The sequence below is a fragment of the Colobus angolensis genome, unplaced genomic scaffold, assembly GCF_000951035.1.
Source record: "Colobus angolensis palliatus isolate OR3802 unplaced genomic scaffold, Cang.pa_1.0 Scaffold41, whole genome shotgun sequence".
Lineage (NCBI taxonomy): Eukaryota > Metazoa > Chordata > Mammalia > Primates > Cercopithecidae > Colobus > Colobus angolensis.
The window spans coordinates 4,331,493-4,403,581 of NW_012117488.1; the positions used below are offsets into that span (position 1 = coordinate 4,331,493).

General features: G+C 41.2%; 1 protein-coding gene across 1 annotated transcript; it reads right to left on the reverse strand.

The window, feature by feature from the left end:
- Positions 1-36,686: 36,686 nt before the first annotated feature.
- On the reverse strand, positions 36,687-43,944 carry LOC105521768 (the record flags this gene model as incomplete). The annotated part of the gene is given in 2 exon segments (XM_011956076.1): positions 36,687-36,999; positions 43,922-43,944. Coding segments are annotated over 2 exon segments (336 nt in total), but the record flags the coding sequence as incomplete, so codon positions are not given.
- Between the last annotated feature and the right edge of the window lie 28,145 nt (positions 43,945-72,089).

The window sequence follows — 72,089 nt, forward strand, 5'->3', positions numbered from 1 at the left end:
TCCCAAGTAGCTGGGATTACAGGTGCCCACCACCATGCCCAGCTAATTTTTTGAGTATTTTTAGTAGAGACGGGGTTTCACCATGTTGGCCAGGCTGGTCTCAAACTCCTGACCTCAGGTGATCCAACCACCTCGGCCTCCCAAAGTGCCGGGATTACAGGCGTGAGCCACTGCGCCCGGCCTTTCTTTTTAAAAAAATCAATGTCATTCTTTGGAGTCATTCCTTACTCATATATACACACTTGGAAGAAAACACATGCCCTATGCACACTGTGTTAGGACTAGGTTCTTCTTGGAGTAGCAGGAAACTCAAGACGATGAGGCTTACACAAGGTAGAATTTTTTTTCTGTCTCACGTAAAATACAGTCACAACATCTAGGGTTTCAGTGAAGCTCCACAGGGTCAGGGACCAAGTCCTTATCTTAGTGCACCATCTGTGGCTTCCATTCCTAAGGTCATCTTCTTTTCCACCATGACTACTCCAGTTCTAGCTTCAATCCTACATTTCAGCAAACACGTAAGAAGAAAAGAAAGAAGTTGTACATATGACCCTTGCTCACATCCCATTGGCTAGAATTTAATCACATGGTCACCCTAGCTGCAAGGGACTTTGGGAAATGTATTCTTATTTATCACAGCCACATATTCTGCTAAAAACTAGAACGTGGTCATAAAAGAAAGGAGCATCAAAATAAACTGAAGTAGTATTGGATTATAACCCAAAGTGTAAAACAAACATCTATGAGTCCAGCTGATATAAATAAATGACTGCCTAAGTAAATAGAGAATAGACAAATCTCCTATGCAGAAAAATTCCAAACACCGTAATTTATTTACATACTCTACCCTTAAAGAGAGGGAGCATAATTCTCCACCTTTTTTTTTTTTTTTTTTTTTTTTGAGACGGAGTCTCTCTCTGTCGCCCAGGCTGGAGTGCAGTGGTGTGAGATCTCAGGTCATGAAAGCTACGCCTTCTGGGTTTACTTACGCCATTCTCCTGCCTCAGCCTCCTGAGCAGCTGGGACTACAGGACTACAGGCACCAGCCACCATACACTATGCCCAGCTAATTTTTTGTGTTTTTAGTAGAAATGAGGTTTCACTGTGTTAGCCAGGATGGTCTCAATCTCCTGACCTCATGATCCGCCCGCCTCGGCCTCCCAAAGTGCTGGGATTATAGGCGTGAGCCACTGCGCCAGGCCAATTCTCCACTTTTAAGTGTGGGCTATACGTAGTGACTTTCTTCCAAAACTACAGTTTGGAAAAGGAGGAAAAAAAAAAAATGAAACTTTACAGTGGAGAAACCTGACAAATACTACCTGAAGCCAGGTAATCAAGGTTAACATCAACAGTGATAAATCATGTTGATAGTATGTACCCTTGATATAATATGGTTATAATGGCATTTACCTCTGTGGTCCTCTTCTCCAAAACACATTACTTCAGTCTAATCATGAGAAAAACATCAGACAAATCCCAGTTGAGGGTCAGTTTACAAAATACCTGACCAGTCGGTATTCCTCACAACTGTCAAGGTCATCAAAAACACGGAAAGTCTGAGAAACCATCGCAGCCAAGAGTACTCTAAGGAGACCTGACTAATAAATGTTATGTGGCATCTTGAATGCGATCCTGGAACAACAACAACGGACATTAGGGAAAAATTGTAGAAAACAGAATAAAGCATGGACTTTAGTTAATAAGAATGTATCAATACTAGATACTGATTTATTAATATTATTATTATTATTTTGAGACAGAGTTTCACTCTTGCTGCCCAGACTGGAGTGCAATGGCACCATCTCGGCTCACTGCAACTTTTGCCTCCCGGGTTCAAGCGATTCTCCTGCCTCAGCCTCCCAAGTAGCTGTGGTTACAGGCATGTGCCACCAAGCCCAGCTGATTTTGTACTTTTTTTGCTGTTTTTTTTTTTTTTGGTATTTTTTAGTAGAGATGGGGTTTCACCAGATTAGCCAGAATGGTCTCTATCTCCCGACCTTGTGATCCGCCCGTCTCGGCCTCCCAAAGTGCTGGGATTACAGGCTTGAGCCACCATGCCCGGCCTAATTTTGTATTTTTAATAGAGACAGGGTTTTGCCATGTTGGTCAGGCTGGTCTCGAACTCCTGACCTCAGGTGATCCACCTGCCTCAGCCTCCCAAAGTGCTGGGATTACAGGCGTGAGCCACTGTACCTGGCCCTGGATACTGGTTTATTAACAGTGACAAATGTGCTGTACTAATATAAGGTATTCATATGGGAAGTTTGGCAACGGATATATGGGAAACTTTTGTACTATCCTTTCAATAATTCTGTAAATCTAAAACCATCCCAAGACTAAGTTTATTATTAAAAATAAAGGGAGACTTGAAAGTGGAGGATAACCAGCAATTAGTTGTCCCACCCCATCTAGAAGCCATTTCTTTCTCTTTGCACCTTCAAATCCAAGAGATGTTCATGCTAGAGAGGACTTTCAAGGCCATTTGACTTCTCTCTCAAGATGATTAAAAGAAAGCCTAAAGGCCCCATAGAAAGAATTTGCATCCTGCCACCCAGCCAGCTGATGAGTAGAACCAGAAGCTAGATGGCTTGACAACGGGCCAAGTGTTCTCTCCACCCCTCCACACTGCCTCCCAGTTCTCCAAATTCCATAGAAGAAAGAAGTGGGCTGGGGGGATGTCTGTTAACTGCCTGGTGAAGGAGAAACCTCTGCATAGTGGAAAGTGCCCTACCATTAACTGTCCTTTGAACAATAATGAGTCACCCCATCTCTCTGAGCAATAATTTCTTCACCTTGAAAATGGAGATAGTGCTAACTGCCCTGCTTATCTTCACAGGACTGCTGTGAGACATGAACCCTATGTAAACGTCTGCCATTCCTATGTTGTAACAGACCAGCAGGAGCCTTTTGACATACTGAAGTTTTGTGATACAGTCCATCAGAGTGGACCCAAACACCACGTGTAGGCAGTATTATCTGTCTTTCAAAAATGGAATACAGAATCTGGTCATGGCACTTTTACAGTTTCTAATTCGTTGCTGGAGGCTCGTTATTAGTAGGGTGCTCCAGCATTTCTCGGACACTGTCCTGCTCCCTGAACAATTGTTCAGGAGGTCCTTCAGCCTCGTGTATCAGATCAGGAAAAATACAGAAGCCTGTTCAGTCCACCATTGTCGCTTGGCTTCTTGTGCAATACAGTGTTTCAACTGAGTGGCAGTGCTGCGTCATCTGTCATGTGAAAGTGATTCCCTGGGGAAAACTGCCTCACACGTCCAGATCTCTGCACAGGCCTGGTAGCCTTCACCAAGAAAGGACGGTGCCATTTCCTCAGTGCTGGCTGCAGCCAAAAATATCCCACTTCTCTCCTCCCACCATGCAGCTCCCCATGCCCAGCTCTTCCCACTGGCATCCTCGGGTACTCACTAGGCACAGAGGTACTGAGTTGGTGTTGGTTCCTCCGTCTACTACCTCTGGGATCCAAAGCCACCTTCTCCCCTCCTTCCCAGGGCTCTACCTTTGCAGTTCGGTTGCTTTGGTTTTTTTTCCTCATAAAGCTTACACATCCAAAGTACTCTGCCCCCTTTTCTAGATGTTGAAGCTACTTGCTTTCCCTATGATAGGCTGAGTTCCATACCTCTAGGGCATCTTAAACCCACCCTTTGGAGAGAAACTACCTTCAGTGATTCAAAGACATTTTAGCCATCTAAGAGAGACTCCCCTACCCTTTGAGGGAGATGGTGCTACTCTCAGTGATTTCCAGTAATTGAGGGTGTGACCCCTCAATGAAGAAAAGCAAGGAGAAGCTGATTGTAATATCTGGCAAGACATTTTGCTATAAACAAAAAATAAAATTGAGTGCCTACAATGTCCCAAGTGGTGTGTTTGGCACAGGTAATCAATCAGAAATCGATGAAATTTCTAGAAATTGTTCACAGAGATTGATAAGACACTGTCCCTGTCCTCAGAGAAGTTCGGAAACAGCTTAGGAGAGAAAGCAGACAGATGAGCACCACGCTGTTCACAAATATTATAAGAGGCAACTAGAGGACATGATGCCAACACAAAGGAGAAGCTCCAACCTGTCTTGCAGAAAACAGTCACCCGCAACTAGTCTAGGTCTTCAAGAATATTCTTGTGGCATGCCTGGCCATGGATAACCATCTGAGTATCAGGTAGAGGCTCAGAAGGTGTGCACATCTCAATACTAACATCATGGAGAATAAACTGAATATGAAATCAGATAAGAAACATAAAGAAGGCAAGACTTTTACATTAGTCTGGATTCTCTTGGTTGTAAGTGACAGAAATTTGATTCAAACTAGTTTAGGCCACACGGGGATTTAGAAAGATACTGGACCATAATGAGGAATAAGAGCAGGGACCCAGAAGCAACTTGAAAGTGAAGCTTAAACACCACCATGACCCTCTGTCTTTCCTCTCAGAGGGAGGCTTCATTCTCTTCCACAGACTGCCTTCGTGTGGTGGGGAACACAGCTCAGAAAGCCTCTGAATCCAGCAGGCAGGGGCTGCTGCCATCAGAGGGAGAGAGAAAATCTTCTCTTGGTTCCAATTCAGAAAACCCCAGGGAAAGATTCTGATTGGTCTATTTTCGATGGGTGTCCATCCATAGACAAATAAACCACAGGCAGGGTTTGGGGAGGAGATAGGGTTGCACTGCTTGGAAAAAGCCATGGCAACCCTTGTTGGTGTCAGTCCCAGAGATGGGGAAACTCTGAACCAAGAGCCACCCCGACAGATATCTACTAATTCAGTGCCCAGAACACTTGGGACTGAAAGGTATCATTAATAGGAAATTGCACCCAGTTTTTTTTTAATCATTTCACAATTAAAACCTTAAACTGGCCCTAAAATACTGGCATAAATAGGCTAAATCTGTGTAACTACAAGCATATAGTAATACTTCCCTAATTATTTTCAATGCACCAGGAAGTTGAGTAGAGTAAATAGATATGAACTGCTTATATATGTCCAATATTTTGTTGAGCATTAAGGGGATGGGGTGGGAACAGGAGTTAGAAAAAGTAAGTTTCAATACCTGCCTCAAGGAGCTTACCCACTACTGAAGTTACTTGGGATCAGAAGTGGATCAGGGAGATCATCTAGTTCACAGATATTTCCCTGAAAGTTCCTGGGAGGCCAAAAAAGAGCTGGGGGAGGGGAGTTGGTATGGTGGGGAGAATAGATCATAATAGGTTGAGCTGATGAGTTCTGAGCTCCTGGTTCTTCTTCCAGAATGTCTCATGCTACATCTGTTCTATATAGTGGAATATCACACAAAAAATAGTGTTTGTAAGAAAGGTTTTTACTCCTTTAAATGTTTGAACACTACAGATATAGTCCAGCTTCCTTGTGTTGCTCCTGGAGATTTCAACACCCAGATCTGCCTCTTACATGCATTTAATCACCACATTTTGCTAAGGCCTGGCTGGCTAAGGCAGGCGTGGGTCTAGAGCCCTCTCCTCCTGACACCAGGTCACTACCGTTCTACCACCAACCCTCACTTCACTTACATGAACAGCCAGATAAAACCATCATCAAGAGGTCTCATACAGAGATTCAGAGAAGAAAGATCATTCTCTTGAGTCATTCACTATTCAACAGGGTAGTGAGTAGTCTTGTATTAGGGTTCTCTAGAGGGACAGAACTAATAGGATAGGTGTGTATATGAAGGGGAGTTTATTAAGGAGAAGTGACTCACAAAATCACAAGGTGAAGTCCCACAATAGGGCTTCTGCAAGCTGAGGAGCAAGAAAGTCAGTAGTGGCTCAGTCCCAATTCCAAAACCTTAAAAGCAGGGAAGCCGACAGTATAGCCTTCAGTCTGTGGCCGAAGGCCCAAGAGCCATTGTTGTAAGTCCAAAACTCCAAAAGCCACAGTCTTGGGAGCCTGTTGCTCAAGGGCGGGAAGCATCCAGCACGGGAGAAGGATGAAGGCCAGAAGACTCAGGAAATCGTCATCTCCCACCTTCTGCCTGCTTTATCCTAGACTCGCTGGCAGTTGATTTGATGGTTCCCACCTAGGCTGAGGGTGGGTCTGCCTCTCCCAGTCCACTGACTCAGATGTTCATCTCATTTGGCAACACCCTCACAGACACACCCAGGAACGATACTTTGCATCCTTCAACCCAATCACAAGTTGATGCTTAATATTACCTATCACAGTTATACTTTGTGGAAGGTGGGAGAAGGGGAGGAGAGGAGAATAGAAGGGAGAAGAAAGCTGGCAAACCTGAGGCCTGAACCATGCAAAGAGTCAGGTGTTTGGCCTGTGTAGAAGAGCACAAAGAGAGACAGAATCAAACGAAGAAGAATATAAAGGGGAAAGGAGTAGAGGAAAGAAGGATGGGAGAGGCAGGGGCCACACCAGCCAAGAAGTTCCAAGAATCACATTTAAAACAGCTATTTCTTCCTTTGTTTTTGTGTCACAGGTTTGAAATCCTGAAGTCGCTTACTCACATTTTCTCAGGAATTCATACTCAGACCCTTTAAAATTTGCTGTAACTGCAAATGCTTATACTCTAATAGCAAATGCCTATTGACAGTCACTGTGTGGCAGGCACTGCGCTCAGGGCCAGACAGAATATGGGCAGCTTGGGTTGACTCACCTTTTGGTGTCACTACAAACCAATATCCTATTGACCAACAGTCGTTTGCGGAGGGTAAGAGAAACTGATTTTCTGTTAATATAATTCATATTCATCGATCTTGATGTTCAAAATAAGAGACTTATTTCATGTACTGAAACATTTTAACTTAATTAAAATTGCCTTCCATTCCACTTATTTCACTCTCACAACTGAATAGTGTTCTTTTCAAAGCATAAAGATAACAGAACTACAACTCTAATATAGAGCTGTAAAATCTTGTTCGAATTTTGCTTAAAAATCTAATTTCTCTGACTTTCATGTTGACAGAATGTTTCCCGTGTTTTTGTTCTTGTTTTCTGTTATGATTCTTTAAAGCAGACAACCGTTTGGGAAGGCTGGTATCAGGATTCTAATTTAGATAATAGCATAATTCTCCAGAATACAGACATACGTTCAGCATCATTTGGTTTTAGATTTTCAGCTTGCTATGACTTCCAGCTTCAGGCTGGGTTGTGGCAGGACCTGCATGTGTCCCATGCAACTCAGCCACACTGGCCAATCAGGATGATTTTTTTCTCTATTCCAAGGCAACTGTCTATTCTGGCAGGACAGAGCCAATTCCATTTCGCCAGGATGACGTGTAGACACCTGAGTTACTTGCACCATGTTTATCATTTATTTCTGGGCTATTTGGTCTCCCTTCAGCATAGACCCATAGACCCTCAGACAGCTGCCATGATGGCCAGCTCTTAATCTGGCTTTAACTGTGCCAACTGTTCGCATGCATTTAATCCTCACAACAATGCTAAGAAAATAAGTATTATTATACCCATTTTACAGATTAATAAATTGAAGCTGAGAGTGATTAAGTAACTAACTGGAAAACAGTAGAGTCAAGGTTTGAATCAGAATATGTCATTTCAAAGCACATGCTCTTACAGTATATACCACTCTATACTGACTCCTCTCGGTAAGTTAAGTACATCTTTCACTTATATTCCTATTTTAGAGTTTCTGCCAAAATTGCTGTTTCTAACTTGAGACCTACAAAGTCAACAGCTTTGACTTTGGGTCACTAGCTCTGTCAGTTCTACCAAGAGAGCAGTGTATGGCATAGTAGTAGCAAGAGCCCAGGACTAGGATTTCCAGTCTATGGGGTCACAAGACCTGACATATAGTAGGTGCTTTGTGTAGCACTATGAAGCACAAGTCACTTGTGTACATTTAATTATGACTTTCTTCTGAATGTTTAAGAGACCACTTTAATTAAAGATTCTGCAGTTGATACCAGCATCACACGGGTTGTAAAACACTGCAGTGTAGCATCAAAAACTACCACCATTTACTGAAAACCCATTAAACTTCCTACATAGTACAGGAACTGAGGAGCAAGGAGAGTGTAGGAGACTTTTGCTCAAAGTAGCCTCTGCCTCTAACTGCTATTTTGTTCAACTTGTCTTCCTTTCTAACTTTGTCCCAGAAAAATCTCTAGGGAAATGAAATTAAGCTGTTTCCCAGATTTACTTTTCAAAATTAGTCCTGGGCTGGCCTTCAACACTGCAAACACATTCTGTGTAGTCACAAGGGAGGACTGCATTGAATTCTTGGACCAACTATGAAGCTTTGGGGGCCAGACAAGCTGAACAGGCTCAAGAAAAACACAGAGTGGGTGTTTTGTGCTAATTACTGCCCACCACGCTGGTCTGTCCAGGGGCGGAAGCCTCTTTCCTGTGCCCTTTTGTTTGTCCTTGCCCTTTCCTGCTATTAGAAATAATATGTTTGCTGCCTGTGCTTGGGTTTTGGGCTGGGTAACTGTTACCCACAGTAACTAAATCAGGCCATAGTTTTGCACAAGTACCCAGGGACCATCATCAGAATTAGGGCAGTTTCCCAATCTAAATGGTCCTCCTTCACGGAGGTGGGAGGTGGTGTGGTTTTTCTTGACACATGGGCTGCCTGCTGTGGTGAGTCACCCTGTCTGAGGGCCCATCTGTAAAAGCTAGACATCGTCAAGGACTTGGCTTCATCATTTTCTTGGGATGAAGAAATTCAATTTTAAATCTGCATATTCATCATTCTGGAGAAATAAACACAGTGTGAAACTAACTAAAATATTTAATAGTCAACATTTAATAATTCCCCAATCATATGTGGAATGAGATTTCATTCTCAGGAATTGTAACACTCATACATATGTAATTATACAGGCAGTATTCAAGAAAGCTATCTTTCTTTCCCATAATAGATTTTCTTTCATTCTATGTGAGTTTTCAACAGATTGGCCCCAAGAGGAAAATACCGCCTACTCTGTCCTTTCCTTACAGTGCTGAGGTCATGGTGTTTTAAGCATTACTGGAATTTCCTTTGTATCCAAGTCTTTCTTATCTTCTCATCCTTAAAGTCATCTTTCCACTGACATTCTCTCTCAAAGCAAACAAAGCAACAACAACAATTTTTTAGCATAAAATATCTACATAAATTTGGATTTTGTTCAGGTAAGAAATACTCCAGAGGCAAGTCCTCATCTGACACCAGTCCTCTGCTTTTTCTTAGCCATACAAAGATGCTCAGGTACTGGGCAAATGTAATTTCCTTGTACCCATGGTGAGGAAGTGTTGAGGGAGCACATTTTAGGAGTCTAATATCAGTGACAGTTTTTGCCAGTAAAACTGTGGATTTCAACACATCTTCTTTTATAAATGTTTAACACAGAGGAGATTTAGAGGGACTGTTTGTGGTCAACCTTTGTAGAGTCTATCCATGCATGCCATTTATTTTTCATCACACAAGAAATTAACAAAATCTAAACCAATCCCTCTTGCAAAGACATTATTCAGTGGTAACAAGTCCCAATATGAAGAATTCGGGTTTCCTTCTGTCTAATCATATGGCCATTTTCCCAACTGTTTCACACATGCTAATGGAGTGTGACAAGTAAAACACATTTGGCTCAGTGTAGGGTCCAACATGAGATGGCTTCACAACAACAAAGCTTCTAATCATTTTCCCCCTAATCTACCACTGCTTTGGGGAGTTGGTGTCTTCCCTGTCATGAGTGATTTCAGTGCACTGATCAGAGTAGACTTGACAGATTCTTTATGAATGTCAAATGCCTTTTGTGGTTAAGTCCAGTAACGCTAAAACAAAACGCCTCATAGATATTAGATATATGGTGGCATTACAGAATTCTCTTGCAGGCAATATTTTTTGGTCAACCTATGAAAAGAAAAATGGAGCGCAAGCTTAAAATCAAAGGAAGATGCAGTAGAAGTCTTCACAGTTACTTCCATGGAAAATAGACAATGTGAATGACGTGGGGCCAATCGCCCTTCCCCTTTTCTATTCATGTTAAAATAGAACAAAGAGAAATTTCCAACAAAGAAAGCAATGATCTAGGAGGAGGGGACCGAATCTCATCCACTCTCCCAATATTTAACTTTAGCGCAAACTGCCTTAGAAAAAGTAGAATCCAAGAATCTCTGAGCAAAATTGCCTGGGAGATATTGAACGGTGTTTTCTTTTGGCAAGAAGGGTTTGTAATGCAATCCCTGTTCCTTTCTAGCAGTACAGCCATGACAACTGTATTACGGAGAATATTCTCTTCTGCAGTTCATGACAATGGTTATTCCATGGGCAGATTCTTAAGGAATCCCTCATAGGTGCACACTGTGAGGCCTACATGTATACGTGAGAAAGATACCAACCACCCCTGCACTCCCCACCTAAAATAAATAAAATATCCCAATGCCTGCTGAATCTGAATTGTGCTAACCTAAAATTTCAGAATGCCACTCTCAGAATAACATGGACTCCAAGAAGCTTCATTTGCCTTTTTAGAAACCGAAAGCCAAGGACAACAAAATTCTCATCAAAGCCACAAACGAACAGTGGAAATAATTACTCCAAGTGCTAGGTGCTAACCTGAAATTGTTATGTGTTACACTATCAAACTGATAAATTAACATGAACGAACAAGCCATACTGCACACCCCGAGTGCTCAGCCTTCAGATGCTCTTCTGTTTTATACAGTTAAAGATTGAAGCTATTTCAATGTTTTATCTGATTTTTTCTTTTTTTTTTTGTACTAATTTAGAAAGTTGGTACTTTAATGTAATTGAACTCACTGAAGCTAAAATTGTCCAGACCTTCTTAATAAAGTACCTTTCGATATTAAACTTTGGGGTCTGTTTTCCTCCCAAGCAGGCACTTAATTCCCATTAGCACTAATGGCAAGTGTGCACAAACGTTGAGTAGGAAATATATATCTCATTGTCTCTTTGTACTGAGCTCCAAGAAGGGAAAAAAAGAAAGCAAGAAAAAAAAAAAACTTTGAGATTGGATAAAAGAAGTAGACTTGTAGATTCATTTACAAAGATGAAATTAATGCTTAGCACCCCCAAATTTCAGGGAGCACACACCTTTAATAAGCAAGATGAGGAGAAAATTTCTAAATCATTTCAAGTAATACCCAAGCCATGCTTTTCTGAGAAGCCTATTTCCCCTCCGTCCCCAGCATATACATTAAACCCATTTTGCCCTTGTTATGTACATAATGATTCTAGACAACATAAGAAGATTTCATGATTTTTTCTTATCATTTTTACTTATCTACCAGTGAGCCAAATTATGTGGCTTAAACCATTGCTAAACAAGATGCATCAAAAATTGTCTGTAATCATTACAAATAATAGCACAGAATGTTCACAAGAAGCTGTTTTCTTATCATATTTTCATTAAAACATCTTTTCACCTGCTTTGCTTTTCCCACGTCTGGAACCTGTGTTGTAATCAGTCTTATTAACTGGGAACATAAATATGATTTATTATGGTCTGATAATGGAAACTACGTGGACCCAGAGAAGGGCTATATTGTCCTTTGATAAAATGGCTCTTTTCTCTCAAATGGAGAACTCTATCATGAGAACATGCAGAATGTAGTGAGTGATTATTTCCTCAGGGTGAGTGATGGAAAAGCCTGACAGAAAATCTTCTTGTTGACCATGACAGCCTCAGAGGGTCCCCAAACCTCCCTGAGTTTGACAACCTGCAGACACTTTTGATGAACTGTATTCTTCTGTCAGAGACAGCCTGTCTGGGAGGAGAAAAGAGACCTTTATCGTCTGATCGGCTATTATTGTCTTGATCTTTTATAAGCAATCTCTAATGCACATGAATATAATATCCTTTCACACAAGTGCCAAGCATAATAGAAATGTAGTTAAAGGACCCTCTCCCTGGTTATGTAAATGTCCTTACACCATAATTAAGAGAGATGGTTTGTGACTGATAGAGGAAGAAAAGAGTAATCAAGCTGTTTTAGCATTCTCTCCCTATTTTAAAGACTTCAACCCAGGATAAACAGCATTTATGGTAGATATAAGGAACCAGGTTATTTTGAAGTCTTCACCTAAAAGGAAAAAATAGTTTTGAATATGATATTAGTGCTATATTTTTATTAAGCATGCAAATGGAAGCTGGTTTTTAGCCAAGAGAGATTACTATGCTGATATAACTTAGAAGAAAATGAGTATGTTTCTCAAAATCCCTGTCTGTGGCTTACAGCAAAAACAAAGACCTATTAATAAGGAATAGACTTGCACAAATAGGTCCTTGAGTCCAAATAAAGTTCTCCAATAAATTTCCCTCTTATCCATTTCCAGGAGCCTAAATATAGCAAAAATATATATATTTTTTCAATTAACAAATACATTTGCAGGCAAAATGCCTGCAATTATTGGGCAATTAAATTCAGTTCTTCCATGGCCCCTGGGAACCATCTCCAATTCTGAACTGTGAAGGATAGTTCTAGATGGTATTTGTATGGATTTGGTGGCAAAACTTTTCTGCCCTTCCAGATAAAGCCCAACAAGCTCATGGAGGACAATAGCTTGATGTTCAATCTCGGTTGCTGGCAGAAAGAAGAAAAAGACATCATCACCCCTCCTAAAATTTTTAATCCCCTCCAGCAAAATACAATACTTAATTTTTCATTAGCCTTCTGACATCTGGACTCAGAATATCCCCACAACAATCACTAATGGGTTTTGCATTACCAATTAGTGGAGAAAACCCTCCAGTGCTGGTGCCAAAGGGTTAATCATTAGTTTCACACCACTGGGTGGTCAGAGTTGGAAGAGCAGCCCCTGAACCCAAAGGGGCGGAGAGCAAGGGCCCCAGGATGGGGAGAGCTCTCATTATTAAGAAACACACAACTCACAGGCACTGACCTCCATACCCACTCCTGGCATCTTGCCTTGAGGTGGATTTGAATATTACACACGGGCACGTGCACATGCGCACTCACATGTTTATGTCCATATCTGGGCCTAGAACAAATCGCCAACTTAGCCAGACTTTATTGAGCCTGTCCCATCAAAGGTAGATCAGACCAGAGGAATTCCCTTTCTCTCAGCACCTCTGTCTACTTGCTTCTCTAAGCAATGACTTTCCCATGGGAATGAAAAAATTTGCCATTTCAGAGGGAGTTGGGTTTTGAGAAGTGTTTGATCTCCCTTAAGAGATACTTCTCTGAAGTTCTGCCAACCCTCGATTATCTGTACAAATGAGGCTTAGAGAAAGTATGGGTAGATTTGATTCACAGATAATCTTCAAGCTCCAGTTTGGTCTATACTTTAGTTTCTTTCTGAATAAGTTGTACTGGTGCAATTAACAAGCAAAACTGATTGGATGTTTCCTTCCTCCTTTTATGGTCAATTTTGTGGATGTCAGCAGAGTAAGCAAATTGTCAAAAAACCTGGCAAACAAAAGAGAGGAAAGGGAAGAAATAAAATACCCAGATAATCTGCAAACTGGATAATCTGCTTCTGAGTAATTGAAAAGAATCTAATTTCAAAGATAATGCAAAAAAGGGGCCTGGTGAGTAATTCCATCTTGAAAATGCACAACCCCTACTCCCAACCCCAAAACAGCTAGTAGAAAAACAAATCAACAACAACAACAAAAAACCCACCAGAAAAATTCCAACCTACTGTGCACATCCACGTTTTCCCTGATCTAATCTATATATGTTCTAAGTTACATTTTATTCTAAGGAGGATCAGAGCACGGAAGAGGAGAAGAAAGCATCATAAACATTTCTTATTTGTGATCTGCCTAGCCTCTTAGTTAAGTGCAAATAGCAACAGGGTTGCTTTCAAAACTGTGCTGGCCTAAAACTTCAGCAATCAATCCACCTCATTTCTGATTTTTTTTTTTTTAAGGAAAACCAATATCCAAGAAAAGGACAACAATGACTCAGTACTTCATTTTCTCTTTTTCCTTTTTTTCGGTCCCAAATGTGTGATTCCTTATTTAAAAAAAAAAAAAAAATGCTCAAGTACATTTGAGACCGAAATGAGAAACTGTTATGCTTGATTCTCCACGGTGCTTCCATTCAAGGTCAGTACTCAGAGCTTTTCAGTTAAGGGAAGAAACACTCTTAATGAGCCTATGCATGCACAGATTTTGGCCAGAGTCATTGACTGACTGCACTTATTTAGTTTTCCTTTAGAAATGAAAATCTAAAAAAGTAACTGGCGGTTTAAATGTCACCGAAATTTTCTCCAACTTCCCAACTGGAATTGTGAAAACAGTCTTGAATTCCTCTAATCTCTCCCTCTTTCACCTTCAAATGCCACACTTCTGAGGTGAACCATTTCCTAAGAAATAGCAGAACTAGGTTGGGTTCAGAGGTCAGGGGCACAAGGTGGGGAGAGGAAGACTCTTTCTTCGAGTTGGAGGGATTTGCTTTTTTCCCCACACCAAGGCAAGAAGGACCGGAATCTTGAGGCTGGGAATGTTCTGCCTCTTGCAAAGGAATTCAAAGGAGCCATTGTGTTTGATACTTTGCTTCCCAATTGGCCTCTGACAGCAACATCAGAAGCAACAAATACTTCAGTTTTACATCTGGAAAGAGGCATTTTTTTTTTAACCCGGGGGAAAAAAAAAACCCCACACACACTCCTGAAAACGTTGAAGCCTAATTACTCTACATCCCATAGTCTTAAAGATTAGGATCTCTCTGATAGTTAGTGATAACCCCTTGAGGAACAGGAGCAGGTCCATTAGAAACTCAGATAACATTTCTATACTTTACCCTCAATAAAACTGATAGCCAAAATAAGTATATTGGCTGGATGCTTTCATTCCCCTGGCCATGGAATTGTAATGATCATTATGCAAGACACAACAATACCATTAATTAAGCTATCAAATGGAAAATACAGTCTTCATGAAAATGTAGAAGAGATTTAGGATGTCCAAGATTAAATGACCAAGGAATTGGTTTAGGTTAACTATCATCTTCCTTGCTTTTCTAGAAAATATATAAATCAAGTCCTCATATTCACGGTAAGAACTTTAAAGTTCTGAATGGTCTGAATCTTAGCATTATGAATACATTCTAAGAGGACAGAACGTATTCTATGCAGCACAGTAATTATATTCATGGAAGTTGGAACTGCTATAAAATATCCCCTGGGAGAAGTTTACCCCATTTCTACTGCTACTGGGACAGAAGTCACTGAAAATGTCTCAGGTTTTCTCATTCTGCTATTTTGATAGAAATTAAGCTTTGTAAGTAAAGAAGAATCAGAATCAACTCTATATAAATACACTCTTTCCTTATACCCTATTCTGCAATATACTACCTATCTGATTTCATGCCCAAATGATTTAAGACTCCCAAATACAAGTGAAAATTTTAAAGTTGGGGATATGCTTGTAAAACCACCTAAATGTAGGCCTAAGTTTCCTACTAAAAGAATATTTTTAAAAAGATATGGAGAATAATTGTACAGTACTCTTATACAAAAAAGAACAATGGAGGCATACCCATGAAAGGCTGGTGAAATAGTCCTTGAAAGTGCTTGAAGTGACGGACAAGTGCATCCTATGGGAATCTGCTGAGTCTTGTATAGATAGAAACAACATTCGTGAACTTTTCTTCTCCAACTTGCCCTTGCATATCTTTGGCTGGTCCCCCTCCTCATCTACCTTCCCTCTGGGCATCTTTTATTTAAAAAATTGTTTCTTTACTCATGTCATCTGCTATCCTTTCCTCTAGATTTTGACCATCCGTTACTTGGACACAACATTAAAAAAGACCTCCAACTAAAGAAAAATGTTGATTCCCCTTATAGAAACAGCCACTCTCAGCTACCTTGCCACTCCACCAATTAAGATTTTCAACATCTGGAGCAAGACTAAGAGATGTATATCCATTATTGACCTGTTCCAGATGCAGACATGATGGTAGTTGCTGAAAAACCATAAAACAAATTCCAAACAAAAGGAAAGCATAACATTCTGAGCAAAGCTCAGAACCAACAATTAGATACTTAAACCCTAACTCTGAGACCCCAGGGGCACCCAAGCAACCATATTTCTGAAAAGACTGCAGTCTAGTTCTTGAATTTTTAACTCTATGCCTTTAGCTACTGAAAAACTAGGCCAAATTTGGTGCAATTTCATTTCCTAGAGATTTTGCAGTCACTCATTCATTTGAACACTTCTTTGGGGCTTTGTCAACATCCTGCATTTTCATTCATTCCATCATAAAAGCTTCTTTTTAGCTATAAAGAAGACTTATGCCAATTAACATTGTATTTTGTCATCCTCTTAGAGGCTTAGCCTTTGCAGAGAGGATTGACAATGACTTCACTCTGAGTGGTGAGTGGTCGCTCTCAGCCATAATCACAGGCTCAACAGTGCATCATTCCCAACACTGCTTTTTCTTTTTTATAAGTGTTAAAATATTAAATGTTTAAGCAAAATGTTCCGTAATGCAGCATTGTCTCATGCTAATCATCAGGTTTAAAGTTAAGAAGATAGAAACTTATTTGACAAAGAAAAAAATGAAAGGATGAAAGGGGAAAATCATGAGCAGGGGTATTTCTTTCCTGGGATTGTTATTCAGATACAGTCAGACAACTCCTGCTATTCTGCCAATGGAAGAGGCATTAGCCAGATAAAGCCAACCCTTTAGTTTCAACTTCTTCTATAATTCTAACATTACTGGGATTATTGACAGATGTCAAGCAGCTGAGGTCATGTCCCAACACAGAAATCAACGTCTTCTGATAGACATATAGACATACTCATGGATTACATACAGACATACTCATGGAACTCTCACAAATTACATAGGCAGTAGAGAAGAAAAAAATCACAAATAAGGTACTCCACACTGGAGAGTCCAACAGTGATGGCAACATAAAAGCCAATTCTAAGCACATAAACACAAAACAGAATTCTACTGGCCCTGTAACTGAGAAATTCAAGGCATGGTCTAGCTTCAGGCATGACTCACTCAGGTGCTCAAACAATGTGGTCAGAAATCTATGTCTTTCCCACCGTCTCTTTTCTCTGTTTTACTCTGTGTTGGTTTTCGTTTCAGGCAAGATTTTTCTATTGGGTGGTAAAGAAAGACACAGCAGCTCCAAGCTTACACTTTTACCAAGAACATTTTACCAGGGATCCTACAAAAAAAAATCATGTCTATTTCCCAGAAATTATATCAAATCCCCAAAAGGATCTTAAGAGTGCTTCTTGGAACTCTTGCTGATTGGGCAGCCTGACCATTTGATTGACAGCCCTACCTGAGTCACAGAGAATTTAGGAACGGTGAATCCAAAAAGAAGGAAAAGAATCTTTTATCAGAAGGAAGGATAATGGAGGCTGGAAGGTCAAAGGCAGATGTCCTCCAGGCAGTGCCATTCCAGTCACTTTGAACCTAAATCATTTGCAGGGACCTTTGGAACTCATTAGCATCCCCTGGCTCAATGGCAAGATGGTACCTCACCTTTGCTCCAAGTTGCTACAATGTTTTTTCATGTCTAAGTAGAGAACAGACCTCAGTGCCTTATGTACCCTACTACATGGATGAATAAGATCTTCTCAGTAGCTTGCAATGGTTCTTTGACTGCCATTACTGACTATGATGTAAATAAGTAGTTACTGACTTAAGAACTCACTATTTACTCAATAACTCTTGATGGGAACTGTGATCCCCTTACTCACTATTACAGAAGTACATAATTATAGACCTTTCAAAATGGTTATTTCTTTCAGGCATTTGCCTGTAATAGCTCCTTCAAAGCTGTTAAGCTTTTATCATGTGAAGACCCAAGTAGAAAATATTTGCTTCACTCCTCATTGACTTAGTAGAGAAAAAATTCATCTTTAAGATGGTGTTAGCTTCCTGGCAAGAACACGTGGTCAGCCTTGTCTAGTTTGGGCTATTTGAGAAGGAAATCAAATTGCTATTAGATCATGCTCACCTCATTTAGTAATTAAATATTGACACTAAATGATCATTGGTGTCACTATTTCTTCAGTCTCCTCTGAAGGAAATCTTGTCACAGCCGTTTGTCCTGACTCTATTACTATCTAGCAAGGGTTCTATAAAAGTAAAATGCCAGGTAGGTCTGCTGGCTTCAACGTATCTCATTGCTGAAGCATGGGGCACAATTCTTACTTTAATGAGAAAAAATTTTTATGCATAGTAAACGCATTGGTCTCACAGAGGAAACCACAGCTAGGATCAGGAGATTGAGACATGCCTGGCTCTTCCTTGAGCTCAAGAAAATCATGTAATATATGATGTAATGAAATGTATACATTTTAGTCTGTTAGGACTGCTATAACAAAATACCTTAGACTGGGTAATTTATAAACAACAGAAATTTATTGCTCACAGTTCCAGAGGCTGGGAAGTCCAAGATCAAGGTGCCAACAGATCTGGTGTCTGGTGATAGCCCATTACTCACAGATGGCCCCTTCTTTGTGTCCTTACCGGGCAGAAGGTGAAAAGGGCTTTCCCAAGCCTCTTTTGTAAGTGCACTAATCCTATTGATGGGGGCAGAGCCCTTATAATCTAATCACATCCTGAGTACCCCACCTCTTAATACTATCATATTGGGGTTTAAGTGCCAGCATATGAATTATAGGGGGACCCAAACATTCAGACTATAGCAGTATGTATCTGACACACTCATTATATGTGATGTGTATCACATCGCAAAAATTATGGTTGTACCTTGTTTGAAAGGGTCTCAAGACACATAGAAAAAATGTATTTAATTTGCTCAGTTCAAGTCAAGAAACTAGCGAGTATTTACAACCCTGTTAAAGGGACTAGGTTAAGTGAGGAAGATGCCAATATAAAAGTAAAGTTTGCTTTCTTGCTTGCTCACCCACATCAAGAGTCTATTTTTACTGCCCCATTTCCTACCATTCCCACTGTCTCCCTCTCTAGGCTTCACTATTTACAACTTTCTCCCCAAGTCTCAGGTAAGCACGACTCCTTTTCAGCTTTCTGCTGTTGCATGTGCTGTTTCTTCTTATTAGGATTCCCCCTCTTTTCTTCTGCCTAGGCCTTACTGAAACATCACCTCTTCAATAAAGCACCCACTGATTCATGTGGGCAGAGCTAGCCACATACTATCTCTGTTTCTGAGGCACTGTATAAGCATCTGTATTGTACCGTCAGCATTTCTTCACATGTTTTCTCCCCCATTATACTCTGAGCTCCCTAAAGGTCAAGATTATGTCTGATTCATGGCTATTTCCTCAGGGCCCTTGCAGAGTACTTGGCACAAACAAGTCCCTAGTAAGATATCGAGTAATGGTAATTTATTTGACCTCATTCCTTCTGCATAGAAAAGCTACTTTGCTCTCCTTGCATTTCTACTGTCAGGCCTCATAGTTGACTAGAAGAGAGACACAGGTACATGAGCCAGGACTGGAGAAACTGAAGTCAATGCTGTAATGGAAATTCAAACAAACAATGAGTGGGAGGGGACTTACGGGTATGGAGAATAGAAGGAGGAAGAGAGGAAGAAAAGGAGAGAGAGACAGAGCAAAAGAGCTGGAGGTGAGAGCATCTCAGGAGGAGGAGGCAGTATGAGCAGTGGCTCTGGTTGGAGAGGGGAAGGTGAATGGAACATGAAGAACAGAGAAACAGAGGTGCTTGGTATGGGAGGAGCAGGGGACAGTATGGGAGAATTGCAGGGTAACAAACCAGGATATCATGTTAGAAGGGTCAGGCAGATTTGCAATGCCAGGCTGAGGAATTTGCATTTTTGGACTCTGCAACGGTGGAGATCTGTGGAGGGGAGAGAGTGACAATGGAGGCATCTGATCCCATATGGGTGTTGGTAACCCAATGGGGAAATTATGAAGATTGGAGTTCTAATGCTCAGAACCAAAACACTCCAGACTGTACTTTTCAAGAATTCAAACTCTCAGCCAACTTTAGTGAAACAAAGGCCTTCCTGCACACATCAAATGAGAGAACAAATTGCAGGTGATCGACTCTGATATTTCTTAGCCTTTAGATTCTCAAGCATGCCAGCAACTTTCAGATTCCTCTGCCTGGGACTCACATCCCCCAGGTATTCTCATGGCTGCCTCTCCTTTATCATTTTTACAGAGGTCCCTGTTCAAATATCATTTTTACAGAGAGGCCCTTCCTAACCACTGTGTTGAAAAAAAGCACCCCCATTATTTTATCCTTTTGTTCTGTTTCACTTTTCTTCAAAGCACTTATGACTAATTGACATCATATTATATATCTATGTATTTACTTTCTTAATATTCATACCCTCCAACATGAGGATCATCAAGCTTTTTCTATGAATACCATAAAGACCCAGATAGTAAATATTTTAGGATTTGCAGACCATAAGGTCAGTTGTAACTACTAAACTCTGCCATTGTGGCACCTAAGCAGCTGTAAACAATGCATAAATAAATGGACAGAGTTGTGCTGCAATAAATCCTTGTTGACAAAAATAAGCTGTGGGCCAGATATGGCATGGGCCATAATTTGCCAACCCCTGCTCCCATAGAAAGCTCCATGAGGTCAGCAATACTGTCTTGCTCACTCGTGGGTCTCTAAGGGTTGACTCAAAGTAGGCACTCAATTAGGAATTTTTAAAGAATAAATGAAGTCCTATGGGAAGCATACAGGTGTAGGAATACTACACCCATGTGAATATATATATTCCCTTTGTGATAGCTAACCTTATGTATCAACTTGACTGGCCATGGTGCCCAGATATGTGTAAAACATTATTATGGTTGTTTTTGGAGGAGATAATCATTTAAACTGGTAGACTTTGAGTAAAGCAGATTGTCCTCCATGCTGTAGGTGTTCCTTATTCAATCACTTGAGGGCCTGAATAGAACAGAAGATTGGCACACACGCTGCCCCCAACCCATCCCCCAGCTAGAAGATTGGCACACACACTGCCCCCAACCCACCCCCCAGCTTGCTGCCAGTAGATGGCCTCTGGACCTGAACTGCAGCACTGGCTCCTCTCCCAGTTTCTGTCTGCCAGCCCACCCTGAAGATTTTGGATTTGCCAGCCTCCCTAATCTTCTTAGTCAATTCCCTAAAATTAATCAGTCAATAAATAGACAAATAAATAAATCTCCTGTTGGTGCTGTTTCTCTGGAGAACGTTGACTAATAAACACGTACATATACCACAGATTTATTCCATTAGCAAAGTAGGGAAACAGTTGGCTCCGTAGAATTGGAAGCCTTACTCTTGGGCATGTGCAAAGCCCCATCACAGCAGCTTTCAAAGATGCCCTGTGGCCTTCAGGGAAACACTCAAATATTTCTTAGCACTAAAGTGACTTCCAAGCCTGGCTTCCACCCACCCTGACCTCCACATCCAGTCAGCGTCGGTGTGCGATGTGCACAAGAGCCGTGCAGTACTTCTTGCTGTTCGCTGCTTCCCGGAGGGCAAGATTTTGCAAGTTTCCATACCTTTGCACACACTGTAGCCTCTGCCTAGAGTGACATACCAACTCGTTGTCACCTGGCTAATTCCTAGTCATTCTTCAAAACTTCCCCTGAGAACTCCCAGAAGACAGGGTTAGATAGGTGCCCCTGTTACCAATCATTACCTAGTTACAAGTGGCCCTGCCTGATAGATGTTGGTTTGCTTCTGTCTCCCCTAGAAAGCTCCTACCTCCTTGAGGGCAGGGACTCCCTGTTTATCTCCCTACTTACCTCCTCCCACCTTCTCAGCTCCCATGTCTGTACCTAACATGCGACGAAGACATTACTGGGCAGTTAGATTAATAAGCAAAATATTTCAAGAAATTAAACCATGTGAAAATGGTGTCACTTATTTGCAATCTATGAGAATAGAGCTTAGAATCACCCAAGCAAGATGCAAAGCCAAATCCCAGGGGTATTAAGAATCTGCTCTGGGGGCCTCCGACTGGACAGAACCCCTCCTGACCTGAAGAAATACTGTCCAGAGTGAGCACCAAAGGTGAGAAAGCACTGCCCATGCCCTCTCCACTATGAACCAGGTTTTTTCCCAACTTCTCAAAACACTACCAGGGTGGGAGTAAGGTGGGAAGTGGAGAGGTCAAAAAACAGCCGGAACCTGGGCAACCACATTCAGTTCTCCCACGTCAAAAATGTTCAGCTCTACGTGTGGGAAGAATCTGGGAGCCCGTATCGCTGATTTTTCAATAGAAATTAATAGGAAAATGGGGTTTACTTTACAGGAATAAACAGACAACTGAGCTGAAACATCTGGTCGACAAAGGCAGGCTCTCCTGGATGAGGGGAACTCACTGGCAGCAGTGTTTTCAGTGGATGGCTCCTAACCAGATTGTCCTCAGTGGATAGCACCTAACCAGACCACAAGGCTCTAGGCTTCCTGTTTCTGTCACTGACTTGCTCTGGAACTTTTATGCCTCGTGCTTTTATTTCTCAGTGCCTCAGTTTCTGCATCTGTAAAACAGGAAGAATAATGTTTGCCACCTGCCACACAGGAGGGTAATGCCGATGAATGAGCTGGCATCTGTAAAGCGCTTCGTGTTCCCGTTCCTTCCTCTCTATGGATCTGAAGTTGTATTATTATTACTTCTGAAAATGTTAGCTATCATCCAAATGGGTTATTTCAATCAAAAGTCTTTCTTCAGGAAGACTTCATAAAGAAAAAGTGAAAGTATGCACATTCTCCTTGGAACCATCATAATTAGTCCCAGTAACAGTTGGGCCATTTTTTTTTCAGTTCATTTATAGTCAGATTCTGCAAAATTGAAAACATCCAACATCTGGGCTGAAAAACTGATACAAAGACAGAAAGCCCCCTAAATGGGCATGTGTGGGCTTCAGTGGCAGAGGAGACAGATGTACTTTTTGCCTCAACTACTCTTTTCAACCTTAAGAAAGACTAAAATAATAATTAAATTTTCACGCTTACAAAAACCTTTGGTTTTCATCCCTAATTTTTTAAAAGTATCTTTTTGGATAGTTGTATTTTTGAGATTCTCCCAAATAATCAGAAATTTCTACAAAAGGAAATCTTACAATCACGTACAAAAGCATTCTGGGATTCAGTTGTAATCGTGTAAAATTTTACAGGGACAAATAATAGTTAACATGTATTGTCCCTAAACTATGGGCAAGCTGTCTTTTAATTACCTTACAGGTATTATTTCACTTAATCTTTGCATTCAATTCATGAAACGGGTACTACTATTTTTTCCATTTTATAGGTAAGGAATCCAAGGAATAGATCAATTAAGTAACTTGCCCAAAGCACCATTAAGAGAGAAAAAAGAAAAATGTTTTGGTTGATGTTTAAAGAAAAACTTCACTTAATTCAACCTTAATACAGCAAGAATCCAAAACAATCTTTGGTATAATAAGGTTATCCCAACCAGATTAAGCCACACCCTCTCCTGGGAAGAGCCGCAGAGCCTTTAATACAGCTTCCTGAGATCAGAGTGTTTGGGCTTCAGGAAACAAGCCCAACTAGAGAGTATGTCCCAGTTCCTGCCATCTTCTTTAATGCTCTGGGGGAAGAAAAAACCCCACACATTCACAGTAACTTATTTCACCTATTTGCTGAAGAAAAGCTGTCTTGAAGTCCTGTTGTTTTCAGCATGCCAACCAATAGCATCTAGAAGCTTCCTCAGGGAAAGAGGGGAATTGGCTAGATTGCCAAACATCCTTAGAAAATCTGCTGGGGACCTCCACAGAAGGGTTTTGTGAACGAGGATAAAGAGGGCACATTAGCGTTGCCTTGTTTCATAAAAAAAGGGAACACACACAACAAAACTTGATTACAGAATCTCATTTTACAAACTCTAGGTAAGATGTACCACCCTGGGGCAATGGCATAGCCCCCACAGGTTGCTCTGCTGTGTGCTTTCTGAGTGAAGACCTGATTCGACTCCAAAGGCTGGGTTAGATAAAACCGGAAGGGTTTATGTGCACAGCATTTAACTTTAAACATTTCTCATGGAAATTTACAATGCACATAATTTACATATTCAATACCAGTGACAATTTACTTCTCCCATCTGAACAGGGCTTTCAACTATGCCACTTGAACTAAATTAATAAACAGTAATTACAGAATGTTGTGTGAGCTAGCTGTTGATGTTGAGCAGATTCTAATCAACACCTTCTTTTAAGGGCCAATTAGAGCCGAATGTATGCAATATAAACATCTTCGAGTATTTAGACATGAACCACAGAACAAGGTAAAAAAAAAATTAAAATATGAACAATTAGACTGGGGATGAGCCAGTCAAAGCTGGAGCCATAGACCCTTTTCAGCCAGTCTCTAAAGTCAAGTTAATTCCTTTAAATCATGAGATTTTTTGTGAAATGGGGAGGGGCTCCAAGGACTTGTTAGACCAAACCCCATCCCTTTAGAGATTTCTCCAACATCTTATATTATTTTCCATATGCTTTAAGTTTCATGGCATTTCTTTTTAAATTGCCTCAAACACTTTTCTCCTTAATTCATGTGCATCTCAGCAAAAACTTAATCTCCATATTTCTGACTCATTTATGTATAAATCATCTACATGTTATTTGGTGTCTAAGAAACCTTTCCCTAGGCCCTATCTTTGGCCATCCAGGCGCTACACAAAGCTGGGAGTGCATCCCAGGCCCTACTATGAGGGTTTGCATCCCAAATAAGCAGAGGACACAAATCACTGAGGAACCAGATTAGAAGCTATAGGAAGGAGAAATCAAACAGCCTCTCAATCATTGGTTGTCCTCAGAACCTTGCCTCAGTTTCTTACCATGGCAGCATTCCGGCAGGCTTCATGACCTTGGGAAAGGGAGTGAAGAGGAGGCATTCCAGTAATAGTAAAAGTTCTGGGAAATGGATAGAACTGCACTAGTCACCAATATGCACTCAGTGAATGGTTTTGTCCAATGCCTGAGAGAAGTTGGTAACCACGTTTCTTTCAAAATACACATCTCAAGAGGATGGCATGGGACTGAGTTTCCTGTAATATCCACTTTGTAAGGGACAGTTGATGGCCTCCCCGGGATGACCATGAGAAATCTAGGATGAGCCTGGTGCAAGAGGGGGTGTGAAGACACACTTATAGTCTGTGACCCGTAACCCTCCCTTCTTCTTTCTACCTTAGATTCCAAGGATGTATCTGGACTGTTCCCTGTTTCCCTCAGGCTAACTGGCTCCCCTTCTTACAACACACCTGGACTATCTTTACCTTCTCTTTTCCTCTCAGACCTTCTCTCCCTCCTGGAATTGGCCTCATCTCTGACTGTTCAAATCCTACTCAATCTCAAGGCTAGCTTCAAGCTCATTCCTTTCCCTCATTCCTTCTCATTCTTCTCTTTCTTGCTCTCGCTTTCAATGTCTATCTCTCTCTCTTTCTCACCTCTATCTTTCTGTAATCTATATTGTCCAACACTTATCCATAAATTGCTTTGAAATAACTCTCAAAAAAGTTGATTTTGATCAATTACCACCTCCATTGATATTTACCTCTACAGGTATGCTCACTTCCCCCTTATCTAGTTTACAGACAGCCTGGGGAAAGAGATTTTGCACTTACATGGCTTCACCATTGTACCTAGCAGAGAGTTGTTTATGTGAACAAGTGATAAATGAATATATTTTAGATGAATATGAATAATGCTTCTTTTAAAGTCAACAAAATGAAAGCCTCTCTTTGGCTTCAAATATTTTCTCAATAAAATTTGGAAGTATAATGATAGACTCTGGGTCAGAAATCAAAATTTCAAGATAGTTATTAATTACCAGTCACATATTAAAGTGGGAGAATTATGGAGCCAAGGCGCTGGGAGGGACCACTGGAAATAATTTTATTCCACAGTTCTGCCTCTGGAGAGGTCTACACCAAATAGACTTTTGAAAAATAGTCACTTATTTTTGCTCTTTCCATGATCATGATAGCCATGTTATTACGTGACAATGCCAGTGATCATTTATTGAGTACTCACTATAGGAAGGCAAGGGCCCTCACTGTTCTCACTCAAGCATGGCTGGAAGCCAGCTCTCTGGGGGAAAAAGCCAGGTGTCCCGTGGACAAGAGCCACCAGGGAAGATGTTCTGGGCCCTCCCATCTCTCATCTTTGATCTGTTTGATGAGTTCCTTTCTTGCCTTCCTTCTGTTCATATTCCGCATGGTTCCCTGGGCAAACTCGTCTGTTTCCTGTAGCATCATCCAACATTTCAGGAGTAAGAAAGAAGGGAGTTCTAGAGCAGAAGCCTTTGTGCCTCTCCTGAACTTTGATTCTGTATTTCTAACCACCTGTCGGTTATTAGAGGTCCTATAGCTGCCTCAAACACTATGCGCCCCCAAGTGACCCTCTGTGCCCTTTTCCTGTTAAAGAAAAAGGGCACAGAGGTTCACTTCTCTTCCTTTTCTTTCTAAGTGGTATCAGTACTCACTCTCTTGCCTGTACCAAAGCTGAACTTTGTCTTTGACAACACGCTGTGGAGGAAAGAGCAGGGGATTTGGAGTCTAACAAGACTGGATTTGAAATTTGTTTCAACCACCGACTATCAGTTCTGTGATTGTGAATAATTTTTTTAGCTTCTCTCAGTATGTTTTCTCACCTAAAAATATAAATATGCTAACAGAGCTATCACATACTAGGCCTTCAGGAAATGTTTATTTCCTTTCTTTCCTTCTCTCTTCTCTTCTCTCCCTCCCCGCTTCCCTCCCTGTCACCAGCAGCAGTCACCACTGCTGCATCCTCCTCACCCTCCTCTTCCTCCTGCTCCTCTTCCTCTGCTCTCTGTCTCTATCGCTTTCCCTCTCGCTCTCCCTCCCCTTCCCATAACAAATCAGTCATCAAGTCTTATCAATCATGCTTTCCAAAGAACTGCCTTTTCCTCTCCATCCCTACTCTCCTCATCATCTCTCCTGCAATAGCTCCCAGCCCAGTTTTACTGCCTCTGTTTCCTCCTCTAGTCTATCCTGTTCTCTGCTACCAGTTATCTGAAGACATAACTCCCTTGTATAAACTCTACAATTGTTCCCAGTTGATCACAAGAGAAAAACCAAACTCTGGCAATATATTCAAGGACCTTCACAGTCTACCTTCGAATTACTTTTCCAGTCTCATCTCCAACTAGTTCCTGAAGCTCCCCATGGTTTTCAGCTGGGTTCTTGCCATTCCCTGGCTATGCTATATTCTTCAGTACCATTAGTTTGTCATGCATGCTATTTCCTCTACCCAGAATTTCTTCTATCTTACCCAACACTCACACACCTGGCAAACCTCTACAGAACTTCCCTGACATTGTCAAAAGGTGAGTTCCTCTTGAAAACCTTCCCTGGCTTCCTCTGAACTTTCAAGGGCACTAATTAATTATGGTGTCTTGGCCTCCTTCCACTCCCATTTTCCCCTGGGTCTTGGTTTTGCCTTTTATATTCTTATATCCCCACAGGTGACATCTTCCCTGAATCCAAATTTCTTCCATCCTGGCATTCTCCATCTAATTACAAGCCCATGCCATAGTAATTCCCTCCTGTGACTGCAGAGTATTAACTTTCTAGTCTGGGCTCTGACAATAGAAAATCCAAATTTCTAGTCTCAGCTTTACTGTGTACTAATTATATGATCTCGAAGAACATGCTCAAACTTCCTGAGCCTTTAAACTACTAGGTACTAACCTTCCTCACATGGTTCTTGTAAAGGCTAAGGCACTGGCATTAGGATAGACATATAGGTCAATGGACTAGAATTGAGAGTCCAGAAATAAAACCTTACCTTTTTTTATGGTCGATTTTCTATAAGAATACTAAGACAATTCAACAAAGCATGCTGGGACAACTAAATATCAACCTGCTTTGAAAAGAAAGAACTTAGACCCCTACTTCACATTATATACAAAAATTAACTCAAAGTGAGTCATAGGCCTAAATGTAAGAGCTAAACTATAAACTTTTAAAAGAAGACATAGGTGTAAACAGTGACAACCTTGGATTGGACAATGATTTCTTAGACATGACATAAAAAGCACTAGTGACAAAACAAGAAATAGTTAAATTGGACTTCATCAAAATTAAAGAATTTTGTGCTTCAAAGGACCCCATCAAGGTGAAAAACAAAATGGAAGTAATATTTGCAAATTATGTATCTAATAAGGGATTTGTATTCAGCATATACAAAGAACACTTACAATTCAACAATTTAAAAAAACAATTAAGAAATAGGCAAAGACTTAGAATAGACAATTGTTCCCCCCCAAAAAAAAACCCACAGATGGCCAATAGCACATGAAAGGATGTTCAACATTATTGGTATTAGGAAAATGCAAGTCAAAACCACAAGGAAATACCACTTCACACCCAGTAAGGGAAAGGATACCCTATTCAATAAATGGTCCTGGCAGCAAAAGAAATAATCAGCCGAGTAAACAGAAAACCCACAGAGTGGGAGAAAATATTCATAAACTATGCAACTGACAAAGGATTAATATCCAAAATCTACAAGGAATTCAAACAAATCAGCAAGAAAAAAAACAAATAATTCTATCAAAAAGTGAGCAAAGGACATGAATAAATAATTGTCAAAAGAAGATATACAAATGGCCAACAAACATAGGCAAAATTGTTCAACATCACTAATTATCAGGGCAATGCAAATTATAATCACAATGAGATACCACTTTTTCTTGCAAGAATGGCCATAATTAAAAAGTCAAAAATTAGCCGGGCGTGGTGGCAGGTACCTGTACTCCCAGCTATAAGGGAGGCTGAGGTAAGAGAATCTCTTGAACTTGGGAGATAGAAGTTGCAGTGAGCCAAGAATGTGCCAGTGCACTCCAGCCTGGGCAACAAAAGCAAAACTCCATCTCAAAAAAAAAAAAAAAAAATCAGAAAACAACCTGTGTTGGCATAAATATGCTGAAAAGGGAATACTTTTACACTGCTGGTGGGAATGTAAACTAGCAGAACCACTATGGAAAACAGTATGGAGGTCTTTAAGGAACTAAAAGTAGAACTACCATTCAGTCCAGCAATCCCACTACTGGATATCTACGCACAGGAACACAAGTCATTATATGAAAAAGACACATGCACAGGCATGTTTATAGCAGCACAATTAGCAATTGCAAAGATATGGAACCAACCTAGGTGCCCATTAACCAACGAGTGGATAAAGAAAATGTGGTATGTATCTACCATGGAATACTACTCAGCCATAAAAAGTAAGGAAATAATGCCTTTTGCAGCAACGTGGGTGGAGCTGGAGGCTATTATTCTAAGTGAAGTAACTCAGAAATGGAAAACCAAATATCATATGTTCTCACTTCTAAGTTGAAGCTAAAGTATGAGGATGAAAAGGAATAAGAATGACATAATGGAGTTTGGGGTCTCAGGAGGGAAGGCTGGGCAGTGGGTGAGGGATAAAAGACTACTTATTGGGTATAGTATACACCTGTTCTGGTGATGAGTGCACTAAAATCTCAGAAAGCACCACTAAATAACTTATTCATGTAACCAAAAACCACTAAAATGCCCATCAGTGGACAAAGAACCAAAACATGGCATATCCATACAATGGAATATTGTAAGTACCAATACATGCTACAACATGGATGAATCTTGAAAACATGCTAAATAAAATAAATCAGACACAGACATGAATGATTCAATTTACATGAAATGTTTCAAATAGGCAAATCCATAAAGACAGAAAGTAGACTGGTGATTGTCAAGTATAGGAAGATAGGAGAAATAGGGAGTGACTGCTGATAGATAGGTGATGAAAATGTTCTGGAATTAAATAGTGGTGATGGTTGCCCACCTCTGTGAGTACCCTAAAAACATTGAATTATACATATTAAAGGGGTGAATTTTATGGTATGTGAATTATATTTCAATGAAGCTGTCATAAAAATAATTAAAACTAATTTAAAATGTTAAAAGATTGAGATAAGTACACAATAAATGTCAGTTACTCTTATAACGTGTACGTCTGTTGTTGCTGTATTGATCTTATCCTGTCGTAATTCCAGATTGGTTTAGTTTTCTGTTTCCCACACTAGAACATGAGCTTCCTGAAGATAGAGACCATGCTTTTCTTAGAACCTATGCCATGTTTATTTCCCTTTCCCCAGTCCTTAGAGAGATATTTGGCACAGAGAATACTGCACAAAACACAACTGTACATAAATTAAAATGAGTGAGTGAGTGGGCAAGTGGGGTTTTCATTTTCACAGACATATTTAGCACCTCTGTATTACACATTTGCAGGACTTGGGCTTAGACATCTGCAGGAAAATGTAGACTAGTCTACAGGGATGCTTACTGTTCCAGGGACCTTCCAAAACTGTTTGCAGCCCTGAGTTTGGAAGGAAAGAGAGAAGGGAGAAAACAGGAATGGATGAATCCCAGTGGTTATCCTTGAGGTCTCACTTGATCTAACTTTCACGGAGTTTCTGTCTGTTCTCCTGGGTTAAAACTTCTTCAGAAATTAACAAATTCAAAGGTTGGAACATAGGAGAGTTTAGTGCTAATCAAAAGCCAGGATCTTTAATTATTTTTATTCTAAATCACAACTTTCTTACAAGAAACTGCCAACAGCTACTCCTGAGCTCTACTGAGATAGCATAAATTGTAATTTTGTTATTCTGTTACCATTTTATATAGGACTCTACTCTCCCTTCTTGCCTCTATAAAGAGATTGGTAATCAGTCATAGCCCATTTCCCACTAATCCTGGGTATTGCCTAAAAATCTTTCTCAATACAGTGTTCCAAGAAGCCAGCACCAATCTGTTTGACTTATCTGTGTGGCAAAACAAAGCCCAAAAATATAGTGACTTAAACCAACCTTTTTTTTCTTTTTAATTTTTTAATGTACTTTAAGTTCTAGGGTACATGTGCACAACGTGCAGGTTTGTTACATATGTATAACATGTGCCATACCAACCATTTTATTATCTCTTACAATCCAAGGGGTTGACTGGAATCAGCTAGATGGTTTTTCTACACTGTGTAATGACACCTGGGCTGCAGATATCTAGGGGGTCAGTTAGGCTAGAGTGTCCAAGATGGTTCACTCACATGGCTAATAGTTGATGCTGGCTTTTGGCTGGGAGCTTAGTCTGAGCTGTCCACTGGAGAGCCTCAGTTCTTCTCCACCTGGTCTCCCTGTATCACTTGGGTGTATCACAGCATGAAGGCTAGACTTCAAGGGAAAGAAAGTGGAAGCTGCCAGTCCCAGACTTCACTTCCACCACATTCTTCTGATGAAAGTCAGTCACAAATGCAGTCCACATTCAAAAGGAAGAGAAATAATCTCCATCTCTTGATGTGAAGAGCAGTTTGTGCATACTGAGGAGAGGAATTGTTAAGAGACAACTTTTGAGAGCTACCACAATCTGCTCTCTGACTAGAGAAATTCACATTCTTCTCAAGGGCAAAATATACTCTCTCTCCTACCCAAGATCCCCTAAAAGCCTCATCCTTTTAGCACTAGCTCAAAGTCTAAAATCTTATGAGCTAAATCTCAGGCATAATTATAAATGGTACTCTTAATGTGTGGCCCCATTTGTGCAGCTACTCAGGTACGGTTTTTCAAGTGCAAGGACTGTGAACTAAAAAGATAACTTCTGTACTCCCCACACATGCAATGCACAACAGTGAGAAACAGAATAATTGCAATAGACATTTCCATTCATAAATGGAAGAGGGGTATAAAAGACATATGAAAGCACTGGTCCATTGCAATTTTGAAATCCTCCAATTCCAAAGTCAGGGAGTATTCCTGGAGTAAGGCTCAATTTTGCCCCCTGAGAGCAGAATGGCTTTTGTTACAACAATGGCTCTTGGATCTGCCCTCTGAGCTCTTGACTTCACCCTCTCTGAATCATTCTTTTTCATTAGAAATGCTTTATGATTACAACTAAGTAGCTTTTTCAACCTTCTTAACCATAAGAAGTTAGGTCCTCAGAGATGTCTTTTCATTTTGTCTGTCCCTTTTAATCCAAGCTGAAATAATTCATTTAATTTTGTAGGCTTACTATATATAAAAGTATACTGCAAATCCATTAAAAACATTTCACACTCATAAAGCTTTCAAAAATAAGCCCCTTTCTACCTTTGGCTGAAAATAAGGGTGCTGTGAAAACAAATGCTATTATACTCTTAGAAACCGTGTTTTTCTAGCAGAGGGGGTATAGGAAACAGTCCTCTAAGAGTCTTAAAATCCTACTGTCTATCTCAGAGGATTGATAAGACTGAAACTTAAATCTTATTGAGGTTTCCACAACAGGTGTTACAGCCAAAACCTTGATCTGATCTAGACCGCCAAGGCCATGTTTTCCTAGCAGTGACATGGAATTAATCTCTGCTCCCAGGTTTTTATTTACTTTGAGAATATTTTGTAGGCTGGGGAGGCCAAGAATGAGAACTGTTTTACTTTGTAACTCAGCAAAACCTGGATTAGGAATGTTGCTTCTTGATCTTCTTGAAAACTGAACAGTCCCTTCTTTCATTCATCTCTTTTTTTATCTCTCTACTTTATCAGGCACAATTAAAAGCTATCACATGCCCTTTCAACATTCTGCCTGATAATCTCAGGAAAATCCACAAGTTCATTAGACATATATTTTATATTATTGCATTGCCAATTACAACAATTTCAAAATTAGAATCACCTTTTCTCCAGCTGCCAACACAATTTTCCTACAGTCATTTTAGTCTCTGTGAACAATCTCCTCAAAAAACCTTCCGAATTTCACTCATTGCCTGGTCCCAAAACCAGTGCCACAGGTTTAGGTTTTTATTACAGCAGTGCCCCACTTCTAGGTAAAAGTTACTGCTTTAGTAGTCCATTATTATTAAAAACTTAGTAGCTTAAGGAGGCATCATACTACTGGACTCCAAACTATACTACAAGGCTACAATAACCAAAACATCATGGTACTGGTACAAAAACAGACACATAGACCAATGGAACAGAATAGAGAACTCAGAAACAATACCGCACATGTACAACCATCTGATCCTCGACAAACCTGACACAAAACAAGCAACGGAGAAAGGATTCCCTATTTAATAAATGATGCTGGAAGAACTGGCTAGCTATATGCAGAAAATTGGAACTGGACTCCTTCCTTACAATTTATACAAAATTTAACTCAAGACAGATTAAAGACTTAAATGTAAAACCCAAAACTATAAAAACCCTAGAAGAAAATCTAGGCAATACCATTCAGGACATAGACACGGGAAAAGATTTTATTACAAAATTGCCAAAAGCAATTGCAACAAAGCCAAAACAGACAAATGAGATGTAATTAAACTAAAGAGCTTCTGCACAGCAAAAGGAACTATCATCAGAGCAAACAGGCAACCTACAGAGTAGGAGAAAATTCTTGCAATCTATCTATCTGAAAAAGGTCTAATATCCAGAATCTACAGAGAACTTAAAGAAATTTACAAAACAAACAAACAACCCCATTAAAAAGTGGGCAAAGGACATGAACGACACTTCTCAAAAGAAGACATTCGTGCAGCCAAGAAACATACAAAAAAAAACTTAACATCACTGATCATTAGAGAAATGCAAATCAAAACCACAATGAGATACCATCTCACATCAGTCAGAATGTCGATTATTACAAAGTCAAGAAACAATTGATGCTGGTAAGGTTACACTTGGTGGGGGTGTAAATTAATTCAACCATTGTGGAAGACAGTATGGTGATTCCTCAAAGATCTAGAACCAGAAATACTACTTAACCCAGCAATCCCATTACTGGATATATACCCAAAGGAATATAAATCATTCTACTACAAAGATGCATGCACACATATGTTTATTGCAGCACTATTCACAATAGCAAAGATATGGAATCAACCCAAATGTCCATCAATGATAGATTAGATAAAGAAAATGTAGTATATATATAACATAGAATACTATGCAGCCATAAAAAGAATGAGATCATGTCCTTTGCAGGGACATGGATGGAGATGGAAGCCATTATCCTCAGCAAACTAACACAGCAACAGAAAACCAAACACAGCATGTTCTCACTCATAAGTGGGAGCTAAACTATGAGAACGCATGGACATAGGGAGGACAACAATGCACACTGGGGCCTGTTGGAAGGGAGAGGGAGGGAGAGCATCAGGATAAATAGGTAATGCATGCTGGGCTTAATATCTAGGTGATGCGTTGACAGGTGCAACAAACCACCATGGCACACATTTACCTGTGTAACAAACCTGCACATGAACTCTGGAACTTATATATAAAAATTAAACTTAGTAGCTTAAAACAACAACCACGTTTATTGTTTCTCACAACTCTGTGGGTCAGGAATTAGATAGAGTGCAGCAGAGATGGCTCATCTTTTCTCCTCAAGTCTTCTGCTGGGACTACATCATCCAAAATGGCTTCTTCACTTACATGTCTGATGGTGCTTCAGGTGAGATGGCTCAAAGGGCTAGGCAGTGGCTGGAATGACTTGCCTGCGGTCCTGTGTCTGGATCCTCAGTTCTCATTGGTGGCTGGAACTTCAGTCCTAAGTTCCCTCCCTCTCCACATGGCCTCTCCACATGGTCACTGTAGCACAGAAAACAGATTTCTTCTGTGGCAGCTCAGGGCTCCCAAGAGCAGAAAGCAGACTTCCAGGGCTTCTTAAGGTTTAGGCCAGAACTGGCACAACTCACTTCTTCCACCTTCTACTGGTTAAAGCAAATCAGAGGAACAGCCCAGCTTCAAGGGGAGGTGGTTACACAATGGTATCAATACCAGGAGAGCTGATCCACTGGGGGACGTTGATATAGCAGACTGCAATACAGTCTACTGAAACTGGTAAGGAAGATGGATTCTATTTGCTATTCTTGACCTTTTGCTACACCTATTTGCTCAATTCTGAAGCATATACAGCTTGCAAACAGATGTGCCACATCACACAGTAACATTGCCACATGTTGGCTCTGAGGCATCAAGCACTCATGCGTGTCCTCTCCATCCCCTTCCTTTACCACTAACCCCCACATTGCCCTTGACAGACTTATGTAAACTATTTGTGTTTGGTTTGGTTCCTTCATTCATGTTGTCCATAGAGCATTTGGAGAAAACTGCTTCAGATTGTCTCAGCCAAACATTTGCTATTTATAGCTATTCCCATTTCTGGAAGGCCAACTGCTTACACCAAAAATGTAGAACATAGACACTAGATAACCCCTACCCACAGACGGGAGCACTTGTATCTCATCTGCTCTGGGGTAAATGGCAACTGAAAGCTCAATTCCAGTATAAGATGTAAGGAATACAGAAAACTTATCTACCAGAAGTAGTCTTGCACAGAATTAATTGAGGGGCTGCAGGAGTCTGTGAGCCTTCAAAATAAAATCACAAGCCAAATTTTAGATGTTTGTGCATTTTGCAGGGGAAAGATTCATTAGCTTTCTTCAGATTATTAAAGGGATTCTATGGACCCAGAAAAAAACTAAGAACGCTGTTCTCACATAGAATTATGTAATATACTTTTCCCATTACTCAAAGGCCAACTTGCAACTTTTATTGTTTTAAGTCACATCTTCCTTCCTCAGTATGAAGAAGTGTAGGCTTGATCGATCATAAATATCAAAGGAAATAGCAATGAAGCTCTATTATTCTCCACTGAAGGATCCTTTTTGGCTCCTTTTGTTTCTATCCTCCATGTGCCCTTATTTTATTTTTCTTTCCATATCCTCCCATTCCAGCTCACCTCCTGTGTATTGTATTTTTTTACTGTTCCAGCCATATCCCTGGACATGACTTTACCTGTTTCTAACATTGAATGACCTGTAATAGATTAGACTTCATAGCTGGAAGAAAGTAGATTACCCAACACCATGGAGTGACTTAATCTGAGACGAGAACTAGTAGATGATAGTAAAACACTGTGCCTATATCCAACTGCCCTTTGTCTCATTTGGAGATACACTTTTCCTTTAACAACCACAGAAGTAGAGTTGACATATGTTGTAGTATATTATTTTGATTAAATTCCAGTGAATTCCAGCAACATCATGTGTGGAACTGTAAAAAAAATTCCCTATAATTTTCAATTTTCTGTTTCTTGTGTATATCCCATGAGACAGAGAGAGGAGAAAGAATTGATTGTCCCACTGTCATGGAAAAGTGGAATTTCTTTATATAGATACATCCATTGACAGGTATCATCTGTTCTTGCCAATTTAATTCATTAAGCATCAAATGAACCAGGCACCCATTTAGGTTCAGTGGTGGATATAAAAGGAGTAAAACTGATTGTCTGCCCTCAAGTTGCTTATGGTTTAATGGGAGAGAATAATAAAAACAGATGCAAAGAGAAGGAAGCAGTGGAGAATTAGATCAGAGGTCTAACATTCTCAGAGAGAAAAGAGAAACAAAGAATTAATTCTTATCTTCCACATTTGCCTTCACTTCCTTCTAGCACTCTCTGCTCTTGACATTTCTCCCTTGTTGCTTTTCCTTCCTTCCTTCCTTCCTTCCTTCCTTCCTTCCTTCCTTCTTTCCTTCTTTCTTTCTTTTTTTCTTTTTTTTGGAGTATTGCTCTGTTGCCCAGGCTGGAGTGCAGTGGCCTGATCTTGGTGCACTGCAACCTCCACCTTCTGGGTTCAAGTGATTCTCTTGCCTCAGCCTCCTGAGTAGCTGAGACTACAGGTGTGCACCACCACACCCGGCTAATCTTTGTATTTTCAGTACTGACGGGGTTTCACCGTGTTGGCCAGGCTGGTCTCGAACTCCTGGCCTCAGGTGATCTGCCCCTCTCAGCCTCCCAAAGTGCTGGGATTACAGGCGTGAGCCACTGTGCCTGGACCCCTTGTTGCTTTTCTTAAATAAAGAAACAAAAACAACAAAAAATGAAAGTAGAACTTCGCAGTCCGGCTTTTTGTCCTTCCCTCTTTCCTTCCAAGCATTTGTCTTCCTTTTTCTGCTCCTTAGCCAGGCAATGGACTCTGGCATGTTGGCTTCCCTGGCTCTGGCTTCTTCCACTGCAGCTCATTTTCCTTCTCTGCCACACCATCTCATAGGCACCTTTCACCCAACAAATATGGGTGGAGCAGCTCACATGTCCAAGCTCTGTGCTGGGCCCTGGAGACGCAGAGGCAAATCCAATCTTTGTGTAGAGAAAACTTGTTTACAAAACTCTCCATCTCCTAGGGATCTATCTTTCCTCCATATTATGTTCCTTTTTTATTTCTTCCACTCTCTCTCCTCAGAATATTTTTATTTCCATCTTGACTGCTGTTAGAGGTCTCCTATGAGAAGGAAATTATCTATAATGGAACAGGAACATTAAAAGCCTCAGTTTCCTTGGTAATTATTGAACTCATAAGGGGTTCACATCAGGTTTTGAATTTTAAGAACTAAGTTAGAAGAAACTTTGTTTTTCTAACCAGATTATTTTAACACTTGCCCTTTCTAGTTCTTCTTCAGATATTGGTTTTTAAACTTCAGACCGTGAGAATTTTCTGTAAGCTCCAGTCAATGCCAGATTATGAAGAAATGCCTTTCCAAATTCCTAAACCTGAACTAAATATGTCAAAGGTAGGAAGCCTGGAAGCAGCTGGTACCTGTATCTCTGTATGAGCAAGTTTGAATGCATTTAGGCAACAGGGTATTGCCAAAATGACTTAGCTAGTCTGAGTGATCTGCTGGTGTGCCACTCAAGTTAAGGGGAATATTAGTAATAATTATCAATTTTTGATCATTTGTTTATTCATTAATTCACAAAAGTATAAACACCTATGATACAGTACACGGTAAACTGAGAGTTGGGATTACACCAAGACAGACATAGTTTCTGCTCTGATAGAGTTTTCAGTCTGGTTGGGATTGTGAACATGTACAGTAATTCTAATAGTGTCCTGCATGTTATGACAACACCCACTATGTGCCAGGCATGTGTTACCTATGCCATATTCTTATCTCATTTAACGTATGCAGTATCCATATCAGGTAAGCACTATTAATCTCTCCACTTTATGTATGAGGAAACTCAGACTCAAAGATGTCAAGTAAGTTGCCCCAAAGTACAGATTCTGAACTCAGGTCCATTTGACTCCATCGCTAGAGTTCTTCCCCACTACACTACAGCGTTTCTCACAAAACTGAAATGTGGTGCCATGCTTGACATCGTAAACTGACTGTTAGGACTGAGAAACAGTAACACGAAGGAGCAATGGCAGTGTCTCAAGCTACTCATCTGCAGGAAGCTCGCTTATGAGAATTAGGAATAAAATAACAACATGCATTAAAAAGGTCATTCTCTATGACCCAAACTATTTTCTAATTCCAGGGGTACAAAAATCTCTGCAAAATGATAGAAGCATTTTTTTAATCTCACTCATTTCCACAAAGATCATATTCATATTTCAAGTGCTTTGTCTTGAAAGGCTAGAAAGGGGAAAAAGTAAAGACTAGCTCCCCTTCTTTAAAAAAAAAAAAAAATATATATATATATATTATATACACACACACATACACACACACAGAGAGAGAGAGAGAGAGAGAGAGAGAGAGAGAAGAAGCGATGATACATAAAAGCACAGTTAAAAGGTCTGTCTCCAACCGAGGTCAGCAGGCTGCCCAGATTCGGACAATTCCAAATGCAACCCAAAGTTTGTAAATGCCCCATATCTCACTCCCTGGGGCCTGATGGGGCATATTCCTAACAGCTGTTATTACCATTTAGCAGGTCAGAGGAAAGATGCTATTCTTTGGCTTTACCTGGAAAGGTTTTCTTTTATCAGCAGAAAAGGATAAAAACTTAATTCTTGCAAAGGAAGAGGTTTTAATAAAGTGAATCTAAAAAATAATCCACTCTGGCAAAATGTACCTCATTAAAGAATTTTCTGCTACATATTGATTTGCAGTTTGTACATGATATCTTAAGATAACTAGTGCATGGTTTGTGAATTGGAATGTTCAGATATTCGTTCCAGCTTTGGAATAACCAACATGGTGACTTTTTGCAAGTCATTTCACCTCCCTGGGCCTTGACTTCCTTTTCTAAAAAATGATAGTATTGGACTTTATAGCTCTCCTTCCAGCTCTAATAATCTGTGACTGTATTCCATTGACCCTAACAGGATAGTTACTTATCTGGATCAGCATCCCATGGGAAACCAGACTCCCCAAGCATTTATTGCAAGCCCTATTTATGTCTCTAAGGAGGTGGGTCACCCAGCCCTAATGGCCTTTCCTATGCCAGGAGAAGTTTGAAATAGGGAAAAACTAAAGAGAAAATTTGAGTTAAAAACGGTTTGTGTAACTTCCTGATCTGGGAAAACCATGAGGTTCAACCAACTGAATCTAAAGGGAAGGAAACTGATATGGTTTGGCTCTATGTCCCCACCCAAATCTCATCTCAAACTGTAATCCCCACAAGTCAAGGGAGCAACCTGGTGTGAGGTGATTGGGTCATGGAGGTGGCTTTCCCCATGCTGTTGTGGTGATAATGAGTGAGTTCTCATGAGATCTGATGGTTTAAAAGTGTTTGGCAGTTCCCCGCCTCATTCTCTCTCTCTCTCTTCTGCTGCCGTGTAAGATATGCCTTGCTTGCCCTTCACCTTCTGCCATGACTGTAAGATTCCTGAGGCCTCCCCAGCCATGTGGAACTGTAAGTCAATTAAATCTCTTTTGCTTATAAATTACCCAGTCTCAGGTAGTTCTGTATAGCACTATGAAAACGGACTAATACAGAAACTGAATATAATAATCCTTGTAATGGGGATAGTATTCTTAAAATATTAATTATTTGTGTATTTATTACCTCTTCTTCTAAATTATGTCTCACAGCTGCCACTCCATATCTTGAGCCCAAAGAAAGTAGAGTGAGTAAATGCCACTTTGGGCATCGGGAGTAAGTTATGATGTGTGTGTGACTGGGGACAGCAGGAGAGGTCCTCCCACCAGACTGAAGGAGGAAAATGCAAGTGTGCTCTTCTACCCCCCAGCAGGTTGTCAGAAGTGTAAAAGGGCTGGAGGAGGGGAAATAATAGATACACATGCCTCCAACTCTCTCTCAGCCAAAGTTTATTGCTGCATAACAAGTTAGCAGCTTGTTATTTAAACCACAAATTTAGCAGCTTAAAATAATGGACATTTATTATCTTACAGTTTCCATGGATCAGGATTAGCTGGATCCTCCACTTAGGGTCACACAAGACTACAACCAAGATGGCAGCTGGGCTGCATTCTCATCTGGAGGCATGACTGGAGAAGAATCCATCTCCAAGCTCACTCAGGTTATTGGTAGTTTTCATTTCCTTGTGGTTGTAAAACTTGGGATCCTGGCTTCATACTGGCTGGTGGCTACCTTCAGGTCCTAGAGGCCACCCACAGTTCCTAGGGGCCACCTACAGTTCCTCACCACATTGGGTTTCCCTACATGGCCACTCTAGCAAGTCAGCAAGCAAAGTCTCTTGCAAGTCAACTAGCAAAATGAAATTTTTTATATAAGGTAACATAATCACCAGAGTGATGCCATATCCATTTTTTACATTTTATTGGTTAGAAGCAATCACAGGTCCCACCCCCACAACTCAAGAGGAGGGAATTATACAAGGGTATGTGCACCAGGATGTGAGGATCATAAGGAATCACCTTAGAGCCTGTCTGCCACAAAACCAAAAGCAAAGAGGCCCTTGTCCTTCTCTGAGTCTCTGAGAAGAGATTTCCTTGCAGGATACTGTCCCCACCCCTACATGCAACAAGTGGTGGCCATATCAGAGAAAAGTCATGACTAGGCTGAAAGCAGACCTGAGTTGGTTTGCTGGGGTCTCCCTCCTTGTATGGAAAATATCCAGAAATTCCTGGATGCTCTTTAGAAGAAACAAGAAAGTAATTGACTTGCTGAACGGTCAACTCACCAGAGTGGTCACTATGGGGGAGCAAAATGACCCTGTGGCCAAGGACAGCCGAGGCCAGAAAGCAAGTGGTAGTCACAGCCAGGCCTCAGAAGGATACACAGCACCAGCTGCCTCAAAAGAGAAGCCCACCAAGCCCTTCCCAAGCTGAGGAAAGAAGAGCTCTCAAGTTTCCAGCAGCAGCTGCCACATAGGCACACACTAACAGTACAGGGAAAGGACACAACCCAGCAGGACCAGTGAGGACTCTGAGAGCAGCCAGAGGCCTGCACAAAGACCTCTGGGGCCACCTCTGGGGCTACAGAGTAAATTCACCCATTGACTCTCTTGAGGGTGAGGATTCTGAAAGCCTGAGCAGTTACCTGAAAGGAACTATTTTAAACCAAAAGGAGACTGACATATTGTTAATTGACTCATTTAAAGTTCACATTTGTTTCCCTGCTACCCCAGGGCTGGAGAATCTTGAAGAAAATTCAATCAGTTATAGAGAAATAAAGGAAGTACATTCTCTTTGCACAATTGGATTGTGTGAGTGAATTTGTAATCTTGCTACACCTGCTATGTAACAGACATTATACACATATGTTTCCATAGAGTTCTCCCACCATCCTATGAGGTAAGTGTTATTATATTCCCATTTTACGAATGATGTTGAAACTCTGAGAGGTTAAGTAATTTGTGCAAGGTCACCCAGCTGGTAAGTGGAAAAGTTTTTATAGAACCCAGAATTGTCTAATTCTAATACTTAGGCTCTTATTTACTATGCCTCTGTATTAGTTAGGTAAGCTAAATTCTGTAATTAGCATTCCTCAAATCTCAACAGCTTTACACACAAAAAAATGGTTATTGCTTATTTCACAGCCAAGTGCAGGTCTCACTCTACAAACTCGTTGCTCATTTAGAGATGTACACTCTGTCTCTCCTCTGGGTCCACTATCCTCCAAATCTACAGAGTCCTCTCCACTCAACCAGTGAATACAAGAGGAGAGACCATGGAGGGTTGCTAGGGTGACTTTATGGGCCAGACCTGGAAATGGTACACATTGCTTCTGGCAACATCTATTGGCCAGAACGCAATGACACGATGCCACCTAGCTGCAAAAAAGGCTTGGAGGTGTAGTCTAGGTTAGTGCCCAAAAGACAAAGGGATAGGACTTGGTGGACACATAGTATTCTTTGCCACCATTTCATACTCATAAGCTAAAAGACATACATCTATGTCATCTTTTTCGCCTTTCTTACTCCAGAGGAATCAGATTTTCCTTCCATTAAATATGAAGATCAAAATTGAAAACACTGGTCTGATAATCCAGGGGTAAAGATAACAGATACACCCAGAAAACTTTTTAGATTTGGCTTCACGGTACGCTACATCTTGCTATGAGTTGTCTATCATTCATTTTAGTTTCATACCTGGGTGTCAGCAGCTAAAGTCCATGGCTAGCATGTGCCCTGGGCTGTCTATAGGAAGAAAGTAAGCCATGACTGACTCTAATGGCTTAGGTGAAATCATAGTGTGACCTGCCTTCATGATATGTCTATGGCTTGGATGTTGGAGTTTCTGTGGGCAGAGAAATCCAATACATGATTGTTTTGCTATAATCTTAGAGAGGACCTAATTGCCTGGGCTTAAGCCATTCAGTAAACTGAGAATAATCATCATCATCATCATCATCATCTCATAACTTAGAAGTTACCATGTCATACTGAGATTTGTTTCCCCAGGGCTGGCAGGCACTAAACAAGTGTTTATTGATTTGATCTGACCGATATGTTTCTTTTAATGTAATTATAGGAAAATGGGCTTAGAAAATATATTTTTGGCTGGAATAAGGACAAAACATTGTTGTTGTTGTTATTTTTAACCATAAATGTCTTGGAATAATGTTATCTTGATAAATGCAAAAATGGAATAAACAACTATCCTCTTAGTGATGGTTGGTATGTGTTCCTGACTTAGGATGAGGTTAACTGATTTTACAGCTGTGCTTTCTGGTGTCCTTCAGGGTTTGATGGAGGAACTGCTGAAACCATGGTTCATGGGAGGTAGAGCAGGGGCACAGGAGGGCACAGGTCCCTTATTGTGAATTCAACCAGAGTAGCTTTGTCTCGATCTCTTGTACCATGTAAAATTTGAAGAAAGGATGATAAAGACATTGGTAAGCCACTGGAGCAAACCAATGGATTTCTTTGGGTATCATATGTGATGTAGTTAATCCTACATCATTCTCTCTGTGCCTAAGAAAGGAACAACTGGTGAGGTGATAGTGGGCAACTCAGAGTCTATCTTCCTCAAAGGCAATTTGGAGAGTGGAAAAAGCATGGGCTTTGGAGGCAGACAAGCCTGAGGTCAAAGCATGGATCTTATTAGGTCTGTACAGCAATACACTGCCCTTGCAGGATACCTGTGAACAATAGGAAAGGCCACAGGCTTAAAAGAAGGGCAATATATTGTAGTGATTAAGAGTATGGGCTTGGGAGTTGGACTGCCTGATTCAAGACTGCCATTTACTAGCTTAGTAACCTTGGGCAAGTTAATTAATTTCACTAATCTTCAGTCTCCACATCTGTAAATGGGTTTATTAATAGTATTCGTGTCATAAGCTTGTTATAAGACTTAAATGAATCTACGTCTGCAAAGCACTTAGCACTGCTGGACACACAGTAAGTGTACAGTGATGACAATTGTTACAAATAATTATTAGTTCTAAGTACAGACCCAGACACACAGAAGACATTTAATAAATTATAGCTATAATAATTTTCACCCAAGATCTCCTCTCAGAAAAAGAAAATACTAAAGTGAAGAAGGAACAGGAAGGAGCCATGGGTTAGTAATACAGAATGAAAGAGTGAGTTTCTTAAAGTATTGAATATGAGTAGAAAAACTGCATGAGTAGTGAAGAAAAAGATTAGGGGATGTTTATGGGCTTGGGAACCATGGTAGTGACCAGATAGACAAACATTGGGTCAATTTCATGCTCAGAGATAATGCATTCCTGTGAAAGAGGAAAAGCCTGGCATGACTCAGCAGGCCTCATTCCAAAAGCAAGGCACTATCTTCAGACAGGCTCCAATAAAATGCACATGGAACACAGAAGCCAGCTAACACAGATCATTTTCTCAATTTTCCAAACCCATACCTTATATCCTGTGGGGTGGCCATCCTGCTCAGGGCCAGATTCAGGCAGGCAGTGGGACAAAGAAAGTCAAGAGAGATGTTTAGAATGAAGAATGGGGGTAACTCTCCAACTCCCACATATCATTAGTGGCAAATGTGTGGTGCCCAGTTGTGCAAGGCTTTGCATTAAATAGCAGACAAAGGGAATTGTCTATATGTAGCTCCTGCCCTTATGCACCTCAGGATCCAATATTCATCAGAGACTCCTTTTCCTAGGCGGACCACCAGGCAATAAGATCAGATGGCAACTTTGCAAACTCATGTTTTATCTTCTTAATATAAAAGCTGATTCCCTCAAATTATCCATTAGAGGCAAAAGAAGAAGAAAATCATCACCCAACAGTAACTCTTAAAATTCAAACTGATTAATTTCTCAAATGAATAATTTAGATCTGAGACATGAAATCATTTGGAAAAGAGCTTCTACTTTAAGTGATTTCATTCTACACCTTTCAACACCAATGGACGCCACCATTTCACAAAACTTAATGCTTGTCTCATTTGCAAAATGACTTCCAATGTAACCAATCAAAGGGAGAAAGCAGCACCTAACAGCAGGGCAGGATTCCCTTCCAATTCTGAAGAGGAAAGGGCAGGACAAGGGTGAGCTGTAGCCAGGTCAATCCCTTCAACCTAAGCAAATAGCTCCTTCTGGCTGAATGGCCAGGAATTGAGATATTAATCTGGAAATGTTATCTGGATACTAGATGGATGACCAATCCCCAAAATACTCGAATACAATGGAATAAATCTCCCAACAAAGACACGGTGTTATGTTTAATCTGTCTTTAATCATCAAGGCCATCATATTACACATAAATTGTCATTATATGGTAGTTGTGTGGAAGCGCATGTCAAAAACAGGCATGTTAGATATATGTATAGCACAGAGGTTCAAATCCTACTCCATAGGTTTAAATCCTGGTTCCACCATTTACCGTGTGACCTTGACTCATCTTTGTGACTCAGTTCACTAATCTATAAAATGGGTATAATATTGCTCATCTCACAGAGTTTGACAAAGACTCTCTCCTTTGACTGAAACTTTAGTCAGGCTCCTCTTAGTCCTCAGCTTGACTGGGCCTGAACTGGGGCTTCCCTCTCTGTCTTTGCAGAATCCATTTTAAACAAGAATCCTACTAACAAAAATCCTTGACCAGGCCCAGTGGCTCATTCCTGTAATCCCAGCACTTTGGGAAGCTGAGGTGGGCAGATCACCTGAGGTCAGGAGTTTGAGATCAGCCCAGCCAACATGGTGAACTGTCCCTAGTAAAATTATGAAAATTAGCCAGGTATGGTGGCGGGCGCCTGTAATCCCGCTACTCGGGAAACTGAGTCAGGAGAATCGCTTGAACCCAGGAGGCAGAGGTTGCTGTGAGCCCAGATCGAGCCATTGCACTCCAGCCTGGGTAACAAGAGCAAAACCCTGTCAAAAAAACTGCCCCATCACCCTGGTCTGCCTTCAACAATGATCCCATCAAGTTGGTTTAGCCAGAAATCCCCTTATTCTCAACGTTCACTCTTAGTAATTTTCTATCCACTGACCCCCACCCTACTCCATGCTTATAAACCACTTGTCCTTGTCCGGGAAAGAGTTAGGTCTACTCTCTCCCCTCTTCTGCAAGCCCCCGTTGCAGTGATCCCAATACCTATGGCCACGATCCCCGTGAATAATGTCTGCCTCACCATCTTTAACATGTGCCAGAATAATTTGCATTTCACAGGTTGAAGTGAGGATTAAATGATTAACATAATCCAGGTATAGAACTTAATACCATATCCGACACACAGTCAGCTTCCTGTCAGTTATTACTATTCCCGCCAGACAAGGCAGTACAGACTGTGGAGAATCCCCATTATTTCTCTCACACCTCACACCTTTATGGTTCTCTCTGGACCCTTGAGATATAAAAGATATTCTTTTGTTTTTGTTTTTGTTTTCGAGACAGAGTCTTGTTCTGTCACCCAGGCTGGAGTGCAGTGGCGAATCTCAGCTCACTGCAACTTCTGTCTCCCAGGCTCACGTGATTCTTCTGCCTCAGCCTCCCGAGTAGCTGGGATTACAGGTGCACGCCACCAAGCCTGGCTAATTTTTTTTTGCATTTTTAGTAGAGACAGGGTTTCACCATGTTGGCCAGGCTGGTCTCAAACTCCTGACTTCAAGTGATCTGCCTGCCTCGGCCTCCTAAAGTGAAGAAAACTTTTTATATGAGCTGCTGTGAGTTACTTCTCTAAGACTCAGAATCTAGAATCCAGCTGACTTGGTCTCAAGTTCCAGTTATGCCCATTATGAGCTGTGTGGCCTTGGGCAAGATGCACAACCTTATTAAGTCTCAGTTTTCTCATCTGTAAAGTAGGGATAATAGTAATAACTATTCAGAAAGAACTTGTGAGGATTAAATGAGCTTACATACTTCAGACACTCAGCATAGTCAACACCATTATTAATATTAATACCATTAGAGTAGCAAATCTCTCCGGCTTCAGGATCCTTTTCTCTAAAATAAAAAGAGTTAAATTATCTCTAAGATCCCTCTCAGGACTAACATTTTAAAAATTTCTGAATCTATTGCCACTTTACAGATGCAAAAACTGAGTCACATTTCACAAATAACAAACGTCATGGTTTCCCAGATCATTACCTCTCATAAGTAGACCCTAAATACTTTATTCTATTTTAATTTACAGGCCTACCAAAAGCCCGGGCCTTTTGAATATTCAGCTGGAATGTTAATTATGGGAAATTCCAGAATCCGTGGCTTAGAGACAAGTTCTCATTTACTCTGTTCCCTGGCACTGGGATCCCTCCTGCCTTGCCTTCAGAACACCAACTTACTTTCCAAAGCCCAGCAACCAAAGCCAGATGGCAGTGCCACTCGGTGCCTGCTGCCCCAGGCCTCCATCCCTGCCAGCCCTCAGAGCTCCATCCACTGGCCTGGGTCTCCAGTTCCTACCCCTCCTCTACTTGCCCAGGTCTCAAAGGTGGCCTTAAAGAAAGCCTTCCTTTATACCACTTCCAGAAACACATTCTAAACCTTATTCTGGGCCTGAGTCACTACAAACCAGGAAGAACCACGGGTTTACTTGTTCCTTATCAGATTTAAACACCATCCACTTGGAAAGAAATCATTTCTTTAGTTACGGAGGTTTTGCTCTTCCTTTGCTTGTTTTACTGGTGGTGGTGGCATTTTGCACACCATAAAGGGCCATTACACCAGCTGACTCAACGATAAGCTTGTTGGACTCCTCGTCCCATAACAGAGGCGCACAGGAAGGTTCCAGGAGATCGCAAAGCCTGGGGTTCCTGGAGGGAGCTTTGCACTGGCTGACCTCGGTCCCCATTTTGCCTGCTCTGCTGTCTGACTTCATGATAGGTTAGCCTGATGCACAGAAAGGCCAGGCTTATTCCCTGGTGGGTGGCTCTAAACATCTGCTCTGTGGTAAGAGGTTTTAGCAGGACTGGGGTGGTGGGTATTCATAGAAGACTGAGGGTGTTTGGTGAAAAGAATCTAAAATCCTCAGTGTAGTCAGAAGATAAGGGGGAAAAAATCTCTGTTATTTCAATTCCCTGACTCACCATATTCTTCCAGGCAATGATCTTCATATCCCAAGGCTAATCTTGAGGGGTGGGATTATCTTCAAGGGCAGAAACACTAATTAGCCATGGTGGGTGGATGGATGGTGTGACAGGCATCAGGCAGATCATCCTCAGTTCCTGTAAGTGAAGGGAGGCTGAGGAGACAGATGGGGGCATGTCTCTTGCCCCTGAATGAACTGAGTGATTTACATCTTAAGAAACCCCATGGCCTTGTAGTGTCTTGAACAGTGCATGACTCTTAGCTTTTGACTTTCACAAATGCTTTCAGTTTACCCTCATTTTACAGAAAAAGAAGAGAAAGTAGACTTTCAGGGATCAAGGAATTTTCTTTAGGTTATGTAGCCAGTTAAGCATAAGAAAGGACAACACTGCTGGCTCCTGACCCCTACCCATCTTCTCCCCATGAGGTCACTCTGCATGCTTTCTGCAGGGTCAGGGCTCCGGGCATTGGCCTGAGATGCTCAGATGGACCTGGCTTCCCTCCCTTCCCACAGGGAACCAGCCTGTGAGGACTGCTAGGACAGTCTTCATCTGTGTCTGCTAGGACACCAGCCAGAGTCTTGGAAACCTTCATTTTTCTCTTCCAAGTACTCAACTCCCAGTCAAGCAATCTGCCTACTGTAGCAGAAAGCCATGTCCATTTTTATCTGGAGCTATTTAATACATATTAGCAACATGCCAAGCACTGTTCCATGATCCCCAAGAGCCTTCCTCCCCACTTTGAATTGATTTATGCTAAAACAATTACACACCCTGGAGCTTCATTCCTGAAGTCGGCTGGAGGGGACCCCCATGGAACCCCATGATACTAAAAGTGTTACAGGAGCATCCCCTTGGCATTTCTAAGGCAAGGTACCCCAGATGTACTCTAGGGCAGACCAGCTTTATGTCCGGTTTGCATGACCTGCCTCTGCTTTGGCCGAGGTTTCAGTGCACTGTGATAAAAGGTGCTACTGGAACACTAGAAGCTCTCTAAACTCAGGATTAACCAGCTCTCTGGAGGACACACAGCTGAGGCCCTTGGCACATGCAACTGTCTAAGAGAAGAGGTCTCTCTACTTAGCCTGTGTTTGTGCTCTGACGGTCTCAATTATGCTCTGATCAAGAGGTAGTTGTGATGGTTCTCAGATTCCTTATTCCAAATTTCCTTGTTATCATAATTACATAATTTTGATCAATATTATGTAACCTGATGAAATACAAGTTCAGGGAAAAAAAAGAGTGTTTGCATGAAAACTAAGTGGAATGATTTGAAAAGAATTTGTAAAGGCTATTGCTAAAAAAAACAAAAACAACAACAACAACAACAAAAAATTGCCTAATGGTGTGTGAGAAAGACAACTGCACAGGACTGGGGTAAAACAGTAAAAGCCCGAAATGGTTCTGCGTTCAGATTGCTTCATAGGCTTATTTATGTTTGCCTCCTGCATTAGAAGAACGTAAGCCAGAAATCGTAAAATCATAGCTATTGAGTTACAGGTGTGGTTTATTCAAAATGAGGTGCAGGAGCTTCCTTCAGTGGATGCTTACACAAAGGAAAAGTCTTAGCCCTATGTAATAATAAAAATAATAGAGATAGTGAATTAGAGTTCATTTATTTAAGATAAATTAAAAACATTTAAGGTGGAAATCCATACTTTTCCATGGTTCACCTCTTCAACTAATTTTTTTCCACATAACCAACCCTAGACTGAAGAGGGTACTTCTACTGTAGTAAGAGGTAAATATACCAATGTACCCAGACAGTGAGTTAGACAGAAGAATGTGCTGCCACCAACATGAAGGCTTTTGCTCCTTGATTGTTCATTGGGTCTTGTTCTTTCATTTGTTCATTTATTGAGTTCATCAATATCCTTGAGCCTCCTGAGAAAGGCTTTGTGCCAAGGACTAGCAGTGTGGCAAGGAGCAAGTTGATGGCAGCACCACAGTGCTCACTTTCCTGGTGCTCCCATTCTCCCATCCACCTACCAGCCAGCCAGATACCACTCCTATCCGACTTCCCTGCCCCCATGCTGTGACAACCCCATGATTTTGCTTCTACCATGTCCTTTGTCTGGAATCCTCTACCCACTCCCAGCCTGACCAAAGCCTTCCATCCCATACGCCACCTCCTCCTTGGAGTCTGCCATGATCCTCCAGGCAGAAATGATCTCTTCTCACCGTATTCTCCCGTGGAACTTTGTTTGTTTCTCTTTTATAAAATTTGTCATGTACTAACATTTATTACAAATTTCTTGCCTTAGATTTAACCCCTTTCCTAAATTAGAAGGCCACCTAGGTCAATGACCAAGACTTGTTCATTCTGGCATCTCCACGCTGCCTGGTCCAGGGTCTTGTTCATAAATTCCAAATGTTGCTTTGAGTATTAAAACACTATATATAAAGATTAACTAACATAGGATATACCCAAAAAACACTTGTTGATAGATTATGTGTCGTTTATCTCTAAAAAACATTTTTGATTAACTATGCAAACTTCAAAGCTTCCTTTATTCACCAGCTAGTTTGCAAGTAATACAATGTAATCTGCTAAAAGGAGGATTCTTTTGGAAGTTTTATTTGTTTGGGAACCTTGCATTCTATGGAGATTTTCTTTCCTGCTGGAAAACATCTGGATGTAAAATGAAAGAAATTAAGTTTTTCCTCATATTTCTAGAAATATTATTCTGCCAGGGATTTTGTTTATTCTCACATGCCCAGAATGGAGAGCAAAGGGACGATGAAGAACATGATACCTCTTTGGAAATTTCAGAATGCTAAAAGTTTCATTCTCCCAACTTGCATTTTAAGAGTTGTGAATCTGCCTCATCATAACGTAAGCAACTGTAAATGAGGATGACTTAAGCAGTTACCCAAGATGGCCACGATTCCACTTTCCCAGAACCCAGAATTGCATGTTTCTGAAAAATAATCATTTCCAAAGAAAATAAATACTACTCAATAATGCTCTTTATGTTGCTAATGAGACTTGGTTGGTCACCATACTGATCCAGACTATGTCTGCACAGCTTTGGTTAATGTCTATTACTGGGTGCACAACTGAAGTAGATTATGCCTGGGAGGAAGTAAATTCATCCACCTTTTAAAGGACTTGGAGGGAAGCAGGATCCCACAGTGAAAAGATGGTGGGACAGGAGGTCAGCCATCCCAGGCTAGCATCTGGTTCTGCTCCTCATAAGCTGTGTGGCTTAAACTGGCAGAGCCTTATTCTCCTCCCCTGCTAACTGGGGAAAAGAATATGTGGTGAGAAATAAGTGAGATATTGAAAGTAAAATGTCTGTGTCTAGATAACTATGGATGAAATAGTGAATTCCTTACCTTGATTTGCTCTTGTTGCTTATAAAGCATTTGTGCACTCAGCTCATTTGAGTCTCTTAAACTCCCTGTGAGAGAATTAAAATAAGTACAGGTTGAACTTTCTGAAAAGGCTAATGTTTGACTACTTAGACCTACTAGAACAGACTACGGATCTACCTGACATTATCCCCATTTTATGGATAAGGAAACTGCGGAACTCAGTAATTCTGACTCTCAGGCCAGTATGTCTATCACCAAAAGGTTGTTCAAAATGAAAAAGATGAACATACCAAAAAAACATAAGCCCAGTCTTCTATAAGTAGACATCTAGCAGAATAAACACAAATGGATAATAAATGTAAAAAATAGGCAAACTCACCAGAAATCAAAGTATATAAATTAAAACAAAAGCCAGTTACTTTTTTTCCCTTATCAACCTATCAAGTTTTAAATGCTACTACTGTGGGAAAAGGTAACATTTATATGCTGAAATGTATATGCTGATTCATACTTGCGAGAAGTGTAAAGCAGTACAATTTCTCTGACATGAACTTAAATACGTATAAAAATCCTAGAACAATTCAGGAGTCAGTGTGCAGGAATTAGTTATCTTAAATCACAATCAAAGATTTGAAAAATGAAAGATGCATATTACAGTATTATTTATAATACAAAATTGTAAATGACCTAAATGTCCAAAAGAGAATTAAATACATTTATCAACATTTATATATTATGAACTCTGCACCCATTAAAAATTATGCTTTAGAAGATTATTTAATGAATGAAAATATTACATGCTATATTAAGGACAGGTTTAAATGAGGTGTATATATATATATATATATCCTATGGTTTTAATTTTATAATTAGTTATACATACAAACACACACCATGCATTTAAAAATCAACCACAATTTTAATATTATTCTCACTGGGATGAGAAATTGTAGTTTTTTTCTTTTTTATGTTCTTTCGTATTTTCTGGATTTTCTTTAATAAACATGTATTTATCATCAGACAAAAATGTGTAAAATATTAATATTTTTACATTGAAGGCTTAATTCAAGCAAAAGAAACCATATTCTTAAACAACAAAAAAGTACTCATAATCCTCATACATCATCTTAGATGAAACACTTACGTACTAACATACTCAAAAATCAAGCTCACCCTTACACCAAAAACAGAGGTACCAACCCTGGTTTTGTCCACATTCAGGACACAATTAAACCTGACCTGCAATCAGCAATGGGATATGGCAGATGAAGAAAGCTCAGGATGTGGGATTTAACTCACCCACCGATCAACAATCAGTGTGATCACAGCACAGAACACAGGCACCTGAGTTCCACGAGGAACCCTAGAGCTAGTGAAAATGAGAAGACCAGGTGGTTGGGAAGCTTCAAGTACAGGATTTATAAATGACCATCCATTGAGCTTATTTGTGTAACAAAAAGGGCAAAAGCTCTCTATTCCACAGTCTGGTTGTTTCAGATTGCTTCTATTGTGGAAATTTATTTTTTATGTTCCCTTCTTTTCGCCAGTTACCCGTTCTATAACAACATGGCACAATCTCTTCAGTTCAGGTAGGACTCACATACCCACAAGCTGTGCTCCCCGAAACACACAGAAGGACCTTTGCATTGCCTTACGCCCAGTTGATAGATTCCTCCACCCCTCTAGCCATGGTGACAGGTGCAGAAGTGGGCTTACAAGTCAATCAGACTAATCAGCCTTTCCTGGTATTTTACCAGAGTCCATGAGACATACAATGATTTGGGGCTGCCAGCAGTCATCTTACCTATTCATGAAGAGAAACTACTTGAAGGTTAAGCTGCACAGAGGCATAGAGATGAGAGATAGAGCTAGAAAGAGAGTGAAACCTTATTTGAAGCACTAGATCCAACTGTTCCTGAAGCTGGCTGTCTCTCATGAACTTCCCAGGTACTTAAGCAAATTAATATCCTTTTTTAAAATAAAGTTATGAACTAATCCTCTATCACCTGCAACTGCAATATTCCTGATTAAGACAGCTTTTTTCTCCTCTCCTCTGTCTTTTCAGTATTATGATGGTTGCAATTAGACAGGATTTGGTCCCTTAACGCTTGCAAGTAGTCCCTATCCCTGAAAGAACTAGCAGGTATAGTAAAGAGGTTTTATAATTCATTTCTCCTTTAGCCACTAGCATAGTATTACCCAGAAGACTAAACAGGCATACATGGGAGTAGAGGAAAGGGCTTGGGTTTAAGCTTATAGGTCAAAACTAATGTTTGTTCTTCCACGACCTCCATCCTAGTTTATGAAGTGAGTAAACCAGACAGCAATTAAAGCCATACCCTAGCTATTAATGAAATATCTATTCCTTGTGAAAATATTAACAGTTACCATAAAACGGTGTGGAGGGGACCCTAGTACCCCTACTATCCCCTTTCTCCTCCTTATTCCTGAACATACAGCTAAACTACATTTGACAATCTCTCCTGCAATCAGATGGACTGTTATGACTAGATCCAGCCAATACAATGTGAACAGAAATGCACTGTATTGATTTATTCTACAATTGTTTCTGAGCAGTAAAATAGAGCCCAAGGTGAAAACTAGGTCTTTCATTTAAAAAAAAATAAATAAATAAAGAGCCAATTTTCAGGACACAAGAGATAGAGCTGGCATTATTTTGACTCAAAGCTGAAGAAAAGGAGTTTCTTCTGCCACTTCTGCCGTGGTCAACAATGTTCCTCGACCCTAGTGGTGGAAGCACAGGTACAAGTCAGCAGATGCTGCTGGAGGGGCCTCAGGAGAGGGAGAAAAGGGTTGCAAATGTCAAGAGCCAGATGTGGTCTGACAAACGTGAGCAGGAGCTATGCCTACAATCTTTGCTGGTTAGTAGCCACCGCCTCTATCATTAGTCAGTTCTACTGATGAACCAAGCATGCACTCATTCACATAGTACCAAGCACTGCGAAGGTGCTGGCACCACAGAGAGGAGGAAGACAGTCTCTTCCCCTGTAATAAAGTTACACACACGCTCCTCTAATACCTAGGGTAGGGCCTGAAACTTCCAGAAAGTGTTCACAAAATAAAAGTTATTTGGGCTGACTCCTCAGTAGAAGTCCACATCAGACAAAGGAGTGGAGAGCACTCCAGGGAAAGGGAACAAGGGCAGAAATCTGGAGTGCAAAAGAGCATGGCACGTGCAGGAAATGGCCAGAACGTCTGTGTGACTGGAACCTAAGTTAACTCCATAGAGTGATGGGGAGGAAGGGCTGTATGATATGTGAGAAATGGCACGCTATCCATTATATGACCAGATATTGTAGGAAATCAGGCCAGAAGGATTAGAAGAGGAGAGAACTAAAAAAGCGTTCACATGGATAGGACCAGCAGATACTCACTCATTCAACAAAGGTTTCTCAAGCTCCTATTCTATGCCAAGGACTGTTTTAGATGTCTAGAATACACCAGTGAGCAAATCAAAGATACCTGCCCTTAAGGAGCCCACATGCTAATGCAGAGAGGCAAGCAGCAATAAACATAATAAACAAGCTAACTATATAATAAGGCAGATGATAAACTAAAAAACGGTAGAGGAGGGAAGGGGGTCAGGAGTTAGGGGAGGAGGTGTTGCAGTTCTAACTGGGGTGGCCAAGGCAGGCCGCAATGAAAAGTGAGATTTGAACAAAGACTGAAAGGAGGTAAGGGAGTCAGCCAAGCAGATACCTCGGAGAAGAGCGTCTCAGACAGGAAAAAAAAAAAAAAGTCCTAAGGTTGGAGGACCAACAAGGAGGCCAGGGAGCCTGAAGGGAAGGGAGCAAGGAGAGAGAATCAGGAGGTGAGGTCAGAGAGAGCCGATGGGGCAGTTGGATTGTGAAGGGCCACATAGGCCACTGTAAGGAATTTGGCTTTTACTCTGAGTGCAAGGGAGCCGAGGTGACAGGAACGCTGCAGTAGACAGTAAGACATTGCAAATGTCAGAAGGAAGGAAGAGGTGCTTGTGACGGTTAATACTGCATGTCAATGTGATTGGATTGAAGGATACAAAGTATTGATCCTGGGTGTGTCTGTGAGGGTGTTGCCAAAAGAGATTAACATTTGAGTCGGTGGGCTGGAGAAGGCAGATCCACCCTTAGTCTGGTGGGCACAATCTAATAAGCTGCCAGCAGATATAAAGCAGGCAGAAAAACATGAAAAAGAGAGATGGGCCTAGCCTCCCAGCCTGCATCTTTCTCCTGTGCTGGATGCTTCCTGCCCTAGAAAATCGGACTGCAAGTTCTTTAGTTTTGGGACTCAGACTTTCTCTCCTTGCTCCTCAGCTTGCAGAAAACCTATTGTGGGACCTTGTGATCGTGTAAGTTAATAGTTAATAAACTCCTATATATATACACACACACACATATGTATATATGTGTATATATGTGTGTGTATATGTGTGTGTGTGTGTATATATATATACATATATATGCTATTAGTTCTGTCCCTCTAGAGAACCCTGACTAATACAGTGCTGTAGCAATATCCTTGAGTAGAAGAGGGAGGCATGGCATATTGCACAGGCAGACGGACTGGCTTTAGAAGGGAGCACAGACAGATCATCTGTAGAAACAGGCTGCAAGGTGGTCTGTGCGTACAGATGGTGGTAGGTAGGGGAAAGTAGGGCAGGAGTCTGGACTTTCTCTTCTGCTTGCTTCAGTTTTCTCAGTGAAGTGGGAAGCAGGGTCATTAGCTGAGAGTGGGTATGGGGGGAGGAAATTAGTTAACTGGGAGAATGAAAGGACCAGGAACTAACCGAATGATTGCCTGGCAACATTAAGGACCCACTTAACGGTTCACGGCCATGAATTTAAAGTGAGACCAGTCAGTGTGGCTGTATTTTTCTCTGGTCATATTCAGCTGCACGGATGCAGGAGGAAGCGAGTTGGATTTATTGTGGTTTCACTAAATAAGTTTGAGGAAATGAGAAAGGGGCAAGGGGGGTCAACAAGATATAGCAGGATGTGATTATGAGGATTGAGCCTGAGATTTAAGCTCAGGAAGAAGAATGGGGACACCAAAGGGGTGAGGGACAGGGAAAAAGTGGAAATACCAATCGAGTATGGTCCTCGTGGCCAAGAGCATCATTCAGCGCAGGTGCTGAAGAGAATGAGCTGGAGGCTGGGTGCAGTGGCTCATGCTTGTAATCCCAGCACTTTGGGAGGCCGAGGCAGGCAGATCACGAGGTCAGGAGATCAAGACCATCCTGGCCAACATGGTGAAACCCTGTCTCTACTAAAATACAAAAAAATTAGCCAGGCATGGTGGTGCACACCCATAGTCCCAGCTGAAGCAGAGGAATCACTAGAACCTGGGAGGAGGAGGTTGCAGTGAGCCAAGATCATGCCAGTGCACTTCAGCCTGGCGACAGAGCAAGACTTCATCTCAAAAAAAAAAAAAGAATGAGCTGGAAAGATAGGGGCTGGGGACCAAGAGTGGGGCAGTAACTTGAGAGTATAGAAGAGCTGCCAAAGTTGGTAATGAAAGAGCACAGGAGTAAGTGGCTGAGGTGGGGTCAGAGAGTAGAGAAACCCATCTGGACAAGCCATGCTAGAGGTAAAGGTTCATGGGTCCCGGGTATTTAAAACCTTGTTGTGCTTGTGAGTTGCAGAGAGAGAGTACAGAGGGAGGAGAGAGAAGGGCTGAGTTCAGAGCCCTGGGAGGACAATGTTGGACAGAGGGGAGGCCCAGCAGGGAGGAGGTGAATAGGCAAAAATGCACACCACTGTCCTGGTAGTCAACAGAGAAACAGTCTGAAGAAGGAAATGCATGGCGGGCAGAGTCAGAGTCCTCAGGTCAAATCAGGTAAGGACCAAACATTGTCTATCAGATTTGGCAATTAACACTTCATTAATGGATTCAGGAGCAGCTGGTGGAGTGAGGCGTGAAGGAGAGGTGAAGAAATGGAGCCAGCAAGTGTGGACCTCATTCTCTCTGAACCAGCTCAGAAGCAAGTCCAGACAGTAGTGAAACTTTATCTGATAGTTAGTCCCCTATGGCTATAAGCTGAGCCTACTGACAGAACCTTTCCTGGAAATGCAAAACGAAAAGAGAAAATACAAAAATGACTTCATTGCTTTAAATCATGCAGATCAGTATGCACACATCTGTAAAACACTGTTGTCAAGACAACTGACAAACCCTGGAAAACCAATCCCTCACTTCATTCATCCATCACCTTGTTCTGTGCCTGTGGTGCCTGCCTTTTTCTCTGTTGCCATAGATAACCTTAATTTAGATGAGAACCTGCTCATTTAAGACACAGTGAAACCATGATCATTTTTGGATTGGATTATTGCCCATTTGAGAAAGTGGTTACTGAAGGGGACCTGTGATCGTGCACAAAATGCAGGGATGACAATGACCCTACATGTCAGATAGCCAAGTCACAGTGCTAACTGGGACACAGAGGACCTGAAGAACTCAGCCATTCGTTAAAGCAAACATCCCATAAAGCCCTACTACTCGCTTATTAGAGAAAATGAGAGTGAAAGTATGAACCACCTACTTCACAGGATTGTTGGAGAATATAATGTGAAGAGCTACAAAGTATCCTAAGGGAAATCAAGGCCTTACACATGATATTTTAGTTATTCTAGCTGTTATGAAACCTTCCTGGGTATTGGCTGGGTTTAAACTATAAATAGAGAAAACACCATATTTCACTTAAGTTACTGACAAGGCATATAGTAATAGGGTGACTTCAAGATATCCAGTGGAATTACCCTCTGAGCTTATGTTATAATAAACACAATCATTAATGTTAGGCTTAAGTCTTGGATAGACAAGGACCCCTAAAAACTGAAGTAGTTAAAAACTAACACAGGGATAGAAAGCCAAACACTGCATGCTCTCACTCATAAGTGGGAGCTGAGTAATGAGAACACATGGACACAGGGAGGGGAACACCACACACCAGGGCCTGTGAGGGGGTCGGGGAGGGAGAGCATCAGGGTAAATAGCTAATGCATGCTGGGCTCAAGACCTAGGTGATGGGTTGATAGATGCAGTGAACCACCCTGGCACACATTTACCTGTGTAACAAACCTGCATGCCCTGCACATATATCCTGAAATGTTAAATTAAATTTAAAAAAAAAAAAGAAAAGAAAGAAATAAATTACCTCAGTATCCCAGGTCAGCTCTGCAATGTCTTTAAATGTGCTCTAGCAGTAATTCTTTTTGTTGTTGTTGTTTCTTTTCCTTTTCCTTTTTTTTGGCGGGGATGGGGGGAACAAAGTCATTTTCTGACAATTCTGGGCGCCAGAAGTTCAAGATGCCTCTTTTAATCAAGGAAGTTTTACCTGTCCCTGCTCCCAATTAAGAAAATATCCCCCTGACCACTGATTCCTTTTTACCCTTTTTTTTCCAAGCAACACAGAATCTTGGGCTCCTGGAGACTGGTGAACTCCTCTGGAGACATCTGAAGCCATAGCCTGGGGCTGTGCCAGGTTAAACCTTGGGAAACCTTCCCCTCAGCCGGGTGTGGTCCCTGGGCATCCTGTGGCAAGACTGTACCGCAGCCCCAATGTCTACCCTCTTCCCATCTCTTTCTCCTCTCCCTCCACCATCCCCTGTCATCTGCCCTATCCTGGAGCACCTCTAACTTTCACTGGTCCCCTCATTGCTCAGGATTCATATTGTTAAAAAGAGCTGCCATCGTAATGAGTGTCCTTCAAGAACATTGTTAACTCACATGCATATAGTGCATTATAATTAATAACAAGCACCCCCATAAATTGTTTCATTTGAACCTCAGAGCAAATCCATGAGAGGGAAAGGATTAGTAGTAATACCTCTATTCTACAGTTGGGTGGACTGAGGCTTAGTGAGGCCAAAGTCACACATTATTTTATATTAGTTTCCCCTGACTGTTGTAACAAATGACCACCAACTTGGTGGCTTAAAACAACACAAACTCATTCTTGTATAGTAACAGATCACCTTTTCCCCCTGTATCGTCATCACATGGCCTTCTTCCTCTTCTGTAGCCAAATCTCTCTCTGCCACAATCGTGATTTCAGAACCTACCTGATCAGTCAAGATAATCTCCCCCATCTCAAGTTCCCTGACTTAAACACATCTGCAAAGCATCTTTGACCATAGAAGTTTCCAGAGATTAGAAATTAATGTCTCTGGGGACCATTATTCAGGCTACCACACGTGTCAAATTTGTAACAAGAGTTCTACATTCCCTGGTGAAGCATTTCAACTCATTTTCTTTCTCTTTGGAATTTGCAGTGATCACTAAGTTGCTACTTTTTCAGTTAAGTTCCTGGTCAAGGGCTGAGCAAGTGGCCCCTCCAAGCATGCTTCTGCAGTCAGATCACCAAATCATGCAGACAAGGTGAGCCTCATGGTGACTGGCATCACCCTGAAGTGGCCCTACAGGCTGCACAGTGCTTTCACAGTTCTGCATCTTAGCCTTCAGTCTCCTCTGCCCAGGCACATCTTTCTCTTTTGTCTTTTCTCCCATTGAGTCCCGTGCCCTTTTCTACCCCCAATCCTCCTCAACTGGACCCTATGGGCTGCTTCTCCATTTCACCAAGGTAGACACATTTAGTATCATCCACAGTTGTCGCTGACATTATGCTTAATCCCTGGAAGACCTAGTTCTTAATGGCATTTTCACCCTTTCACTGCAAATTGCAAAGACCTTCCCCAGGCCCCAAGATGGCTCCTCAGAGAAGACCCTCTGCTTCATAACAACAAAATAAAGCAAGACCCAACTCTTCTTTGGGAAGCTAATTTAAAATCCACTTGTTCCTCTTTAGCCCCTATCAGTTTTTCTTTCATATAACCACCAAGATTAAAATATAAAGGATATTTTGCTAAGAATCCAACTCTCTCAGGTGGGGGCAAGACCATGCCTGCTGGCTGAAAGGGGCTGCTCCAGGAGCTCTGTGAGAGCTGGCAGAGGTGGCCTGAGACTGCCAAGCTGTTCCCACAAGGGCCTCCAGCAGGCAACCTACTCAGCACCCTCCATATCCTTCCAGGGCCACCCATCACCTAATACTGGGCCCACCCATGGAGAGGGGACATTATTGTCTCTATTGGATAGAGGAGAAGATAGAAGAAACAGTCCAATATCACACCCCTGTAAGTGCCAGAACCACGGCCAGAAGCTAAATCCATTGACTTCAGTGAGTAAAATCTGGAGGTAAATTCCATGAATATGTGTCTTCTCCAACCACAATTCCAGAGATCTACTTTTGGGACTTGATGCATTCCCAAACAGAGACATGAGTTAACCAGAATAGGTGAGGAAGAAATAAAACTAGACATGAAGAAGATATTCACAATCTGCCTCCTCTTATCTCAAGTGTTCATTTTATACAATTACACTTTGTTACCTAATAAATTTAAGTTATACACATTTAAAAAATCCTCCTCTGCCCCTTAATCCTGAACCTGCACCTCCCAACCCTTCAAAAATTTGTCTTAGGTTGAAAATATGGATTTTTTTTTCATTTGTGTTCCAGTCAGGTCTTGGGCCACAACTTAGATTGGAACCTGGTAATAGAAGGTTTCCCAGCTGTGTATACATGTTGCTTCCATCTTTTTTTTCCTGTTCACCTTTGGACATGTGCTTCAGAAAGCCTGTCTGGGTCTTTGTGCTCACCTGGGTTCATATTTGTGGACCGTTTCCACAGCTTTGTCAATTCTCTGTGAACACCAGAGTTTTATGCATAACAGCAATGGGTCATTAGTCCAATTAAGTCTGCAGCCATTTCAATGGCTTCTGTAGGAGGAGATGGAACACAATATGTAATTTCAGCTTTTCTTGTGATGGTTTTCAATCCTTCCATGAACTAAATCATTTTATCAGTTTTTTATTTTTTTTACATGTCCCATTAAACTACAGAACTGGAACATACTTGTGAATGGTTTCTTTCTGCTTTAACTCAAGGAGTTCCTGACATAACAAAAACTGGTAATTAACTGGCTCAGAGACTTTTACAATAGCCTCTTTAAATAAGTTCCAGCATGCAGCCTCGCCATCCCACTCCACACTGCTGATAGCGCCGCAACGCACCCTCTATTAAACCAGCTATCACTCCAGCCATCGGCTCCCTCACTCTCCGCCACGCTGTTGTTCTGCCTGGAAATGCCCACCTCTCTCCAGTTTCCCTCCTTAGTGAAGTCATCCCTTGATGTGGAACTCCTCCCTCTCTGTTCTCAGCCAGGCCCTTTCTTTGCTCCCTGAGAATTCAACCTCAATAGCATCAGCATCACAGGGCCAGGGCTTCTGAGGTTCATTTTAAATGTAGATGATGCAAGGATTCAGTCCAGAAGAACGTCCAGAGGAATGTCACCCTGGCTCTCAGCCACACGCTGTAAACCCTGATCTGCTACTCCACTTCCTCTTTCTACTACCAGCCTCAGCAAGGAAAGCCCTAGTTTCTTTCTGGAAATAATCCAGTCAGTTCAACAGATTACCACAAAAGCCCCTTCCTGGTCTTCCTGCTCCCAAACTTGCCCACCCCACCTACAGCTCCTTTTCCACAAAGCAGCCATAGTGCTCTTTCAAAATGCAGCATTTCTCCCTGAGGTTTTCATTGCCCTTGGAATAAACCTAATTCCTCACCAGGGCCAGGATCATCTCTGAACACTGTCCTCACATTCACTGTGTTCCTGCCTCCCATCTGCTCCTCAAAGCCAAGCCTGCGTCGCTCTGGGGCCTTTGCATCAGCTGCGCCCTGGGCCCCCAGTGCCAATTTGCATATGTCTGGTTCCCTCTTGCCTCAGGTCTCCACTCAGCAGTCATCTCTTCTGGGAGCCCTTCCTTCACCACCACTACCAAACACACACACACACACCACAAACCATTGTATCCCTGTATTCTATTATTTACTTTTATTTTTAATAACAATCTGACTCTACAGTTACTGCTACAATCCTTTGCCTATCTGTACCTGTGTTTCACCCATAGAATGTAAGCCCCTTGAGAACAGAGACCATTTGTTTTGCTTGTGCCACATCTACATCTGCATTTGGCACACAATAGATGCTCAGGAAATATTTCTCAAATGGAGGGTTTTGTAACGGGAGCTATAGGAAGCGCAGAAACTCCACCAATGACAAAGACCTTGCCCTGTGGGCTCCACAGCCTAGGGGGTAAGCAGCTAAGAAAATATAATCTGAACTCAAGTACACTTTAAAAGTGCAACAGGGATGCACTGTGGTGATGAGCTGCACAGGGCTTCAGGGCAGCAGAGCTCTGCCCCTACATTAAACCACCAAGGTGTGCGTAGATCAAGGATAGGTGATCTTTGGCAGAAGTTTGGTACTGAAACAAAGTGACTATGCCCTAAAGTTAAACACCAAACACCAAACTGAAATGAAGGCAGTTCCTGGTTAAATACACCAACCCTGTTACTAACTCACCCTGCTGTGCAAATTTATTAAAGCAGTCTCCAAATAAACAAGTCCTAAAACTAATCAGGAAGTGGAAAAACATAAAAATAATCCCCAGCCCACAACACACAACCATGAAAACAAGAAATAAAGAAAAATGTTCTATATAAAACCCGCGGGGCCAAACTCTGTCCTCAATTAGTGGTGCCGGCTGCCAGCTGAAGTCAATGGAGGTTTTCAGTCCCATAATAGAGGCAGGATTCGGGGCCCACGATGCATTGCATTTACTTTTAGGTAATAAATCAGGAATGTCAAGTGGGTGTGCGTGGGCTTCGACGTCGTGAAACTTAAACCTAACAGCACTGTCCTCTCTGTTGAGATCCACTGGAGCTCAGGGCAGCCAAGAAGTTCTACAATGTGTGTGAAGAGACACCCTGCGTGGGCTGTGCTAGGCATCACTAGGAGGAGGGAATTCATCCAGTCAGCCCTATGCCCTGCCCAGGACTGGCTGCATAATTTGTGGGCCCCAGTGCAAAATGAAAATAACCCCTTGTTCAAAAATAATTAAGAAGTTCAAGATGTTAACCACAGAACATTAAACCAAGTCCAAGGCCCTTCTGAGCACAGAGTCCTATACAGTTGCATAGGTTGTACACCTATGGAGCCAGCCCTGAGTAGAACAAATTCTGGAACACAAGCTTGGGCTCAGATTTAGAGCTCTCCATCAGTGTCACAGATGACAATTTTTAAGCACTTTCTATGTACCAGGAACTGTTCTAAGTGCTTTACCCATATTAACTCACTGATGCCTCACAGCAAGCCCATGCAAAAAGAAGTCCAAGTATCCCCATTATATATTGAAGAAATTGAGCTGCCCAAAGTTGTACAGCTTGTAAGCAGCTGAGCCAAGATTCAAACCCACATGATCTAGCTGTTAGCCACCTTCTACTGCTTGTTAGCGGTAGTCATGTTAACTATGTTAGTCACTCAACACGTCATTCTGTTTCTCTCATTCTAACAAGCCTCTTACTCATATCTCATGAGATTAATTTCCATCACAACCAAGGACTGTCTGAACAAAATTGTCCACTTTGTGGCTTGCTACTTGTGTGACTTTGAATCAGTTCTTTGGCCACTCTAAGTTCAAATTTCCTCATCTGAATAAAAGAGATTAAAATAGTACTGATCTCATGATTGAGTTTGTTGACAGGAAGTGCCAGGTGCATAGGCAGTACTCAATAAAATGTTAGCTCCTGCTATTGCTATTATTGCTTGTAAACCTTAAATAGATCTTAAGCAGACTGTAATAAAATAATAGTTACCATGTATTGCAACTTATCATATACCAAGAAATTTACATAGATCATGTCATGTATTACTACAAACCTAATGAAGGACACCAAGATAACTAAATAGGGAAAGAATAGTCTTTTTAACAAATGATGCCAGGACAATGACATATCCATATACATACAAAATAATAAAGGTAGGCCCCTTCCTCACACCATATACAAAAATTCAAAATGGATTATAGACCTAAATGTAAGAGCCAAACTATAAAACTCTTAGAGAAAAACATAGGACTTTAATCCTTTATAATCTTTATAATCTTGAGTTAAGCAATGGTTTCTTATACAGGGCACAAAAAGTACAAGGTACAAAAGAAAAAAATGGAAAAATTGAACTTCACCAAAATTTTAAAATTTTGTGCAACAGAGAACACCATTAAGAAAGTGAAAAGAACCCATAAAATAGGAGGAAATATTTGCAAATCATATATTTGATAAGGAAATTGTATCCAGAATATAAAAAATTCTTATAACTCAGCAATAAAAAGACAACCCAATTAAAAATCAGCAAGAATTTTAATAGACATTTCTCCAAGGAAAATATACAAATAGCCAATAAGCAAGCAAAATATCTTCAATATCATTAGTTGTTAGAGAAATGCAAATAAAAATCGTAATGTGATACCACTTCACACCAAGATGACGAAAATCAAAATGACAGAAAACAATAAATTTCGTCAAGGATGTGAAGAAATTGAAACTTTCATTTATTGTTGGTGGGACTGTAAATGGTGTAACTCCTTTGGAAAATAATTAGATAAGTCCTCAAAAAGTTAAACATAGACTTACCTTAAGTTCTAGCAATTCCATTTTTAGGCATATACCCAAGAGGTATGAAGACAGATACTCAATACAAAAGCTTATATACAAATGTTCATGGCAGCATTATCCATAACTGTCAAAAAAACCTAAATGTCCATACACTGATTAACAGATAAACAAAATATGATATACTTATACAATGAAATATTACTCAGCAATAAAAGGGAATGAAATATTGATACATGCAAAAGATCGGATGAATCTTTAAAACATTGTGTTAAGTAAAAGAAGCCAGTCACAGAAAACCACATACTGTATGGTTTCTTTTACATGAAATGTCTAGCGTAGACAAATCCAGAGAAACTGAAATAAGTGGCTGGGAGGGATAGGGGAAAGGAAGAATGGAGAGTGACTATTAATGGGTATGGGTTTCTTATGGGGGTGATGAAAATATTCTGGAATTAGATAGTGGTGATGGTTGCATGACTCTGTGAATATACTAAAAAAATCACTGACTGAAATCACTTTAAAAGGGTGAAATGTTATGGTATGTAAATTACATCTCAAAGAAGCTGTTATGAACAACAAAACCCCAAAATCCTGATAAGGTAGATCTCATTTTCCCTGTTTGGTAGACAATGAACTGAGATTCAAAGTGGATAAGGAATTTACTTAGGGTCAAAGAGCAAGGCAATAGGAGTTACTATTGAAACCTACATGTATCTCATTTCCACATCTATGCCCTTCATTAAACTGCTTCCAAAACTCTGATAACAACAACAACAACAACAAAATCCTTCTCAAAACAAGAAAGAGGCTCCAGCCACATTTGGTTTAGATCTGAGGTCACTTAATTCAAGCCTCATTTTCTCAAGTCCTTTACTGCCAGCTTGGTCCTAGGCCCCAGGCAGATGGGTGTGTGGTGAGACACATGGGAAACCTATGAAAGGTCATAAACCTATGTCAGTCTGGCCACTGACCCACACTGTGGCCTACTGGCTCTGATGGAGAAGTCTATCCCAACAATCAACAGTAATGGCAGTGGCTCAATTCAATTGCTCACGAATCCCCATCCATCATTAGGACAGCAGAATGGCAATGCTGGCCTTGCTAGGACCTAGTCTTTCACGTTCACAGGCTTCACACAAGTATGTGGCCCTTTCACCCTTAATGATTCCCTATGTCGGAGCACTGACATGTCTCCTAAAGCAATACTCAATATTTACTCCTATTATTATACATTGCATTTACTATGGTCTGTATATCATAATTATCCACTGACCTGTCTTGTTCTACTCCCTCTTCAATGAGATTCTTAAAGAAAGGACTGTGTTTCATTCATTTAAAAATTTTCCACACCATAGAAACTTCATTTAAAAATTTTCCACACCATAGAAACTTCCCATCGCGTACTAACAAAAGTTCTAGTACTATTTCCTATGTGCATACTGTATACTTGGCTGAGTGTCAGGATCTAACCTAAAGTTTTATGACAGTGATCATATTTGATTCTCCCAACAACTCTGTGAGGTAGAGACTATCACAACCCCAATTTTACAGCTAGTAAATGGCAGCTCAATAAATCTCCTTGAATTTCTCTGAACTGTATTCTCTGTCAGTACAAACGCTGTTCTTTCCGGGTCACTCCGTAAAGACGTGGGATGTGTTTTCATTGATTCAGATCTTGCTGTATATACACACCCTTAGCAAACATAGATGCTGGGCAGGGTGGTACTGACTGGGACATGACAGGCAAACAGCCCTCTCTTGGATCTGATCATAAACACTACACCAGGGGTCAGCTGCCTAAATTCCAATTTTTCCATTCAGAAGGCAAGTTCATATAATTGCATACTTGAGAATTACCTCCATGAGAATTTGTTACTACACTAACGCAAAGTGAGAAATGGTACTGAGTTTTTAAAAGTCAGAGTAATTTTGTTGAATGCCTTTATTCCCATTTTGGAGAGACTGGAATGTTTTCCCACCATGTGGGGCTATTTTACTGACTGAGAGCTATGGCACCCACAGTCTGATGGTTTGTAGCAATTTTCTGGGGTTTAAGAAATCACCTTCAGTGACTAAGGCAAGCTATTAAAAAGTGGGACTATTCCTTTATTCACAATTGGCTGGTTGAAGAATTTGAGGTGTTTTACTCACATCCCAAGCATTCATAATGACAGTGTTTAAAACCAGCTATTCCAGTTCAAAACCCTCAGCCAGAACTTGAAAGGGGATCTCAAGTTCTCTCTTAGTGATGTCAGTCATTGCAGGATTCTCACACCTTTATCAACTCTCCACAGCACTCTTAAAGGCCCTTTTTAATGGGCCTTCTGCTTCAACTTCGCACTCAGGGACAGAATTTAAGACCTGGGTTCTCACTAGTGTGTACCTGTGAACACTGAATAAGGCATGAAATATCCCTGTGGCCACCTTCTGCTGTCTTGGCCTAACACTCCATCTTAGCTCACTGTTTGTGCCACGTGCAATGAGGTTACCCACACTTTGCTGTGGTTGCCTGTTCTCCCTTTACTTTATCACTGGAAAGTGGGGTTTTCTTGTTGTGGTGACGGTATTTTTGGTGGGGGTGATCAGTTTTTGTGTCAGTTTTGGCTTGGGACATATATTTGTTTTGCTTTCTTTCATATGACAGAGGGAGGGCTATGAAATGGAGCTTCTGCTTCCTCTACTGATTCTCCCTTTTCTTGGACCCTGTCTCTCTTCCACTGCCTGGTGCTCCATCTTTCCTAACCAGCATCCTCATACTACCAGCTGGTTCTCCTACACCTACACACACGGCCCAAGTAGACACGTGGGGAGAAGGAGCAAGAGAATATTTGAGCCAGTCAAGACCAGAGCAGGCTGGGTTAGTTTGGAGAAGCTGTAGCTGTTGAGGATAACACAGATGCCAGCCAGAGGTTCCCCAGCTTTGTGGGTATGAAGAAAACTGACCAGAACGTACCTCCCACCCATTCTGTGGCCTTTGGAAATGCAAAGCTCTCCTCCAGATTGCTGCTACTTCCAAGGGGCCTCTTCTCAAGGTTTTTAGCTCCAATTTCTGAACCAACTACCTTTGTCCCACACATATCAATTCCAGTGTGGAATCCGGTACTTTTTTCATTTTCTGGAATCAAACGAAAAAATCCTTCACCTAACTCTTGCTCAGTTTTATAAACTTTACTGAACCACCCCAGACAGGTTTCTGCTCTCTCCCTCCACTTCCTCTCTTCACTTCTAGATTCCATTCATCCACTTATCATGCCCAGCAGCTGTCTTTGCCCCAGGGGCCTGGGTACCAGTTCAGGCTCCTCTCCCCAAGCACCCATCAGGCATCTCTTGGAGCCAAAGACTCTTTTCCCTTAAAGAAACTCTGTTGTCAATTATTATAAAATTTTCTCTATCTTGTTACCCTGGAAAACCCTGGGACTGTTCAGAACATGGGAAGAGGGGGTGTTCTGCTGAGATGTCACTGGGAGCAAACATGAAGTTAGGTAAGAGGGAGAGAGGACTAGCAGGGACTGAACAGGTAGATTAAGACATGGGCTGCACAGATGGCAAATAAGGAAGGGAAGAGGAAGAGAGAGAGTTCAAGGAGAGGAAACACCAGTCTTTGGGGGTCTGCAGGAAAATCCCTCTGAAAAAGACATCAAGGCAAGGGCGGCAAGAAAATCTTTCACCAGAGCTAAGCCAGCAGAACTATTTCTCAGCACTGTGGAAACACAACCACTCACTACCAGTGTGGCTGGGAATCTAGGCCTCCTAGGATGCTGGCATCTTATCTGACACTCTTCTCAGGCAGGCCCCACTGCAGAAATTAGGTGAAGCTCAACCTACAAACTTTGAGATCCTTGAGTCTTGCAAGAAGCATTGATGGTTTTTAGTTTCCCTCAGCATCATCCCCTCCCTGCAACCCCATGAGCTGATCTCAGCAACACTGTGTTCACTCAATGCAGGTGGGGAGTGTTAGATTCTAGTTCTGATTGAACAATTAGCTAGCTGTGTGGCCACAGGCAGTTTTTTACTTTCAGTTTGAGTCTCGGTTTCTTTACCTATCAAATGTAGACAATTACACTGGCCTCTCAGGGCTCTTTTGAGCACTAGAGATAATCTATAACAAGTACAGCATCTGACACATAGTAGGGGCTCAGTAAAGGGCAGCTGGTTCTGCATACAAATGGATATGAATCATTCAAGTTTAATTATCATTGCAAACAACAACAAACGTATTATGTCCCATTAATTTTATTGTAAGTTTTATTTCACTGTGATCAGTGATATGTTGATAAATATATACTAACAATTATAGTTAAATCACAACCAGATCCCTGATTTGTATCATTTGCTGATTTCCATGATGTCAATACTATCACCCTGGCCAATTTCAAACTACCAATGTGATGCCCCGGGCACAGAGTTGGGAAGAGAATGATGCAATCAAGAGTCATGTGACAGGCCCAGGACGCCTCTGACGGTAGTCTCAAATCTGCTCAGATGTATTCAGATGTCACATATTGGTACTTACAAATTAAGTCATGCACTTACAACTAAAAAAAAAAAAAAAAGGAAATACTGTACAGCATTCTCACTAAATCAAGAATAGCCTCCTCACAGGAAACAGAGATTGCTCCTTTAGTTCCCCATATGCCACTAATTCCACGTTCTGCCACTCCTTGGTCACCATTTGAGGGTTCATAATTTTTAAATTAACAAACCCCTGAGGGGTGTGTGTGTGTGTGTGTGTGTCTGCGTGCACGCACAGGAACGGAGCTTTTCCCACCTCTTCTCTGACTATCCACATAAGTGTAGATTATATTTGAAAATCAGCCTTGACTAAACTCTTATAATAGCTTGTAATATCAATTTAATGATAGATAAAATAAAGGAAAATTACTTTCTCCTTCATTTAAACACTAAGCCCTTTTAATTGTTTTATTAAAAAACTTCATTTCCCCCGTAATTATCAATATATTTCCATCACCCCAGGAAATAAAAAGGCTCCTTTCAGGGGCAATTTTAACACCTGTAAATCCCCCAGATGGTAGAAGGAGTCTATAAGAGCTAGAGAGGAAAAGCTCTTGTTTTACAGTCTGGCAGTTTCTCAGTTTGCTCTTTATTTTTTAAAATCCTTTCATTGCATTTTTGATTAGTGTTGGATAAATAATGTTTGGATTAAAAATCCTACTGTATGATTGTACTCGGCATTCTTGCTACCAGTTTCCCAGATTCCACATTGAATAATATATCTCTGTTTCCATATAACACTTTAGATGGTCACATACAGAACTGGAGGGACACAGAAGATCATCTCACTCCAACTTTTACTTTGCCAATGAGAAAATCAAGGTCCAGAATAATACCATGGTTTGCCCACGTGAGGGCCTGGCCTTTTACAATTCTCCAGGCAGCCACAGCCACCCTTGCTCTCCATGCTTCCACCTCACCCCACTACACACTCACAGTGGGATGTACAGTCACAAAATTCAGCAGAAGCTAAAACATCAGCTATGCCCCACTGAAAAACAAAAAAGAAAATCATTTATTTATTCAACAAATACTTATTGGGATGGGCATGGTGGCTCATGCCTGTAATCCCAGCATTTTGGGAGGCCGAGGCAGGTGGATCACTGAGGTTAGGAGTTCAAGATCAGCCTGGCCAACATGGCAAAACCTCGTCTCTACTAGAAATAAAAAAATTAGCCAGGCATGGTGGCGTATGCCTGTAGTCCCAGCTACGTGGGAGGCTGAGGTGGAAGAAGCACTTGAACCTGGGAAGTCGAGGCTGCAGTGAGCCGAGATCTCACCACTGCATTCCATCCTGGCCTCTCCTGCATGGTGGTCTCAGGGCAGCTGGACTAGTTGCATGACATTGACTTCTCCTAGAAAAAGTGTCTCAAGAGAATCTGTGGGAAGCTTTATGGCCTTCTCTGACCTAATCTTGGAGGTCACGTGGTGTCACTTCCACTTCATTCTATTGAGTCTAAACAAGTCATAAGGTCAACCCAGATTCAAAGGAGGGATATTAGGTTCCTCTCAAATAGCAAAGTGCAAAGTCACACTTTAGAAGATGTGTAGGATGGGGATATTACTGCAAAATACAATCTGTAACTGGGGACTGGGGACAAAAATCTCTGACTGCCTTCCCTTGGTATAGTATCTAAAATATCCAATATCAGCTTTAAGGCCAAAAGTGACTGTCATCATTGAGAGATTCTTTGCCCTGATCTAAAGTTGTTTGTTCACACAGTGCAATCCTATAATACCTACTTCCTGCCATCCCACTCAAAGACTTAGTGAATGTGGCTCTGGCAGGGCCAGCAAGGTAGTGACTTGGGGCATCAATCTATAAAGGGTGCTAAATTAACACTTAGACCTCAAATGAAATTACTGGAAGTAAAATAATATGGAGAAAATTGAATACATCAGAAGTCCTCTAAGGCAGCATGCAATGTATCATTGGAACGAATGGCTTGATAGACCCTCAGAGGTGGGAAGTGAGACTCAAAAGGAGGCATGCTCAAGTAACAGCAGAGGGTCACTGAAGTACATTCTCAGGAGAGTAGATCCAGGCAACTCAGAACTTTTGCTGTCCTGGATAGATTTTGCAAGTCTGGGAGCAGAGATTAGTTGTTTGTAAGAGTAGAAAGCAGACAGAGAGCTACCACCATCCCATCATATCTGCGCATCCCTCAAGTCAACCTCAACTTCTCTAAAGAAATGTTAAACAAATAATTAAAGAGTGGCTTTTCACTGTCTGGTCCTGGACTCTAGACCCATTATTCTAGGCATCAAATCTCCCACCCAAGTAACCTCGGTTCAAGGTTGAGTGACAGACACAATGCTGGAGCAATGGGCTTGAGACTCAGGCTTCGATCTCTGATGTTTACACTGCACTCTAGAAGCTTTTGTCTCAATTATGATCAATTTTTTGATTTGTAAAACAGGAACGATGATAATACTTACCTCCATAGTATTGTTGTCTGAACAGGTGTATGAACAGTTGCCTTATAGCAATCAGTGAATGCTGGAAAATACATTATTATTGTGTTATTGTTTTTGGTGCCATGGTGGGGGTGGTGTTTTTATCCTTCTTCCTAAACACTTGCTTGGCCACAGTACAATTTCAAAATGGCATAAGTTTGGTCGGTGTCACCTTCCCCATTACAGACTTCTCCTTGTTTATACAGAGTTTGGTGAATGGCTCTCAAATTAAATAAAATACAAAAGATAATCTACCATCTTGGAACACACAGTACTTGATATTGCAGAGCAAGGAGCTTGCATTCTCCTGGAGCTATTCTTTTTACCTTGGCAGCAGATTAATTTTCAAATAAATGTAAGTTCCAATAGGGACAGTGCCAAGACCCAGTTGTGACAAAGCAACCAGCCAAACTAATGGAGTTATTAGGGATGATCTCTTAAGAAGAGAACTAAATGTTGATTGAATGTGAAAACTATGTAACGCTCAGCCTTTGCTTCAACAGCATGATATTTTTTAGGATTTGGGGCCAGCCACCTAATTTCCAAATGCCTGGATGTATTCAGAAGTCAAACAATCTAGGTTTCTCTGAGAAAGATGAGGTAGACCACCAGACTCCCCTAACGATGATTCAGAGGAGATGCCTCTGCTTCCCTACCTCTCTTGCTTCTTCTCCCTTTTGCAGATGTAAACATGCCACAAAACAGGGCGAGACATTTGTGAACCAGCTTTGCAGCTGCTTCATTACTCTACTAATATCA